The sequence below is a fragment of the Betta splendens genome, chromosome 15 (assembly GCF_900634795.4).
Source record: "Betta splendens chromosome 15, fBetSpl5.4, whole genome shotgun sequence".
Classification (NCBI taxonomy): Eukaryota; Metazoa; Chordata; class Actinopteri; order Anabantiformes; family Osphronemidae; genus Betta; species Betta splendens.
The window spans coordinates 11,651,502-11,712,449 of NC_040895.2; the positions used below are offsets into that span (position 1 = coordinate 11,651,502).

Consider the following 60,948-nt stretch of genomic DNA (forward strand, 5'->3'; position numbering starts at 1 on the left):
TTTTCTTATATTATACTGTATATAAGAAAACATTTTGAATATATGTTTACCTCTCCAAATTTTTTTTCTTTTCCTTTTCGTTTCTTCAGAGTCAACCCCAAGGTCCTAACATGATGAAGGCAGCCCCCACTATGTTGCAGTCCCTACCTCCCCCAACTACGTTCAATGTTCCATCCCAGGCGCCTCCTCCCTCCCTCCTGCAGGCCCAGCTGTCTGCTGCTTCTCTTGCCCCTCTTCTTCAAAACCCTCCTCAGCCTCTGCTGCCACAGCCTCCGCCCAAAGGTACAATATATTTGTCCGTGGGATGTTGTGTTAAACATTTACCACAACCGTTTTTGTAGCTATTTTTACAGAACATTGACCACAACATTATACTTGTGTAAAAACTGTGCTTTGTGCTTTATAGACGTATTTCCTGGGGGTCTCCTTCAACCTCCAGTGAGAATGATGCCACAGCCACAACCTGTGCGACGGATTGAACCTCCGCCTCGTTTCCCAAGTCGCAATGATCGAGGCCCGGAGCTCATCCTCAGGACTAAAGAGGAGCGAAGGTATGATAACGTTACATATTACATTTATGTCCCCCTGTTGGTTAGTTGCCTTTAGTTTTGGCAGTTGTTCATATGACCACTTTTGTCATTTGTAGCCGAGACAGAGATCGTGAGCGCAGGCGGTCAAGAGAACGCTCGCCCACACGCAAACGTTCTAGAGACCGCTCACCAAGACGTGACCGCTCTCCTAGAAGGCCTCGCAGGGTGGTGCCTCGTTACACGGTCCAGTTCTCCAAGTTCAGCTTAGATGGGTGAGTACCATCTTCAGCGTTTAGTGCTTCCAAAACTTAGAATGATAATGTGAAATATGAAATACTGAAAAATATATTGTTTGTCTGAGGGAGCTTTGTCTTGTGTTTTCCAGTTCAAGCTGTGACATGATGGAGCTGAGGAGACGCTATCAGAGCCTTTACATTCCCAGTGACTTCTTTAATGCAGTCTTTACCTGGGTGGATGCCTTCCCTATGACAAGGCCCTTCCAGTTTAACAATGTCTGTAACTTTCACATTTTGCACAAAGAAGTGGATCCATTAGTAAAGAACACTGCTGTTCTGGACCCTCCTGATGCCAACCACACCTACAGTGCTAAGGTACAACACAGTCAAATATATCAAACAAAATCTACTATTGGGATTTACCAGGTATTTAGTTAGCTCAATGCCAATTGAGGGTAGTTATGCCTCACACTATACATCACAGTATTTACATACCTGTGTTTGTTCCAGGTGATGCTGCTAGCTAACCCCAGTATAGAAGAGCTGTATCACAAATCCTGTGCTTTGGCAGAAGACCCTCAGGAACTTAGGGACTCCTTCCAACATCCTGCTAGACTTATTAAGGTACAGTATGGCCATTCCGTCTTTGTAATCTGCACGAGTTAACAAATGATGTAATATCCTATTCCATTTCTGAATACTCAAAGTGTGGAAATGTCCCAACTGATGTTAGCTCCTTTTTTCTGTTTGGTTTTAGATCCTCTAGTGAATAATTATTTGGAAATGCTGTTGATCATTTTCTCTCTCTCTATGTCCCTATTCCCATTTTCTTTATCCCCCATATCCTTTTATCCACATTCCTTTTTTCCATCTAAACTCTGTGACTGTTATTTTACCCATCTTTCTCTCTCCTTCAGTTTTTGGTAGGAATGAGAGGTAAAGATGAGGCCATGGCCATTGGTGGTCACTGGTCTCCCTCTCTGGATGGAGCCGACCCAGAGAATGATCCATCAGTCCTTATAAAGACAGCCATACGCTGTTGCAAGGCACTCACAGCCATAGACCTTAGTCTCTGCACGCAGTGGTAAGAGTCTTTTATTATTGTTTTCACCACCATGGCGTCTGTTTAAACCTATTACTGCTTATGCTAAAATCTTAAATTCAGTATGTGTTGTATGCTGTTAATTTACTACCTCTATACTAAATCACCTTCTGGACACATTTTGGTGGTAATTTTTTTTTTTAATATTGATGATTGCGTTGTTAATTTGCTCCTTTTAATATTTATGATTATAATTTATTGAATTGCGCGATGTTCTTTTGGCCTTGTGTGTTGCTGTCTTGGCGCTCTGTGTCAAACTATACGTATTCATTTCTATGTATTTATAATGATGGCACACCAAACGCATGGATTTGTGGCTGGAAGCAGTAGCCTGGACCAGAAGACACTGCCATTACTTTGTTTTCTGATTTAATTTTCTGTCCTCTCTGTTAAATATCTTACATATTTAACTGGCTTTCACTGTTCTGTCCTGTCTCGTCTCTTTTTGCACAACCCTAATGTAGTGCATCAAGTGTATCCTAGGTTAAGTGCTGAACACTCATCCATAATTGGCTGAAGCTATAATGGGGAGGAATATGAGGGTGTGATTTATTCTATGTAATTGTCTGTCAACTTTTTCAAAATGGCTGCCGTAACCTGTGACAACAGTTGGAGAGCTGCAGACTGGGTCCATTTATCTAAGCTGTGTGTTGTGTGGGAGAAAGATGGCTTTAATGATGTGTACCATCATTCAGTGACATCATGGGAGGGAGTAGCTGTATAAGGCTCGCCTTAGCAAGGCTTGTCTTTTATACTGTGCCCTGACAAGAATGTTTCTTTCCAATGCACCTTCTTCCTTTGCGACAGGTATCGTTTTGCAGAGATTCGCTATCATCGGCCGGAGGAGACTCACAAGGGGCGGACAGTCCCTGCTCATGTGGAGACAGTGGTTTTGTTTCTTCCGGATGTTTGGCATTGTCTTCCTACCCGCTCAGAGTGGGAGGTGCTGTCACGGCGACTCCGGGAGCAGCTGGCTGAGAAGCTGTCGGCCGAGCGAAAGGAGGCAGATGGAGAACAGGCACTGAACCGCTAATCCCTCTCTTCTCATTTCCGCTTCTCACAGGAAGGCACAGGAATTACAAAAAACAAACCCCAGACACACATCAGACACACGGCACATTTCACTATTCGCACACAGACACAGGCAGATAACTGGTCCATCAAACCTCACCTAGGCTCATTCTGCTTTACTCCTCCACCTGTCCCCTTCTCCTCTGCTTAAATACCTCCATTCCTTCATCAGCACTCCCACCTTCCCTCACATCCAGCAGACACATACAGTGGAAGCAGTGAGACTAGGTTGTGTTGTGTAGGCCCGATCGCAACTGACAAAACAGCATCCAGCTCTTAAAACATAGAATGTGGATACTAATCTGGGTTCAGTTATTCATGTTAACTTTGGCCTTTTGTAAAACCGTACTTTCATTTTAGCTTAAGGATTATTTTCAAATACTTTATCAAATTTGAACCAGTGAAGACTTTCTTTCTGAACTGGAAGTCTGGATTTCCCCTTCAAACTGGAGTCTGTAGAGTCAGTTGCGTGTAAACAATGTGTATGTTTTAGAAATGTGTTTGTTTTTTTCCTCACATCAATTTAATATCATCTGGCGTTGAAAAGAACTTCCCCTAAGTTCTGTTTCTTGTCTGTTCTTGTTGTTGGGTTCTACGTTTTCATATGGACATATCTAGAACTTGGTTTTTACAGGGCAGTTGGTTGGCCAGAATGACAGATGGCTCCTATCTGACGTAGGTGTATAAAACCCATAAATGTCCAGTACCCCAGTCATAGACCATTGTAGGGCCACCCTATCCTCACTCTGTTTGGAGCCCAGCTTCAGTTCATCTGATGTACCTACACACCCTTTGGATACACTTCTCATTGATTTTTACCTTTTTGTGTTCCACAGATTGATTGATTGGCAGCTGGGGGGCATATGTGTTGGTTTTCATAAGAGCTAGAGAGCTTCCCTGTGTATGCTTCAGTAGCAGTGGACTTAAACACAGTCGACAGCTCACTAGGACGAGACAATGAATGACAGATGTGACCCTGCTTCTTGCACAGATCAACTTTAAAGCTCATTGTGGCCATGATTGTTATCCTGACTGTTATCCTACCTCTTTCTTTGTCTCTGCCTGTCTCTATCTTAATGATCAAGGAGGAAGAGGACAAGGATGACGATGAGTCAAAGGATGTGAGTATTCCTACTCACTGGGCCAAACTTGATCCGAAATCAATGAAGGTAAGATTCAACAGATAAGTTCCCAAAGCTGATACTAACACAGTGGCAATGAGCTTTTCTTTTTGTTTTTTTGTACCTGTACGAATAGCTTTGTAGTTCTATTGTTCTATTTAGTTTCAGACTGTACAATGGTAAATGAGTGTTTCTCTTTTCCCTGTTTTGTACCGTTTTTTTGCAGGTAAATGATCTGCGCAAGGAGCTTGATTGTCGCTCTCTGAGCTCTAAGGGTTTAAAGTCGCAGCTGATTGCTCGGCTCACCAAGCAGCTGAAGGTGGAGGAGCAGGTGGAGGAGTCCAAGGAGCCAGAGAAACCGGAGGTTAAAGCTGTGGAAGAAGAGGAGCCATCTTGCCCAGAAGAAGACAGAGAGGTAAAGAGAACTATATTGCTAATGGATTCGATTATTTATGTGGAAATATGATGTAGTAATGATGTTTTCATGTGAATGTCCTAAGTATAAACAGACTTAAAGGCAGGAATAGATTTGTTTTATCATCATGCTGTAAAATATTTTTAAAATTAGGTTTATCTTAGATTTAAGTGTTCTTCACATACAGGAAGAGGAAAGAAAGAGGCAGGAGGAGCTTGAGCGCCAGCGAAGGGAAAGGCGCTACATCCTTCCTGATGAGCCAACCATCCTTGTGCACCCCAACTGGGCAGCAAAAAATGGCAAATTTGACTGCAGTGTTATGTCGCTGAGTGTGCTCTTGGACTACAGACTGGAAGACAACAAGGAGCACTCTTTTGAAGTGAGACACATTGACCCTCATCTCACATCTGATTATTTTATTTTTTACAGGTTGATTATTTACTTTGTCTTTTTTGTTTCATTTGTTTTAAGGTTTCCCTGTTTGCTGAGCTGTTTAATGAGATGCTACAGAGAGACTTTGGGTACCGCATTTATAAAGCCCTCGCTGCTCTTCCTGCAAAGGATGAAAAGAAGGAAAGGGAGAAGAAAGCCAAGAAAGAGGCAGAAAAGAAGGAGGTTGAAAAACGTGAAATAAAGAAAGAAAAGGATGAGGACACAGAGGAACCAATGGCAAAGAAGACCAAAGAGGAGGAGGAAGAGAAGAGGAAGGTACATCGATTGCACATGTCTGGTTTTACGTTATTTGCTTATGTGTATCATTTGCTCAACCCATCAAATCTTTTTTCTTTATCTAGTATGACGATAAGGTTATGAAAAAGGAGGATTCTCGTGATGAAGAAGAGAATGAAGATGATGGTAGCAATGCCAACGCTGAGGAATATGACCCCATGGAGGCTGAAGATGCAGATGATGACGACGACGATGGTAATTTATTCTCTCTCCTATTCATAGAACCCTTTCTGAATTTCCCACAGCCTAATTTTGTCAAAACTGCGTGATGGATAACATTTTTACAACATCATATATTCCCTAGACAAGGACGATGATGACTCAAATGACAGGGACAGGAAAGATCGAAAGGACGATCGCAAGTCATCCAAGGAGAGGTCCTCCAAGGATAAGGTTGGTTGGCAACTGCTTTGGGCAAATTATGACATTGATGAAGTATAAACATGGATTTGTTGTGAATATGACTTTGCTGTTACAACAGGACAAGAAGCAAATGGTCACATTCAACAAGGACTTGCTGATGGCGTTTGTCTACTTTGACCAGAGCCACTGTGGCTATTTACTGGAAAGAGACCTGGAGGAGATCTTGTACACACTGGGACTGCACCTTTCTCGTGCTCAGGTGAGTACACACTCACACTGAAACTGAATCACATCCCTCAGATGGTTTCCATCGTGCCTGTTCATCCGGCTGTTGATTGTTTTTTTGGATAGATAAAGAAGCTGTTGAACAAGCCGGTGGTCAGGGAGTCTTGTTACTACCGTAAACTGACTGACAGAGAGAAGGATGAGCCTGCTCCTTCCTTTAATGAAGCCCTAATAGAAAATCTTATTGGTGAGTCAACATATGTTTTTTTTCTGAAATTGTATAATTCCAGAACATTAATTCAATAAAGTTCTTGTTTTTCTACAAGGTAATCGAGGATTACTTCCTGCTCCAAAAACCCGTGCTCAGTCAGACTCCAGTGAGTATGGTAATCTGATCACCTATAATGGAGCCATGGTCGACATCGGAAGCATGATGCAGAAACTAGAGAAGAGTGAAAAGGCAAGAGAGGAGATGGAACAGAAACTCATGGAGCAAGATGCCAAAATGGGTACTTAAATTGTATTTAAACTGATTGGGGGGAGCAGTTTACTGGGCGTTGAAAGGATGAATGACAGCCTTAATTTGATCTGAATCTCTTCGCAGATGAAGATGCAAAAGTGAAAACACAGGTAGAGCAGGCCAATAAAGCTTTGTCCAAGGAGCTGGAGGAAATTAAAAGCACTCTAAGTCAAACCGAGCAAACTCTGAAAACTGCAGAGGAGCAGAAATCCATCTACTACAACCAGATTAGCAAGACGTCCTCCAACTTGATGTCCACTGTCAAAGGACTGCTGGCAGTGCTGAAAAAGGTTTCACTATTCATTAATTCACCAAATTTCTGCTCATGTAATTCATTTTACATGACCAAGTTCACTCATCAGTTTGGTTTGGTTTTTTGCTTTTGTCTCGCAGGATGAAGAAATAGACGAGCCTGGTTGTCGGTCATCTCAGACCAATGGTGCCGATGACTGAGTGACTCAAGCTAAACTGTAAAATCATTATTTCAACATTTGTAAATATTCTTTAAACAAACATAATTTGACCGTTTTCTATGAACCTGTTCTCCCAAGTACATGTGCAAATGAATCGGGTTCCCTTTTGTTAATTTGACCTTTGTTTCTGTGTACAATACATTGGTTTGTGCTGAGGTATTTTTCTTATGAAATATTAACGATGAATAAGCTTTGAGATGCTTATTTTCATAGCTTTGAGAAAGATAGGTTGAGTTGCTAACGTTTCTTTTTGCAGTTGCTTCAACTCGGTTATGGTCAATTAAATGCCACATTGTAGATCTCAATGCCATTATGGGTGAGTTGTACTTTTCAGAGACTCGGTTTTTCTAATGAGCAATAATGATGCTATTTATGTGGAAGAGAATTCAGTAAAAAATACTATATTTAAAAGAAGCTAACTTTGGATGGGAAAGGGTAGAAAGGTACCAAGCTCCAACAGAATAACTTTATACACTACCCCAATCCCCTGAATAAAAACCACAACTATGTTCAATAAATGCTTTTGGTTTCTAGTTCTGCTTGGCAGTGTTCATTGCTCTCTGCTGTGTGTATTTTATTTTTTAACATGGCCACGGATGGTACTTACAACATACTGCCAGTTCCAGTGTTTTATTGCAACCAATATCCGAACTTTACTTTCCTCCGAGGAATAATCTGCTTTTCTGCTGAAGGAATCGTGGCTGCAGGAATGTGAACATTTAAAACCCATCTTTTAACTGTGGGTGCTGGTCAGGGTTGTTTTAGCAAGAGCCCAAAAACAAATGTGCCACACAGTTGGAAATCAATGTTTTCTATTAACAGTATAAATGTGAAGTCCATTTAAACACTGTGTTTACGTTGTTTCTACCTAATAATATATCATTGATCATTTTCGTGACCATCACTTCAGACATGTAGAAAACTATATTGGTGCTGAGTGTAGGAAGATTTATTCTGCACTTGTTATCTGCAATGCTCTACTTCTGCCTGTAGGTGGCAGCAAAGACTAAACCTCAGTCCTGCACGGTGGAAGTATGATTGCAATACATATTTTATATACTTATTTACATATGACTTATATATGTTCAGAGACGTGAACCTGTTGCTTTCATTTTGTTTGTTTGAAACTGCATTGATTAGAGAGTATACATTTTGATCTGTCATAGTAATACAAATCCTAGGCTTCTGATGATTCAGTTTTATTTCTGTCCCACAACACACACCGGTGAGTTAAACGCCAACTGTGGCGCAGTCATCGTTAAAGTGATCATTCATTCCTGCTGATGGGTTTAGTGTTTGAAACGATCAGGTGAAAAAAAAATTAATGACCACCATTATTTATCAGCACTGCAGTTATTGGGTGTGACCAGACTCAGTTGAAGGAAGGATCATTAATTATGTAGCGTCTTGCCATTGATTTTGACTGAGGAACCAGGTGGTTTCCTGGGATTTGTACTTCATCCTTTGAAGCTCTTGTTTCTCGTGATGTCTTTATGTCTTCCAGCCATTGCACTGGCCTGAACTTCCTGTCACTGTAATGCTGGTTGTGTTTCCTCTGACAAAAAGCAAAGCATTCGCTTTCTCATACGGTGTGCTGCTTTAAAAAAATGCAAAGGATGTGAGTATGTTATCAGTGACTCATCATTTGATACTTACTTTGCCTTTCACGTATTTCTTGTAGTATCACTGTAAAAACAGTCATAAACAAGCCAGATCTGTTTTACTGCACTACATCATAAAGCCTTTGCTCTGATTTACATCAGGAGCCATTTATGAGCTTTTCTACGAGCTTTGAAGCTTATACGAGTGTGAGTGATCAATCTACATTTACCCAATGCTTTCCATTAATCCTACAACACTTCATTAGAGGCCAAGTTTACACCTACCTTCAAAAACCTAGTTCACATTATTTAGCAGGAAACATCTTTCCCTGCTCTCAGCACCTTGTCATGTCATTTCCAAGGGAACAATAACCAGCCATGACTTTACTTATGTGGCCTTTGTGCTTGTGTCGTGCTTGACAAACAAACCTGGTTCATCCCCTGAGGAAGCACATGCACGCTCCCCGGGCCTCGCGCTCCTGCAGCAGCCGCGTGAGCTTCTGCACTCCGATGTGCATGCTCATGCGTATGCATGTGAAATAAGACCCCGCCGCACGGAGCGGGTAACCCCACTCCCCGGCTGCGACAGAAGGCTTTTGTTGCCTGTGTTCTTAACCCCCCCCCCCCCCCCCCCCCCCCCCCCCCCACCACCCCACCTATCAAAGAGCTGCTGCACTCCCAGGCCTGCTGACAATCAGACCATTTCACTGCAGGGTTGGTAAAAAGGGAGCTGGGTTTAGTAACTGAGCATGTTGGCATTTTAACCTCCTCCACTGATCCTCACTTTTCATGTAAATCAGAGCACTTTGGGTGTTGGGGTGTGGTTGAGGAGCATGTGCACATGTAGTGTGACACTATGCTGGCTCCTTTGTTAGTTTAGCTAATCCTCGCTTTTCCATACGCATGTAGATTTGTTTGAATTCACCCTCGTCAGAGCTCAGCACACGGCAAATTGTTGTTTTCTGTGGCAGCCCCCGCTTCAGCTTCTCTGTGCATGTGCATGTTAAAGGTGCAGTCCAAGTTATCATGACAAAAGATGCTCCCCGGCCCCACACACACCCAGCAGGTCGTCTGTTCAAGCTTTTCAAGAATGTGTCGCTTCGAATTTTGGTGCTGAAAGAAAAATGTAATAAGCCAGAGCTGTGATGTTCATATCTCTTCTTATCTTTATTTCGTGGCTGATAGAGCCGATGACCCACCTCGCATCCTCTGGTGTCGTTATCTCGCTCTTCGCACATGCCTGCGTTTTGCCAGAAATCCGACCACCAAAGTCAAATAAACCCTCAAACCACGCTCTTATGCGCTGTTTGATATTCCTGGTAATTGATCCATGAGTGGCTCCATTGAGCAGCTCCGCTGGCCTCCACTGCAGCCTCCACAGGCCCCCGCTGCAGCAGAGCGGCAGAGAGGGGGCCCTGTTCGGGCCGGAGCTGGGAGCGGCCCGGCACAGCGGCGCAGCCGCGGGGTCTTTCACTGGGAATACTGGGTTTCAGTGTGAGAAAGTTCCACGGCTGCTTCCGACACTGCGTCTCTGGGGCGTCTCCTGGAGGGAAGTCGGGAGCGCCTCACCTCTGGGCCGAGCCGAGGAGCAGCACAGCACCATGCGGATCAGCACATGATCCACCGTTACAGTGTTGGAAAGAACTCAGGTACTGTAGCTCTGCAGCGCATCAACATGAGCATCACATTTCACCTCCTAACAATGGTTCTACAAAGCGGGGCATTCACCGGGGCTCAGCTTTTATACTTTGGGGGGAAAAGCAGATATTCTTTAATTGCCACTGCCTGCTGCCCTGAAGGAGCGTATGTCATTCAGTGAGATAATCACACAGCGGGAACCCCGGGCTGCGAGCGCAGGCTTGCAAGTTCAACAAAGCCAACATTTCCATTGTAGAGCAGCATAGTTGGCTTTGATACAGTGCATGCAAAACATCTACAGAAGCAGCAGTGTGTGTGTGTGTGTGTGTGTGTGTGTACTTACTACAGTAAGCTGAAACGCTGCAGGTGTGCAGGGAACGCACGCCAGTAATTCACAGCCATTTTAAAATCTGACTTCATGCCTCATTTGTAATTTTATTTTTCCTCATTTGTCTTTTAGTGTGTAAACAATAACTTTGGCCTGACAGCACGTTCGGATCTGATTAAAGATGAATCTATTCACTTAGCAAACACTGGTCTTCCAGCCTCCAGAGGATGAGGCCTGAGGATTCAGCATGTTTGCTCTCCTGCTTCTTTGTCCTCTTGCAGCCATTTCCTCTGCTTCCTACGTCCTTCAGCCTCCCTTTGTGCCGTCTCAAAGCTCTAAATCAGTCCAGGAAGCCGCCACGTGGCATTTCCTGCTTACTTTGCACTGCGTTGATGCGGGGGTCAGTTCTGGGAACAGTGGAAGCTGGGCGAGCACATGTTGCTTTATGTCCACCTCTGGCTCTGCGACAGAAGGTAATTTGTCCTCCGCTGCCTGTGCGCTGCACTAATGAAGCTCACATGCTGCACATGTCTTTGATGTCACATCACCGCGGAGGCTTTCAGGCTCTGCTTCGTCGGTTCAAAGCTCCGCTCATTTACATCCTGCTTTAATAGAGTTAGTCACTGCCTGCTCGTTAGATCGGTGACAGGTGACACATCACAGGCCGGAAACGGCCTTGATGTGTGGGTGAGGTCTGACGATCAGGTGACGGCATCTGATTCATGTCTGCTTTTCACCAGTGAGTCGCCGAACTCCTTTTGAGTCATTTCAAAATGTGATGCGACCAGTCCAGTCAGCCGCTCACCAGCGTTCCATCATCCTCTGCAACGGGGACCACACACACACACACAGTCTAGTCTTCACGAAGGCCAAGGGCACCTGTGAACATGGTGCACAAGGCGGAGGAGGAGCAGCCGGAGGCATCTCTCACACGGCTGTGATCTTCCTCACCTTGAGCGCGTGCGTTCACGAGTCGGTGGGCGTTAACGATGTCTCGCGGGGCGCTAAATCTTCCGTCTCTCCCCCTGTCTTTGTTAGAAGCTGGGCTCCTCCTTTCATGACGACTAATTGCTTTGCTGGGTTCCTCCTCCGTCCCACATTTATTCAAACGGCTCCGTCGCAGTCCTCGTTTAAGTGATCGTGTTTGATGGCAGAACCACTATCATTATGTTTGTCTGTGAAGGTTCCCCCTGAGATGCGCATTGATTTGTGCTGTGAAGCGCTCAAGTGCGCGTACATCACCCTTTGATGTGAGCTGGCAGAGTGATGAAATAATGAAATTGTAATGACAGAGTAGCAGAAGTGATGCTGGGGCATGTTCACTCTGCCATAAAGATGAAGACCCACATAGACTTAAAACAAGTGGAGTCATTGCTCTAAATCTCATCTGGATCAGATTAAGTCCATAAACATGAAAACATCATCATGTTTATTCTTTTTGATTGATCAAAAATACAATTAAATGTGATTAAATGGCCTAGACCTGACTGTCTACTGACCTTTGACCTCTGTCGGATCAGGTGGCACTGACTCTATGTTCCTCTCATTTACTCCTCAGCACATGTTAGGACTTAAAGTAGACTTTATCCTCTACACATGTGCAGGACGTCTGCCCAGGCTTCGGGGGGTGTTTGAGTCACAAAACGTCCCAAGAGCCGGGATCTCATGGCGCCGCCAGATGTTTCAGTTTGTCGCCACAGATGCAGATTGTGGTTAATTGAAATGATCATATTCAAAATATACAACGTGACCACGCTGAGGTTGTCGGGCCCTTGGAGACACCTGATACCACAGTGAAATCGCTCCCCTGCACCGGGAGGGGAGGGACTCGTCGGCCAATAGAAAACGAGGGCCGAGTGCAGGATTTCACGTAATTGCGCTAACATTGTGCGCTTTCTTGATAATCGTTCCCACCGGCAGACTAAACACTGGGAAGAAAGTTCCCCCGAGATCAGAACGGCTCCCATTGTCCGCGCGGCGATAAAACAAACTGTGCGCCAAACGTTTTTATCTGGAGGAAGCTAACGGCGTGGAACAATGAGAGTGTTTCTGCAAACGGCGCTAAAAATGGACCCGTCATACAATATGACCTGGCCTCCAAACAGCATTTTACTAAACAACTGGGTTTTTGTCCCTCCGTCGTTGAGCCCGGCGCAGCTGCCCTCGCGTGCACTCGTGTGATTCGCTGGCGTGACTGGACCGAGCCTGGTCTCAGGTCAGACCCTGTGCTGCTCAGCTGTGGGCCGGGCGTTTGTGGTCTGGCTGAAGTTACTCCAGCTTGTAAACAAACAAACGTTGGGTTTGTTCACAAACTCTTATTGGGCTAAACACACTGTGTGGAGCCTCGAGGTCTGACATAAAGCATTACTGAACCTAATTCTCACCACACGTTTGAACGAAGCACATAGCTTTTGTCGTTGCATCACATACATTTTAATTTAACGTACAGTTTCATTGCAACCTCTCCCCGTCGCCCTCCACCTCCATGGAGACGGGCGGCACATAACTCACCCTGTGCCGGCGGAGGCGATGTGATCTTTTCATGTCCAGAGGAAGCGCAATATCCTGTTCCTGCACGGGCTCTAATAGCACACGGAGGCAGAGTCGCCCCCAGCCTCACCGAGGCCCCAGTGCTGCTTGAAACTGAAGCTCAGGCTTTCTGGGGCTGATATACGAGGCGTGTGTGTGTGTGTGTGTGTGTGTGTGTGTGTGTGTGTGTGTGTGTGTGTGTGTGTGCGCGTGCTCCAGTAAAAGGGCTCTGTGCCTCATGCACTTTTTTTTAATCAAACCAACATTTCCTCTTGTTAACGTCAAAGCAGTTGAAAATGTATGTTTCAAGTGTAGCTCTGGTGTTTGTTACACAAAGGCCCTAAATATAAGCTGTTGGCGCCTCAGTCGACTCGTCTCTAATTTGATGGTGATTCATCTGAGTACAATTTTCTAGTCTCCTCATAATTTGTGCTTGCAATTAAATATGTGTTTGCAAGTTACTTTTTCTTTTTGGAAACCTCAGTTCAAATGATTTTAGAAATATAACACCGCGTATAGACACAGGTTATGTTATGGTCCTGGAGCAAGGCACCGGTTCGGTAACGGACCACTAACACACCTCTCTGGTTGTCTTTTACAGGGAATTTGAGAATCTCTTTTCCAGGAGGCGCCTGTCGTATTATTGTGATTTCCTAAGGTGAAGGAGGACGTAATGACGGTGTACCTGCACCACGCACGCGCCTCCCTCGAGTCAGTGGGAGGTCTACCTGCGCGTCCCAGCGGCGGCAGCAGAGCCCTCCTCTCTCCTCTCTCCTCTCTCCGCCGCCGTCACCGCTTCCCACTCGAAGCGCAGCGCAAACAGTCGCGCGTCGTCAGTCGGTCCGAGCGTCCGGACGCGCGCTGGAGGAATGCGCGTGAAAGCTCGCCAATCAGCGGAATTTCCTCGCGGGAGACATGCGTTTTAGGCGCGCTTAAGATTGTCGCACGTGACGTGGAAGCATGTCTCACCCGCAGCGCACCGTCCAGCTCTCCGGCGCGTCGCTCGCCGTCGCGCTGAGCCCGGACGCGGAGTGCGCCGGCGCGGAGCCGCGCGTCGCCAGCGGCCGGGAGATTTTCGCGGACTTCAAAGCGCAGAACCTGCGCAGCTTCTGGAATAAACGGCTCGTGGCGGCCGTGGCCGAGGTGCACTTTCAGGGCTGGATGGAAAACTTGGTGCTTTTCATTCAAGGGAACGCCAACCACCTGGAGGTGCTGAGGGAAGCGTGGATGCGCAGGGCGCTGAGGTCCCCCAAGGGATTTATCATCAAAGCTGTCGGTACGTCACCAACGATCCAGGACGTTTACAGAATAAACTCCTCTCTTTTTTACGTAATTAAACCTAATGTCATTAGACTTGTCTTCTACCTGATACCTGTAGTCTCTGTGGGAGAAGCAGTCATGTGTGGCTTTGTCTTTCAGACAATAGCCCCAATAGTCTTCTATTCCTTTGAAGCTGCAGACTGTGGGAGCATAAAACCGTTTTAATGGGAATGTGACGTGTGTTCACTGTCCATAGGAGTTGGAGGAAAGTCGAATCGCAGCGTTGCTCCCGGGGCTGAAACGTGAAATGAGCGCTTTCTAAGTGTTTCTACGAGCGCCAAAGCCTGAGCGGTGGCTCCTTAAGCCCCTGTCCCTCTCACAGACTCAGCCCTCCTTTGTTGTCTGTACAGTATTTACCAAAGCTTGTTAACAAAGTGGTGTGTAGCATGTAATTACCTCTAAGTGCTCCCCTTCCCTGCGTGTTTCAAAGCAGCACAGACACAGTCGGGAACCCTCCTGCATCAGGCTCTCACATCTCATATGCGTTGGACTGTAGCGGTTTAATAGTTGGGTTTGATTTGTGCACGTCTGCGAAACGCGTTTTGAGGAAATATGCGATTGTTCCATAAAATTTAAAGAGTGCGCGAAGCAAGGCTTTCCAGCGCATAGCTGAGCTGCAGCTGGCTCCGTTCGCTTGCTGAACCCGCGCCCCGGGCCTCCGCTTCGCCAGCGGGTCCGGGTTTCGTCTGGACTCGGGCCTCGCCGCCGTCTACCTGCTCGCTTCCTGTCACTTTGCTCCAGTGCATGAGTTGAGGCAGGAATGTGAAAGGGAGGAAGAGACCCCACCGGGGGGGTGGGGGGTGAGGTAACGACGGACGGGGGAGGTGGGGGCTGACAGGACGCTGTGTGACAGCGCATGAATAAACAGCATATGGGCCAAAGGTGACGCTGGGCTTATTAGCAAACACAGCGAGCTGCGAGGTGTCCTCACAGCTTTACCGGCCCCACACTCACAGCTGTGTGTGTCTCCTCAGCCATTTGCATGGGAATGAGCTGCTTCACCGCCTCCTCGCTGAGAACGGGCCGGGCGGTGAATCACCACAGCTCCCCCGCGTTTCACGGCCGGCGAGGGGCCGTGGAAGTCCGATCGCGGGCGCTTCGCCTGAGTGTGAAGGCCTCGACGCGGCTGATATAAATATGTCCGCTGGAGGAGAAACGCTGTGAGTTGTGAGCTCCAGTGAGTTTCAACCAGCCCCGTTTCCCTTTTTTGAGGTCACAGGAAGGTTGAGACATAACTTCCACCGACGGGAGGGTTTTTTTATTAAAGGGGCTAATTTGGAAGATGTCCAGCTAACGCCGACCAGATGTGCTTTAGTGTTAGTTAGCGCTCGATGCTAAAGCGGTCCTTCTGATTAACGCCCATTGTGTCTGGTTATTAGCGCTCGGTGCTGAGTGAGGGCAGAGCTGGTGTGTGTAAACAGACAGGGCGAGCGGCACGAACGGGCCCCGTTGTTATCTGTGTGGGAACGGGCCGCGCTGGTACCAGAGCTGACCTCTCCTCCTCAACAATGTCTTCAGACTCTTCCTCATTCCTCCTCCCTTTTTATTCTCCTCCTCAGCAGGTGTTTACGCACAGATAGCAGTCGGGCGAGGTCCTTTTGTCAATGATGGGGAGGATCCACCTCCTCGACTGATGAGGTGCAGATGCGGTTTCAAATAGTCCTGATGTGGTCTTAGATTGGCTTCACTAAACCAACACCAGATGCGATGATTTAGGCAGAGAGCAGAAAGAGCAGGAGGCCCCTGCGCTGCTCGTTCATGATTCAGGCCGTCGTCCCTGCAGCCGCGTCAGCGCCGACCCACGGTGAGACACGCAGTCAGAGGTGTAATGAGGTCTCCGTGAGCTGCCTTCTTCTCTGTTTAAACCTTTGGTTTGAAGGAGGCCTCTCACTTTCACCCCCCCCCCCCCCTCGCTTTCAAGGAATGGCCGTCGAATTCCACTCTACCCGCCGTTCCGCAAGGTGGCGAAGCATTCTTTGGATGCTTCATTTAGTTCAGGGATCATTTCCTGAGCCCGCCTCATTTCTGACCCCCCCCCCCCTCTTTTTGACTTGAAAGCACTAAACGTTACGTTTCGCATAAGCGGCGTTTTCTTCCACGGGGGTGGTTTGTCAGCGCTCGTAGCTCTTCCAGATGTTGACTCGGCGCATTTAAACGGGCCACCCTGTCATGACTAAGCAGTCCAGGTCAAAGGTCAGAACCTCTCTTGCTAACAAGCTACCTTGAGGTCAGTTGGTTGCAGAGGGGCCTTTTAACAAGCAGAGCAGCACACATCTGTACAGTATCCAGGTGTTTTCCAGTCACCAGTCACCTCAGCTTCTGGCTTTAACCCCACACCCCTGCTTTACTGATATAATGACTTACTGTAGCAGTGGATGTCATCATATTAAGAGCAGGAAACTGGATCTTTTCACTCGTTTGTGAGATAAGTCCAGGTTTATCCATTGGATGTCAAGCTTTTATTTATCACTTCGTATTTGAAAGTATATGATTTGTTTTCTCCTGCAGCAGACGCACTTAGCTGATGTAGCTGAGCTGCCCAGAGCTCCCCGACATCTGCATAAGCCCCCTGTTGTACAATAACACACTATAATAATATGTGGTTTTATTGGAAACGTGATTTATTGATGTCTGCAGATAATTTCTGTTTGAATAGAGGCCGATAACGGGAAAGTGTCGCGGAAACTCTTTTTTTTCCACGGCTCGACTGCAGTAAGTCACTGCTTCCATCCGAGCTGCTCTCCTGTTTAAACACCGAGCGGCTCCCTCGACTCTAATAGCGTGTCATGAAGCCCAGGACGGTGGAGGCTCCTACGGCTGAGATGCTGCTCGGTGGAGACTTAAATCAACAGAGGACAAATGATTAACAAACCTGAACCATAAACGTCTTTGACATCATGTAAAAAAAATCAGCCTCTGTGATTAATGTTCAGATTAGCTCAACTTTAAAATGACCTTCTATTGCACATTGCAAAGATAACAAGGCTCCAGTCTCATTATACAAACCCCCCCCTTATTATCTGTACCATCATTTATCTTTGCTTTCTATTTCCTGCATGTGCAACATTTATTATACAAGTCAGATATGTGCAAACCTGGACCTCTGTTCCCAAATGCGAAGCACACATGTGTGAGAGGCTGTCTCCTCGTCCGTGCATTCCTCTCAGCACGTCATTTGTCATCCACATCCCTTCCCATTGAGCAGGAAGCCTGACCCAGTGTGACTCGGGGATGTCAGCCTCCTTATCGACGCTAATATCGGGCTCACCCATAGCGGCGAGGCGGCCCGCTGCCAACAATAACACTGAGGAGTTTCTCCTCTATCCCTCACTTTATCCACCCTGTCAGCAGATGCTTGGGTTTCCCTCCTGGGATTTGTCTTTATTCGGTCTCTGGACAGATAAATGGGTCGACACAGATTCGAGGCTATACTGCATGAAATTTGGTAAGTAGTGCTCTTGGAGTTGGTTACGCGATACCAGAGAGGAGTGTGATCCCCCGTTGAAGGGCTTTGGAAGGGGCGGATCATGTGACAGGAGGTGGGCACAGGAGCGCTGCTCTAAGTACAGGGATAACAAACAGAAATCCGCTTCATCTTAAACAGCAGGAAATAGGTTTCATCTGCGGGCAATGACGGTCATCAGTCTTGATTGAGAGGTGGGGATCTTTTGGATACCCCCCCCCCCAGACTCTGATTGGACTTGCTTGTCCAATCAGAGTCAGTAGAACATCTGGCAAAGCTTTTTTTGTGTAAATGGAACAGATCCATGCTCATGCCGCTCAATCAGGCTTTTGCCTACAATTACAACCAATAGAAACGTGTCCTGCTAGGTCGTCCATGCACACATCCAGTCTATCACACTTTTTGGGTTTTTCTTGTCATCTTGCCTTCATTAGGAGGAAGATGCTGGCAGAGTCAGGGTTGTGGTTGCGTGGCATGCACTCGGGCCATTAAGTTACCAGGGTGCTCCCCAAGTTGATCCCCCGTTTTGCAGAAAAGCTTATACGGTGAATTCTTTCTCGACCGCAGTCCCTGCGTGAACCCTCATTACTCCAGTCTAGTGCAGGCGGCAGATGAGCTTCTAACACCAGAATCCGTCCATCACTCTGCTCTTTACTTCTTTACTGCTACTGTAGTGTCTGGCCCTCGTGTTCTGCTGTAGCAAATGAAGGCAGGTACATATCTGGTGTAATAACAAGTCAGGTTTATTAATAATCAACAATAGAAACAAAAAATACAGCAGGAATATCATCAGCACCAAACCACAGGACCAGAATCACCCTGTGTGGAATTACTATTGACAATTCCTATTTTGTCTGCAAGTACTTGAGTTTTAGAAAAGCACAACCCTAATCTTTAAAGTATGTGTTTAACCACAAGAGTTACTTAGATTCGTCTTAAACACATTTGGTCTGGGCTGGAATCAATCTTAGATGATGTAGTTACTCAAGGGGTTGTGACAAATTTGGCATGAGAGGAGGCAGAGGACCTGGGTTTGGTTTCACTGCAGTGATTCTGGGAGAAATGACTAAAACATGTAGTCGGTTGTAAAAGAACAAAGCAAAGGTACTGGTGTCCAGATTGGACCGGGCTGGACTTACTTACTGGGCGTCTGGCAGTTTGTGGGGTTCGTGAAAGCAGACAAAAGCCAGATACTGCATGTTGGGGTGTGGCGCAGACTGGGACCTGAGGAGTTGTTTGTGTCTGTTGTGATTTGGGAGCATGTTACACAGACAACATTGGGCTATAAATGTCTGTCTACTGGTTCCTCCACTAAACACCTGGTCAGGTGTGTCCACTTTTACACAAGAGTTAGACAGCTGTTGATTTTATGAGTTATAGCACGAGTCAAGTCGTTATTCAGATGCTTCTTACTGGGAATCGGCTTGTAAAATCATTGGTTATTGCTATAACAGCTTCAGGGATTTGCGGCCAAGTCCTGCAGGGGTGAGTAAGATGTTTTAAACTGTGTGAACTTCAGTCTGGGAAGTTCAGTCACAGCCTGTTTATACCTTCCTGCCAACATATGGTAAATGTCAAAGGCTTGAATTGGTAAAGCGAGATTCAAGGCCGTCGCTGGGTTTCCTGCCCTTCGCTTCGGCTGCTGTTTGTATCGCATGTGGCAGTGAAGGTTCCCATGGCGACGCGAGTCAACACAAAGCCAGTGCTTCTCTTCATCGCTTGAAGGTTGTGCTCACGTGTCCTCTTTAGTCACGGCCTTTCAACTTGCGCTCTGTTCTTCTGTCTGTTCCTCCTCCCAGTCGTGACTTTTGGACGTATTGAGGTTCTGCGGACGGAGCAGAACAGGGACATTTTCTCCCACACTGATTCCAAAGCGGGCACAGTCCAGCTGTTTTTCCCATTTTAATGATTCACTTGATATTTTAACGCCAGCGGTGTGACACTCGTCAGGGCCTGTTTAAATATTTACCTTCACATGTCTGTAGAAATCTCAGTTATATTGCTGGGAATAAATAATTAAGGCTGTGAAGTCTTTCCATTTTATGATTATTGATTGATGGATGCTTTCAAGCGTGGTGGTGGCAGATGTGTTGATAAAAAACACCCGCAGCCTAAGAGTATATATGGCAATCATTCGGTACATTGAACTCCAGACATTTGCTGGTGCAGAGAGCTTCTCTAAGCGCATTCAGAGAGGGGCGGCAGGAAAGGGCAGCGCCGGGACTGGGCGAGGCTAGGTGGTTTGGACGTTCGGGCTGTGATTGCCCTCTGAAGGGAGCTTTTCACTCGGTTTATTGGGCCGTTTAACCGTCACGCCCACATCTGTGTGTTGTGCAGGGGTGAAAGACACGAGCTCGTAAAGCCGTGGTTAAAACGTGCGATGCGAGCACACAGGAGTGGGGGTGGGGGGGGTCTCATGACGGCCTGCCTCCAACAAAGCGTCGCGGCCGTGGGACATGAATTACAGCAGGCATCTCTTCCTATTAAACTGCAGCTGACTGTATGAATGTCTGACATCGTCTCGCCACAGACAGTCACTAATGCACGCTTTAGTCTATGGGATTTTTGCTTTGCAGAATTATGTGTGTCCTTAATAAGGAAGAGAGAAGATTAGCCCGTTTGCTTCCCAGAGCCTTAAAGATTAGACGATGGCAGGATAAGGATGTGTGTGTGCGTGTGTGTGTGGGGGGGCATGCTTCACACAGATTTTTTTAACTGATCCAGTTAGTTTTCTTTTGCGCCGGTAACTTGCATGGATCAGAAGCAGAACATCTGAAATATGTGTTCTTCTGAGGCTGCTCTTCAATTTCAGTTTCCATCAGATAAAAAATGGCTAATTATAGGAGGTGCAGCCCCATGTTAACATGTTAACAAGCTGCCTTTAATGATTAACTTAACCAATCATAGGGTTAATAAACATCCTTTACATCTACTCATCAATCACTGCTGCATGACTTCAACTATTCATTTAAGAAATAACATGAAATCACACTAAAACTACTCATGTAGCTCTGGAGCCATATGGCAGCACAACGATGTGAATACATGTGGCATTGATCAGTTTCAATAGCCCAAAACATCTCAGTGGGGATAAAGGAGAGAAGGTCTCTGTCAATCATCTCTATAATCTGAGCACCCTCCAGGCGACTGTTTGTTCTGACTGGAAAGTTTCAGACTTGGGAAGAAGCCCGTCTTCAGCTGTACCCGGAGCAGAAGAATGGTGTGGGCGCTGTGGCTTTGTTTTAGTGCTTTGGTGGATAACCATTAAACTGCGATTTCTGACTTGTTATTTGAAGTTGCAAAGCTCTTTTTTAATTTGGACTGGCGCATAAGCCATGCGTTACGCCTGCAGTTCTTAGCGAGGGGCAAAATTGCATCCAGACTGGGATCCGATTGGGTATTTAGAAAGAGAATATTTCTGGAAAGCAAAACAATATGGAGCGCTTGAACTGTGTGCCTCTCTGTTGATGCTCATATTGTGCTTCGTAACAGTAAGACTGAGACACATCTTGATGATGATGATCCTTTTGTTTGTCTGAAAATGAAATATATCAAATGGAGCTTTCTTAAAAGACTTCTGTTTGACTCTGGCGACTTGTTTGCCTCCTTCTTCCTTGTGGGACCGGGTTTGGTTGCCATGGTGCCCAGTTGGGTATTCATTCTGTGTGACAAAGGGTGTAATGTCGCTGGCCCAGTCTTAGATTACAGGAACACAGAGGCCCGTTCCCCCTGAAGAGAAGAGGAACACAACAGTAAACCTCCCTGACGGTCACGCCTGCTAACGTTAGACTCAATAAACACTAATGCTCCGCCGGGCTCATCCTTCTCTTACACCAACCTTTCCCTTTACAGCGTAAAAACAAGTTGTGTCTCACTTGTCTGGCAGCCATTATTAATTCAAAGAGCGTTTAAATGGAGGACAGATGATGTCAGCAGGTGTCCGGCAGGAGGTCCGGCTTCGACCCAGGACATGGTCAAAGAGGGTTAACACCAAGTCGACCGCTGAGCAAAGTGTGGGAAAACGTTCAGGACATATTTTATTATTAGTTTATTCATGCCCGTTGATTGAGGCGTTTGTTGTTTGCCCTCCCTTCCTCTGACAAACCTTGCCAACCTTTAAACCCTCGGCAGGGGATTGCCATGTAGTTGCTATGCCAGACATTCCTATAGGAAGCGAACAACAATGAGAAGCGATGTCAGCAGCACTAATTCACTGCCCATGGAGACGGCCATTAGGATGTCCGCTCTGAGGTTTAGTCAGATTAACAATTCCCGACGACGCTGGGGGAGGGCAGTCGCAATTTATATTAATCCTTCTGTGTGTCATCGGATCAGTTTGATGAAAAAAGACCCCTAATGGTTCTCACTGTGCTCCTGATGGTTGTATTACTGTTTTTACTTTAACCATTGTCCAATTATGAATTATGAGCTCAATTAACATGCAAAAACTGAAACCAAATATAAGAGTGAGCTCTGAAATAACAGTAACATATCGTATGCATTGAAATCTATTGCGGTTGAGATGTTATTTGTATGTGTGTGACTATGTGTGTGTTACCTGTGAGCTCTGTCATGTGTTACTATAGCAGATGTTTGATTAGATGTTTATTTTCCCGGCCCTGGACATGAGTAGTTCAAGTGTGAGGCCTGTAAATGTTTAGGTTACATCAAGTGTGTGCCTGGCACTGTTTTCACTGACGGCCTGAGGGTCGGTGGGAGAATCGCTCGTAGTCACACACATCACACACCGGATTCATGTGTGTGCGCGAGTGGAAGCAGCCGATCGCACGTAGCAGGTAGAGTGTATCAATGTATGTCATCAAAAAAGGTATGTGGTCAAAAACATGCCATAGTAGATATTGTGATGTAAAACATGTACCATGTAAAAGGTGTGATAGTAAAGTATGAAATCTGTTGGTTGCAGCACAGAAAACTGACCAAGCTGGGATTCAAACCCAGGCTCTAAATGCAAAGCAATTGTCTAACCACTGAGGCACAGGAACAATTAGGCACTAATATGTACCAGCTCTGTACCATGACTTATCTACTGCTACGATAAAATGTAGTGAAAAAGTGCCACAGTGTAGTACGTGGTAAAGGGGGTCAGTAGTTTGTCTTAGTATCTATCTATGTGGCTTGTTTTTTTTCATCAGTTTACTACGTTGTAGCTGATTAACCAAAGCTAATTTTCCAGTCCTGTGGTTAAGGTTGTGTTCGTGCCCTTGTGCCTGTTGTTCATATAAAGGGGGCCTGTGTTAAACCATATGCTAATCATTCATCGGCGCTGGGGCCTGGTGTGTTTTACTGCTTTCGCTGAGCTCACCTCTCATTAGTAAACATCCCTCGGCGTACTTTGTGTAGAAGCATGTTTCTGAGAGGATTTGTCAGAATTCAGACGTCGACCTGTGTGCGGACACAGAAGCAGCAGCTTTGCAAAGTCCGCATGAGATGAGAAAACAATTCTGGGGTCCCTGGGTTTTGGGAAGGAGAAGGCATCACTACTCATCACAGCTTCTTCACTACAGGCTTTGCACAAATAACTGTTTTCTTGCAAGCATTTAACCTCGGCTTTAGTTGCATTTCTCCATGTGGATTGCTTCTAGTTAGTGAAATGACACATTTCAAAAACGTCTGGTTTTCTTTAAAGAGGATTTCAGTTTAATGATTCGAGAGCATTGTGGCTTCTGTCTAATAGGCTCCCGCAGCTTGTTTTTGTGTCAGCATGCGGAGTCGGGCGGATTAGTGGGTTAGACAAACACAAAACAAGTTTCACACAATTTTGCATAGACAAATGTTTCCACGACTTTCCTTCTGGCCTCTCTCACTGTGGGTTACTTATTTGTCTAAGGAGACCTCCTAGACGAGTAGGGCCGTATCATATGGAGGCCCGGACATCTGATCTGCCCAGCAGGCAGACCTGTGGTCACTTCTGTGGGAGTAATGGAATTCTGTGGTCTGTCCCAGTAGTGATGGAGCTTCTAAAGCAGTGAGGCATGCTTCATATAACTCGTATAAATAGTCCACCTTCGTCATGATTTAGAAGGTGGTTGGCAGAGGTATGTCAGCTTCAGGGCTAACAGTTATTTTGCCTGGCAGGGGAAGTCTAGGCCGCAGCCCTCCAACCTAGGTGTGTTTGTGTGCACGGCCGTCAACCCACCTGTTTAACCCAGTGGCCTGGTGTGTTTGTGTGTTTCAGGCGACCTGTCCCCGGTGCAGATGTTCCCCGTCCCCCAGTCTCAGTTCATTCCTTTAGCTGAAGTGTTGTGCTCAGTCATCTCAGACATGAACTCCTGCCAAGTCACTGTCAACCAGGAAGCACTTGTCAACTACATGAGCAAGACTCACCCAGGTAATCAATATAATAGGACCATTTGACATTGGATGGAGCGTTAAGTCGTACAATAGCTGCCCTGCCTCTGTTTACACATACCACACTCCATTTAAATCCAGGCATCATTGTCACTATTTTGTTCCTAATGCCTTTATGTCTTTCTCCACATCTCAGGGATAACGATCCCCACTCAGGACATCCTCTACAATGCACTGGGCACCCTTATCAAGGAGCGCAAGATTTACCATACAGGCGAGGGCTACTTCATTGTAACCCCTCAGACCTATTTCATCACCAATAACATGGTCAGAGAGAAGAACTGGTGGACATCTGGGTCGGCAGACGACCCTCCCTCACCTCCTCCCATTACTTATCTGTTGAGCAATGACGCCTGCATTGAGAGCTCTCAGACACTTCCGGTGGCACATTGCAAGTCTTGCAGCTGCTTCAGCCCCCTTCCGACACCTCCCAACGTCGCCTCCACCACCGTATCAGCCACTATCCCCTCTTCCACTGTCCCAGACCAGCATTCGGTCTCTGTTACCGTAAGTGAATGCACAGGCAAGGGCTTAAAATGGCCTCGACCCGTAGATCACAAACACTCAGTGCAACATCAGTCCACCTCTACAGCAGCCGACTGCCAGGCAAGTGAGATGAGCAAAACTACAGCCACTACTAGTGCCACCGGTTGCAAAGATAAAGACAGTAAACCCAGTAGGAAGTTTGGGCTCAGCCTGTTTCGGAGGAATGGAGGCAAAAAGGACAAGCCAAAGAAGGAGTATGCATCCTTTTCCGGTCAGTTTCCTCCAGAGGAGTGGCCCGTAAGAGACGAGGAAGACCTGAACAACTTGCCCCGTGACCTGGAGCATGCCATCATCAGACGCATTAACCCTGAGCTGACTGTGGACAACTTGACACGTCACACGGTTCTAATGAAGAAGCTGGAAGAAAGGAGGGAGAGGGAGATAGACAGAGTGCTGGACAGGGGGTTGGATAAAAAGGATAAAGGCGTAGACAAAGGAATGTCTACTGAGATTGTGGCTTTGTCTAAGCCCAGGCATCATCATCACTCCTCTAAAGCTGGCGTGGGCAAAAGACCTGCCCCAAAGACGTCTCGCAGCAAGAGGAGGACCCACTCATCCAGAGAGAAGCAGAAGGAAAGGGAGAGGGTGAAGACTAAGGCTCCTATATGTGAGTCTGAATATCCAAAGGGGAAGGATTTAATACCGACTCGGCTCAAAGTGGAAATCCCTGTTGATGAACCAGACCCAGTGGAGGAAGGTGGGACTGTTGAGGGCCGATGTCTTTATAAAAAACGAATTGAAAACCCTTTCCAGGGCTGTCCAGTCAAAGAAGCTGATACCGCGATCCCTGATGCCAACAACAGAGAGCATAAAAGACGAGAAGTGAAAGAAGTTAAGACGTCAGGGGCGGGAAGAAAGGAACGAAGCAGTCACCGCTCCAAATCGTGGGACCCCCATCGAGCCAAAGCCATTACTGCAGATGCTGTGAAATCCCTTACATCCGACACCAGGTATGACTGTGTCCACGAGAGCGACTTTATTACTGATCATCGGCTCCAACCAGAGTCAAAGCTCAACAGAGAGCTGCCGGCGGACTACGGCTCAGTCTACCCACAAAGCAGCACGCTGCGAATGGACGACAAGGTCCGACATCAGAGGGACAGGAGCAGTGAGGAGTTCTGGGAAACAGAAGGCAAAAACGGACCTTTACGGGACGAGTGCAACAGCGTGCCATTTCACAGCAACACTTCAGATGATGGGCCCTCTAATGTCCAACAGAACTCCAGTACTAAAGTCCTTGTTCCTACTTATCTATATAAACAAGTCCCAAACCACTCACATGAGGCAGCTCTGGCCTGGCCCAAACCATCTCTGCAGCGGAAACACTCCCTCAGACTCTCCAGAATTCATCGGGATACTGCTCAGAGGCCTGATGAGAGTTTCTGTCACACACAGTCCTCCGAAACTGCAGCAACCCACGAGCAGCAAGAGGTAAAACCCATTGCTAAAAATAATATGGAGCAAAAGGCCTTAAGTCGCAGAGAAAGACAGGAGCTGATAACTAACAGCACCCCCCCAGCTACAGGCACGGACGGCTTCATAGAAGACGACTATAGGCTCTACCAGGGAGAACATGAGCAGGAGGAGGATGCCTGCAGTTCCCTGTGTCTGAACGAGGACGAGGCTGTCGATGCGGCACATGCGTACCAAACAGGTGCAGCAGACCATCACCAGCAGGTTTTCAATAGCCGCCAATCTGATATGCAGTACCAGAGTCACCACAGCCGCTATTATAATCTCACCTTGCACCACCACCGAGTTGCCTTGACGCAAGATCCGAGCGGCAGTTCGAACGATCTAGGTCCTCCAGCAATGCAGAGGGAGGTGTCTGCCAGCCCCGCCAGGCCCGGAGAGACCAACCCGAGGCCCCACAATCACAGGACAAGATCACCAGGAGCTCACAGTGAACCCAGCCCCAGGCAAGGCACGGTGATCCAGGGGGAAAAACAGGACAACCTTTATCAGGACTGTCCCAAACCATCGGAAATTGCAGACAGCAGCATTTTTGACTACTGCCAGACGAGTGAGATCGAATCTGACACAGAGACTGTCCGCAAGTCAGCTGATGAGGGCGATGGGGAGTCCGCTCACTGGGCTGCTGAGGTGGAGGAAATGCAGCAGGATGGGTTTGATGAGACGGCTGGGCCTCAGATCCACAGGGCCTTTCTGGGCAGGCTCAGTGGAGCCAGAGGGGCAGAGATCAGAGAAGCGGTAGAAATGGGAGAGAACCAAAGTATCACGGGAGACAGCGGCATAGATTCTCCACGGTGAGTGTCTCTCTTTAAAGCTGATATGATGCTTTATTACTTTGGTCTGTCTCAGTGTTGTTCTCTTTAAGACCAACCCATTAACAGTGGGTTTATGAAACTTGGGAAGTAAACAGTCTGAGTTTCATCTCTCTCCGGGCCAGTGTTGTATTCGTTTTCACACCTTAGGCGAAGGTTATCTCTCATGGATAGGAGCCCACCACCACTCTGTCCTGCTCTGGAGGAGCTTGAGAGATAGGCAAAATAAACACTGCACTGATGTTAGTTAACCCCTGGGTTACGTGCCAGTGACTGGCCTTTCCCCTAGTTTGGGTTTTTTTTCCTTTTAAGAAATTTGCAATAAAGCTGAACAAACATTGTGTGACCAATTATAGCATCATGTATTTGGACAGAAGGGAGTCATTTTCATAATTATGTAATTGCTCTGCAGCACTTAAATGTTTCATGTTTGAACCAAAGAGGAAGAAAAGACTTCTTTTCTGACATCCAACTCTGCTGCAGCCCAGATGGACTGTGTGAACATGTGAACACAATAAAGAAAACATCCTCAAACTCATCTGCCTTTGTCCCCACAGGACTCGTGTCAGCCTGACCTCCAGCAACACCGTGATCCTGGAGGGTCTGAAGAGACGAGGCTTTCTACAAAACTTGGAGAAGCTGCATTCAAAAAGCAGCGCCATTCGACCACAGAGCTCGCTGCTGCAGCTAACGCCCGTCATGAACGTTTAGCGGAGTCCACGCTTGTGCTGGCAGATCTCTTCATTGTAGCTCTAATGGAAAAGTCTTCGATAAGTAAAACTACAATATGCAACAGTTGGTCAGAAAATGTCCATTGAGGGTTTTGTTTCTATTTACAGCCCTATTACAACTGGTCTGTGTACAAATGTACAAATAAATAAAATTTTCTTGTTGTAAAATAATCTATTACACACTTCTATCTATTCATGGACTACTTTATGCATGTGGCCCCGAAATCAAGATGAATTTACTGCCCGTTTGTGACGTATGTGCTTTTTCATGACATCTTATTGGATCAAATGTAAACAGCAATAAAATGTCCTAATGTTTACTTTTTGTCACCCATTATGTAGCAGTTAAGGCAAATGGGGTTGGTTTTTTTTCAAACAGGAATTCTTAGAAATAATAATTTAACAGGTGTGATTTTCTATATTTTTGTGACATTAAAACATGAAAAACAAAGTGTGTCCACTCACTGTAACATCTCAAGACACTTCTACAGACACATTTCCCTCAACATATTAGAATACTGTTATTTGGGGAAAATGTGTAATAAAATGTAAAGGTGTAGTTAAGAGACACTGTAAACATAAATATACCATCAATATTTATCATCCCAATGTAAGTAAAAACTGTGCTGCTTGTCCTTTTACTGACGTAAACCAGAGTCCTTTTCACTGATAAGCTGTTATCTGTGAAGGCTGCGTTGACAATGAATCCCAGCAGTGTGTACCTTAAATACCTGCCCTGCTGTGAAGAAGTGTGGGAAGATGGGTAACTTCCTGACATGCTGATGTTGTTGTTAGTTCCTAAAAGCTTTGCTCAAGGACTGCATTACACATTTATTTTTCAGTGGCGCAAACAGGTTCAGGTTCTATGACAAACTGTTTTAGCTCCCAAACATTTCAACGATTAGATCAGAATTCGAGGGAACACTGAGTCGCTGCTCAACATCACACCTCATTAAGAAGGAAGCAGTAATTGAAAATGTCCAAAGGTAAACAGTGACACCATGTGGGTACACTGTAGAGGTACACACACCAAGTTGTTCAATATAATCTTGTCAGAATTTCCCACTTCACCAGTGTTATGCTTATTTTGCAGGTTTTTGTCCTAAAAAAAACAAAAATAAAATTCTTTGGCTGTGAGGCTGAATACATGTCCCATTTCATAAGCTCACTCCATTGACTAAACACTGGAAGAGAGTCAACCTTTATTCATCCATATATGTGCCACTCAGAATTTGGGAAGAGGTGTTACAGGACTTGCCCTTAAGAGAAGCCTATATGGATCATTTACAATTTCTCTCTACAATGAGGCCATTGACAAATGTAGGGGGAAGAAAAAAAAGACAATATGGAAGTAACAGTAGAAACACATGGTAATATACATGAAAGCAAAAAAGCAATATGTATCAGTGACATCAAATTAAAATGCAGGGTAAGTTAGCATAAAGAAGAAAGGTCTCCTGAAAACCCTAACTTTTTTCCAAATAACAGCTCGGCATACATCTCTACATAGCATGCAATAAGGCACCTATCTAACACAAGGAAGAAACCTATGCTACAGTTTGAAGCACAATTGTTATCCAAACAAAAGAAAATATTGCTCACCATAATATTCACTCCCATTAAAAACTGTATCTCTCATTCCCTTTCATATAACCCAAACCATATCTAAAAAAATACATCAGTTTGTAAAAGATATTTTACACAACAGTAAATAGAGCGCAATCTATTGGAATTTGGAAAAACCTTGTAAAAGTGAGATTTCCTTGTAGTAGTTTAGTATACACAATCTTTTTTTTTTTTTTTTTAAGATCAATTTCTGATAAGTTTGCAGATTAACATGGGTTACCTATAGTCTATACATTAGCCTCCAAAGCCATAAACAAAGTGACACTTAATGTCCATTTGGTGCTGTTGGTACAGAGGGATCCGCACAGTAAATAATTAGGACACAGGTCTGGTTGTAATATGCTACCCAGTAGGTTTTATTTTCTACTATGCATTATCTTGTGGCTAGATCGCATGTCAAAATAGAATCGCGTGTCAGCCAGTATTGCTCTCTGTACAGTCTATGTAGCAATGCTAACCCAATGCAAACATACAAGAAAACATCCTCATAAATATACAAGATGGCTCACTTCTGACAGAGCCCAAATTCAAGGACAAGCTGCATGAGAACACCTGCAACATGTTTATCTCCAACACTTAAAACAAATTAAATCCATAAAAGAAAAAAAAAGTGGAGACTAAGTGGAACTATCAAAATGTAATCTTTTGGAACAGCACACTAGTCAGCTATACATATATATATATAAAAGAAAATCGGTAAGTATTTACATTAGATTTGATGTCTGCTTCACATGGACTATGTGGGTGAAAAAGAAATCAGAACAAAAGTTCTTATTCAGCAACTGTGTTGATAGCCTTGAATAAAGTTGCAGCTGAAAAGCGCATGTGCCCACCTGAAGATACATGAATAGATTTTTTTTTTTTTATCAAAAAGACTAGCCATATGGTGAAGCATTTCTCCCTCTGGATAACAATTTTACCATGTTGATCTTCAAACCACATTTCTTCTTTAAAAATGTTCAAAACAGGTCCTGGAGCACGTGAAGCACAATCACAAACAAGAATAGAGGCTCCTTCACAATCTATTATTATACCATCATCTGAGAACAAAGCCTCAGGTTCAGCTCTGAATTATAGGCGACATAGTCCTTCAGGCCAAACTATTTTCCTTTTGAAGACTTGTGTACTTATTGTCCATTTCTTCCCTCAACTGCTCCATTTCACCACAGCAATGTCTGACCGACCACCATGTGTATAGAATTTGGCCTGATGTTTATCGTTGTGTGAGACATTACCAATGACAGATCGCTGGAAAACTGGAACTGGGAGATGTGGGGGCATGGGGTGTGTGCGTTTACACAAGACAGCATGTGAGGGTAGTAAAGGGTGCTCACTGATCTGCATGGATCCTATGATGTCTGGAGAGCGAAGATGAATGGTTAAAGCCTTTGCCACACTGAGAGCACCTGTAGGGTTTTTCAACAGACAGGATGCGCTGTTTTGGGAAAGCATTGTTAGGGAATCCCTTCCCTGTGGGGATGGTACTGTACTGCTGCTGTTGTTGCTGCTGCTGTGGTGGTTGTGGCTGCTGCTGTTGCTGTTTCTCCTCCAAGTGAACTCTCTGATGCCTAGCAAGGGAAGAGGAGTGATTGAATCTTTTGCCACAGTGAGCGCAGGTGTAGCTCTTTCCCTCTGAGTGGACTCTTTGGTGCCGGGACAGGGAAGAGGAATGATTGAAGCCCTTATCACAGTGGTGACACATGTAGGGCTTGTCTCCCTGCTGGTGGACCCTCTGCTTTGGAGGACTGCCGTAAGACATGGGTTTTCCAGGCTGCGGTGGAGAAAACACTGGATTCTGCAGATGGGTCTTGTGGTGGCGAGAGAGCGAAGAGGAGTGATTGAATCCTTTGTTGCAGTGTCTGCAGGTGTAGGGCTTTCCACCAGCGTGGACTTGTTGGTGTTTCTTCAGGTGACGCTTGCGGACAAAACTTTTTCTGCACATGTTGCATTTGTACGGCTTCTCACTTGAATGGATCCTCTGGTGCTCTCTCAAAGTGGCAGCAGCTGCAAAGCATTTTCCACACTGTGCACACCGGTGGGGTTTATCTCCAATAACAACTGCAGTGTGGGTCTTCTGATGCTGCTTCAGGTTGGATGTTGTCGCAAAACCTTTGCCGCACTGACCACATGTATATGGCTTCTCACGTGCATGGACCTCCTGGTGTTTTTTCAGATGCCGTCTGCGAACAAAGCTCTTTCGACACTGAGTGCACTTGTAAGGCTTGTCTTCTGAATGCATCTTCATATGTTCTCTCAGGGTGATGGCAGCTGCAAAGCTCTTACCACACTCAGAGCATCTGTGGGGCTTGTCTGGCAAATGAATCATCTGGTGAGACTTGATGCTGAAGGCATCAATAACATCTTTACCCATAATCTCCACGCCAGGGGGAACATAGGGCCTTTCTTTCATGTGAATCTTCATATGTTGCTTGAGGCTGGCCTCCACAGCAAAGCTTTCACCACAGTGGACGCAGATGTAAGGGTTGAGGTCCTTGTGAATCTCAAAATGTTGGTGAAGATCAGCTATGCTGCCAAAGATCTCACCACATTCGTTGCACTGCAGACCATGGGCTTCATGTATGATTACACCATTCTCTGACTCCACTGTCAACTCTCCGCCGTGGTCAGACTCGACCTTGACCACATGCTCACTTTCTGTTTTAAGCAGGACTTCTCCCAGAAGTGTCTCGTTTCCCGTTGTCTTGATTTCTGCTCCTGTAAAACAATGCATCTCACCATGTTCCACCTTAATGTAATCATGGTCTGTCTCCGCTACAATTGCATCCACACAAGCTACAGCTCCGAGCTCTGTCCCCAGTCCCTGGATTTTTAAGTCTGAGCCATGGATCTCCAACTCTAATCCACGCTTTTCTTCTGTCATTATCTCAGTTTCTGCTCCATAGTGAAGGTCGACATGGCTGTGGGCTATGACACACTCCGACCCAAGTGTGTCAAGGCCGGGTGTGTCACATTCAGTCTCTGACTCGGCCATGAGAACACACTCCAGCCCCACGACCTCCGTTTTCTTGCCGGACGGTAACTCAAAGGAAGAATCGGGGTATATATTTTAGCTTTGTTTAGTGACGCGCGGGTGTTTTTTGTTATTCAGCAGACCTGTAACAGAAAAAAAAGAAATAATGACCAAAATGGCCTTATTAACTTAGTGCTTGACACCTAAATAAAATGAACCAAATTTGATTTTTGTATCTGTATGTACATTTTGAAAAACAATTTAAAGACAAATTTAAGAAGAGTGTGACAATTTGGAAAAGGCCACTATTTTAGTTATCTAAAATAATCAGGACAGCATGGAGCACATTACTTGATTCGAAGTTGATACGTGTCATCTGATGAGATACTGGCTACAACAAGGAATAAAGTAGTCACAGCTCAAACTGGTAGAACTCACTGGAACTGTATTTTTATCCACAACTACACATCTCAATAACACGTTTGCAGTTAGCGATTAATACAACTTTCACTTCACTAGCTAACAATTGATAAAAATCAAAGTGGATCGCAACGCAATCAAGCACTCGATTCTAACTTAATCCGCAAGATAAAACCGGGCCTACACAGATCGCTTATCTGCGCGATACGTTGATTATTTGAATAACTAACAAAGCAGAGCGAATACAGACATTTAAACAGTAGTTATTTTATTAATAAAACACTGAACAGGGAGTTGCTAGCCTTCTATTACTGCTACAAATAGCCTTCATAGCCGCTAGTTAGCTGGCTATGGACGGCGAAGACTGGTTAACGACAAAACAGCATCGTGTTAGCTGCTAATGTGTACAATTTAGCCAGCTAACTAGCTTAATAGCATCACGCAAGCAGCTGTAATTAGGCTATAAAAATCCACAATATACTTACATTACACGAGCGATCGAGATGAACAATACGCAATTTATGATCTCGGCCGACGCGGAAATTCGCTCTGCGCGAGTATTAACAGGCCATCTTGTTGTGCCACACCAGCACTTCCAGCTAGCCAAAATGACATGCTCGCCTAAAATGGCCGCCGCTAGCTAACGTTAGCCACGCTAGCTTCCGCCCTACAAAATATGTTCATTTACAGTGGCCCTGCAGACGACCTAAGTACAAATCAACTTTACACGCTACGTTACGAAGTCGACCACAGTCCAACAATTAGCATACACTGTGTCGGAAAACGGCGTTAAATTCTATAGGGAGACACGTTAGCAAGCTACGAGCAACCCAGTAATTCCAAACAGGAGTTGGCTAGCTGAAACAAAGATGGCTAACCGTAAGGGCGACGAATGCTGTGCAAAAAGCCCGGGAAAGGTTGCGCCTTACTTACATAAGAAACCATAAAAGACCCAAGCCTTGCAGCGAACGCAGTCAAAATCGCATTACCCAAACACAGGAGTACAAGACATGAAATTCAGTTGCAACTTGAAAAGGCACGGCGACTCATGGCTACAAACCTAAAGCCCTCATTTACTGCGGCAGCAACCGACAAACCGCACACACTTCAATGGAGGCCTTGCTGGCGTTAGCCGCTAGTCAGCCGAGACACCACTAGCGTGGCTACGTAGCCACGATGCCAGGCTAACGAGCCCGCTAATGCAGACCGCTAGCACGGCTAAAACTGTCCTCCACTTAGTACCAGCATTAGCAGAGACTGTAAGATACTGAACGGAAGCCTCACTAAACCGATCACGTTCAGTCTGCCTTCGCTTACATAGACAAAAGGAATGGTCAGTCCAAGATATACATGGTCCGATTTTACTGCGAACATGCCTTAAATATAACCTGGATTAGGCTCAGAGCTGAAACACTTAAGCCAGAATGTGGCTGTCTGCTTTACTACTAGAACACACTGTTAAAATACTGTACGAGCCAGGGCCTGTATTTTTCCATTGCAAACGTCGCTTTTACAAGGCTAGATGACCAACACACACGCTGATCAACACATTCAACATACATTAAGAGTACGCTCGGTTAAACAGAGATCCCCACTGTGTCTCCACGAATACTCACAAGTTAAACTGTAACGATGGAAAAAGAAGCAAGAGAAAGGATGGCGTTGAGTTTAATTGTATAGATCACTGCATGCACACACCCACCTTTTAGTCCTTTAATATTTGGATTGCAGAAGGAAGAAAATGAGAATCGTTTGTATATTTCAGTCTCAAGAACAGGGATTGAGAAGTGGTTTGCAAGCTGTTGTGAGCCTCGTCAAACTGCTGTGTCTTCCTCTGCCTGTGTGTGTAGCTGGCGCCACAGCTCATCTGGCGCCAACGTTGGACAACCGACGCACTTTAGCGAAAGAAATCATTGTCGACTCCATTCACCAGGCAAACCGCTACCGCCCCCTGCAGTCTAGGAGTTGTTCATGCATGACAGACATGGAATAAAACCACTTTATACAAGTTATTTATTTTACACATTCATTCATAATATTGGAGGTCAAATAATCATACTTTTTAAATATATATTTTATTCATAAAGTTTGTTTCACTAAACATTTGTGGCCTTTGTACATCCCATAATGGTGTCTTGCATTCCAAGATTGCACAGAAGAATGCATCAAAGTACCAACGTACTAAAAGAAAAATCTAGATAATGTTGTTTTGTTTTCAATGCCTCGGGGGAAATTGTTATTGGACAGCTGCCAGTATGTATGAAAGTGCTGCAATCGACTATTAGTGTCTATTTAAGTATGTTTTAAAGTGATTTATGCTATATGATTTGTATTTATAATCTTCAACATGAACTAGCAAGCAGAATTGCTACAGTCACTGAATGAAACACTCTTTATAAATTATGAAATAACTTAAAATAGAAATTCTCAGGTAAAATAGTGCATTGGGTTTTTGTGAAGGATATAGAATCTAGTTATTAGGAAATAAATGTCTGACTCTGCACACATCAGCAGTGCTGAGGTTAGTGGTATTGCAGGGACACACTATGTGACAGACATAAATGTTCTTTGCTATGATAAATTAGTTCCACAAGGTGATGCTGTTTTTCCCCACTCGCCATCTGAACTGCTTGTAACTGATGTGATCAAATGTGATCATACGCATCACACAAATGTAAACTAGCAAGAGAAACTGACTGAGGGCTGTTTCGTAAGAGTGAGAGTGGCATCTGAAAAAAAATGCCCAAGCTAAGGATGTTTGAAGGTAACAGATCTATGTGAAGGAGCTGTGAAATACTAGTACTAAAGTGAAACTTACAAGTTGTTTCTATAGTGTTCATAAATTTTCATATAATTACCTGTTTGTAATTATATAATTTAGAATCTTAATAATAAAACAGTCTTTCTTCACTGATTCCTCTCATCTGTTTCAGTATATTTAGTTTCAGGCAGCATACCTGTAGTAACGCCCACTACCTGGTTATAAAGAGCCAGCCAGGAATACTGGTTTTACAGCCGGACCAGCCCACATAACTATCGGTCTGTCGCATGCAACGTCAGTCACACAGTTTCTCTCAAGCTGTTCACTTCAGGACACCATCTTGTCAGTGGATATCTGATCATGTTTTACTTTTCCGTACTGTAGGTGTTGATCTCAAAACCCTGTTTTATTGGGTAAATTCTGCAGAATTTAGCTTAATTACCTTTTTTTTCAGCCGAATCTTTTCTAAATCCTGGTAAAATGTCTCAACGTGGCAATCTGGATTTAGACAGGTACGGCTTAGAGAAATCTCGTCGCTCTAATAGTCGTAACCAATCCAAGACCCAGGCTAAGGATGGAGAAGTCCTGTGCGACTTCTGTACAACAAGGAAGCAGAAGGCCGAGAAGTCCTGCTTGGTTTGTCTGGCTTCCTACTGCGAGACACACGCCCAGACTCACTACGACTACCCGGCTCTGATGAAGCACAAGCTGGTCAAAGCCACCGGACAGATGAGGGAGAAGATCTGTGCGCAGCACGACAAGCTGCTGGAGGCTTTCTGTCGCGCCGATCAGACATCAGTGTGTGTTCTGTGCATGATGGACGAGCACAAACACCACGATATCGTCCCAGCTGGAACGGAAAGGACCGAGAAACAAGTGAGTCAGCCTGTGTTCTTATGTAAGGACCAAACCACAGTGAATGAACTTAGAGTTTATTGTGCAAATTGTTATCATCCACTGATCCCCATCTCTCTCTGCAGAAACAGCTAAGTACCACACTGTACAAATCACAGCAGAGGATTGACCAGAGAATTAAGAAGTGGCAAGATCTTCGACAAGCTGTGGAATCAGTTAAGGTAAATGAAAACGTATTCTCATCACGACTCAAGTGTGATGCTTAAAACAAGCTACTGAGTTTCTCTGTCTTTCGTATCAGCACTCTGCTCAATCGGTCCTCGAGGAGAACGAACGGATCTTCACCGAGCTTCTGCTTTCCATAGAGAGGAAATACAACGACGTTAAGGAGATGATCCGCTCCCATGAAAAGACCACGGTGTCGCGGGCCGAGATCCTGCTCGGCCGCCTGGAGGAGGAGATTACGCTGCTGAAGAAGAGACACAACGACCTGGAGAAACTGTCGCACACTGACGATCACATACACTTTCTACAAGTGAGTCAAGTCCGAGTGGCAGAACATGATGGAAGCCGTGTGTGCTTTGACTGAACAGTGGTTTTGACATCTTTATCTTCCACATTTTCACCTGAACCAGAGCTGGCAGTCGCTGTCAGGCCCCTCAGGATACGAAGACCTGAACAACATCAGCGTTGCTCCCAATTTCTCCTTTGAGGCTACAAAGAGGGCCATCGCTGCACTGAAAATACAAGTTGAAGAAGTGAGCAAAACAGAAACGAGCAGAATCTCAGCAGCAGGTGAATGAGTTTGATTTTTGGACTTCTTATACAGAAGTAGTGTTTCTCTGTGGTCCTGGTTTGTTTTATCAGCGTTTCCTTCCATGTGTTTTTAATTCTCCTGTTACAGTAAAAGAAGTCTACATCACACAAGAAAATGAGACAGAGATGAGAAGAGAATCAAGTGTGAGGGAAGAGCCAAGGATGAGGGAAGAGCCAAGGATGAGGGAAGAGCCAAAGACAAGGGACGACTTCCTGAAATGTACGTTATTAGGTTTTATACCAAAAAAATGTGCTAGTCATCGTTTCATTCATAAATTCCAACAAAGCCTTGAGTGAACCAATGCGTTGAAATGACTGAAACCAAGCTGATGCTTGTGGAACAGGTTTGACGGAATGTGAGAGTGGAAAATTACAGCTGAGTATAACTTAAACAAACAAAGGCGTTCCCGTCTTTGCAACACGCTTCAATGGCTTAGATTTATATTGTTAAACAAACAAAGTAAATTTTGCTGGTGCAAATGAGGAGCTTCGACTCCTAAGGACTTAACGCTCAGTCGATGGAGAGACTGATGACTGACGTGTCTCTGCTCAGATGCCTGCCAGTTGATTCTGGACGTCAACAGTGTCCATCCCAACCTTCACCTCTCTGAGGGGAACCGAACAGCTACGATGAAGAATGATCCTAAGAACTACCCTGACCATCCAGACAGATTTGACCACTGGCAGCAGGTGAGTACAGAAAGGACCATAAATTCTCATTTGGTCTTTATTGTAAGGGAACATTTTCACTCACCTCAACAGCTGTTACACATGCCTTTAATCTCTTCTGTTGCTCTCAGGTGTTGTGCAGGGACAGCATATCTGGGACCCGTTGTTACTGGGAGGTAGACTGGAAGGGGACCGAGGTCGACGTGGCTGTCACCTACAGGGGAATCCCACGCAAAGGAAGTGGCAGCGACTGCAGCCTGGGCTGGAACGAGAAGTCCTGGAGCCTCTACTGCTCAGACTCCAAGTACTCATTTGTGCACAATAATCAGAGCAAAGACATCCAGGCTTCTGTCTCGCCTCGCATCGGGGTCTACGTGGACCACGCGGCAGGGATTCTGGCCTTTTACAAGGTCTCTCAGGGCATGCAGCTCCTGCACAGAGTCCGGACTACCTTCACCCAGCCGCTCTACCCTGCATTCAGCGTGTGGGGCTTTGGTACTACTATAAGACTGTAGGAGGAGCCACTGCATAACATGTGGTGTTTACGGATATTTTTAGTTTACCTTTTACAAATAATTCCTCTTTTAAATGTGAAAGCATGAGAGTCCAATCCACTTGATCTTTTTTTTTATCACAGATAATTCTGGGGGATTTTTTCATTAATTTAATTTAAAAGAAACAAATCCAGTTGTGAGTAGGAAAAATATGCAAAAATAGATCATCACGCTGTTTCTTCATGTCTTGTCTTTTTATCAGCCATGTTAAATCATCAAGTATCTCATACAACAGATCGTTTGAATGTTATGATAAAAATGTAATGTTTTAATACACAAATGCTTTGCTGTGATGTGTCTGAGAAATAAAATCATGAGAATGAAAGTAAAATTGAGTTGTTTGTTTTTGTTATTTTACAGAAAATGGCAAAGGTTAAGTGTTACCATCCATCGAGACAGTCGTAGACACTTGAAAGTCACTTAAGATACTCGAAAGATGAAATGTTTTTACATCATCCTCATAGAAATATTTATTATTTTCCTAAATATTACACAATCTAAACCGTTACCAACAACATGAAGTTTCAGTTCCATGTTATAAACTGTAGCCTCTGGGACACAGTAACGTTGCGTCCGCCCCGCCCAGTCGGTGCGCTTCTGAAAGCAACGCACCCTGTCTCCACAGGTTCGGGGGGGGGGGGCGGAGTCAAACATCTGGAGACTGCGAGTGTCTCGTGGCGGCGGCGATGCAAGAAGAAAGTGTGCACGAGCGGGGGCTCAGCAAGAAAGAAAACGTCTAACGGGACCAAAGTTGCAGGGAAAATGAGAAATAACTGCTCCGCGTCGTCTTGTGTGGAATAGCCTCGGCTGCGTGAAGCGTGCGGGACAGGTCCGCGTACTCGGTTTGCTCGGAGGAAAACACGCTAACCCGAAGGCTGCGGGTGAGTGATCCAGCCTTTGCTTCTCATGTCCACGTCTGACGCTCCGAGCTGAACGCTGTGCACCAGCTACGCGTCGTGGGAAGACGCTGAGCCGGAGCCTCGGTCGCTCACCGCGTTGTCCCGCTGCATCAACCGTCGCGTGGTCCCAGACAAACTCTGCGACTCCGAAACTTTGTCTGAAAAAAAAAAACTGCAGCAAAAGCAGCAACTACCTCATAAATGCACGTATTAATAACGTTAGCATTTTAATTCGATTTAGTCTATTACATAACCCTTCAGAGTAGCCAGAGTGATTAGTCATTAGACAAGTTAATATACAACTATGTTGATTTTCGAATAATCACTTTTCTGCCCTGTCAACAGCTTTTTGTCTCTACAGAGCACAAGTATATAAATAGCAGCACTGATTAGTAATAGTAGTCAACTGATGTCAGTCAGTTTGGAGAAATACATGTAATAACGTGGTTATAACCCCTAACGCTTCCTGATCAGTATGTGAATCATGCTGATGTAACTCCCCTGTCCGTCTCCTGTCATTTTCCATCCTGAAGGACACACCGGCGTCCCGTCCGCCGAGCTCCGTCTCCACCAATGAGTCCATGCAGAAGTCAGGCCCACTGAGTTAAATGTTAGTACTACTGCAGGTATCGCTCGGCTGGCCGAAGAGGAAAAAGAAGAGCGGGTCTGCTCCCGGTGCTGGAAGATGTCTCTCTGGATGATACTGCCGGTTAGCCTCCCAGCTCTGACCATCACTGGGATCTGGGTCGTGTAAGTGTTACGCTTATGTACAAGTCATGCATTGTCTCTACACTCTATAAAAGCATGTGTATAAACTTAATAATAATATACTTTGCTTGTAGTTCTAATACAAGCATCAAGATGTGTTGACGTCCATAATTAATTCATCATCTGTTTTTACACACCATTTGTGCCTTTGTCATCATATTCCAATCAATCATTGTCAGATTGTTCATTTGTTTTGAACACATTGGCATTTAGCAAATATTCCAGTATAACTAACTCAACGTTATAATCCAAAATTGTCTGCAATGGGGTTTTCCAGCTTTTGTTTATATTGAAGCGAAGACCTTTACAGTATATATCGCTGCTCGCTTGCCTCCAGGGGAGCCATGCTGCATATTTTGCCCTGAATTCCAGGCAGCCATGGTAATTGCATGTGAGTTAACTCTCTCCAGGAAGGCTCTGGTTTTATCTCGTGTCCTAATGATTTGCACCGCGGCACCCGAACAGATGTACCGGCTGCGTCTTAGTTGACAGCTTCCTTCGCCGCTTTGTTGTTACTTCAAGAGGAGGAATTCAGGCCCCCCGGGGGGCGAAGGAGACAGATGGCCCAATTACACATTGTCATATCTAGGCTGTGTCCTATATGTGTAATGAGATGCAAAGGGAGTAAGCAGCCTAATCGAATGCCGAGGCTGACATCTTAGTTTGAGGTCTTAAACAGAGCAGTCCACATTGTGTCATCAGGGGCGGAAGGGAAGTTGCTACAAATCATCAACATGTTGAAAATGAGTGAGTTTCTCACATTTCGTTTCTCTGAGTAGGAAGCTGATGCGGGTGCAGAGGGGACATGCTGATGACTGTCATTCCCGTTAAACCTGCTTCCTTCTCCTTACCTTGACAATGGTGCCTTGTTTCTAAGAGCAGTCAAGGGTCTTTTTCCAGGCTTGTGGAATGTCCAAGGATGTGACATGTTGTGCAACTCCCTCTTTCACTGTGGGTGATTGAATGGGAGAAAGGTAAATACTGAAAGGGAGTAATGTAGAGCGAGAAGCAGAAGACGCTCAGGCCTGTGCCCACCCAGGAGGCTCTGCTCAGACTGAGCTCTGCTAACATTTTATCAGTTAAAAGCACACGTTGTCTCATCAGGTTTGAACCGGATTTTACGCTTGGTTTTAAAATAACTGAGCAAAGAAGCCGGAGAAACAACTGCAGGCGCCCGTTCTGCCCAGTTCATTCACATCTCATGCGTCACACCCTTTCCCGTGGTTCCTGTAATGTTATATTTGGGAACTTTCACTGCCATGAAGTGCTCTGCAAAATTTTCATTGTTCATTCCCAAATAAAAACAGCCGCTTGCACCTATATATTGCTCACAGGCATACAATTAGAGTGTTTGACCACCGCTGAGCTTTGATAGAGGTCTAATTATATAAGCAGACCTATAATTACGTTGCCTCCTCTGAGAACAGAATGCACTGCTTATATTCAACATACAGTTAATAACAACACTTCTTTAGAAATGTACCAGATCCGCCCTGCAGATATTTTAAAAGCTGTACACGCAATTCTTAGCTTTACTTGTTTTCCTGGACTATTTTCTTTCTTGTGCGCCATCTTTTGTTTTTGTCAAGTTGCTGCCGTTCCGTGGGGTTTCGATGTGGAGCCCTGGCACCTGACGGACACGTTCCACTCAAGTGTTGCTTCCTTTTTTTTTCCCCCCTCCACGTGTTACGCAAGAGCGCCGCTACTGCAGCGTTCTGCCATCGGGCTTATGTGACTCTCACCGCTGTGATTCACGCAGCCTGAGTCGAGCCAATAACCAGCTGACCAAGTGCTGCCACCCGCTGCAGCAGTTGGACATTTACTGTTCCCACACATGGAGGCAGCTGCAAATCCAGCTGTGGTATATCTTGTCTCTGTGCTTACATAGTAAGTAGCTGAAGGCCTGCCACTGGTTTAGGTTTCTGTCACTGTCAAGCATGAAATCCTGTTGACCTTTAACAGTGTTAGTATTTGTGTATTAGTCATGTCTCTGTGCTTGTTAGTGTCTTCTGGGTAGAGTGTGTGTGTGTGTGTGTGTGTGTGTGTGTGTGTGTGTGTGTGTGTGCGTGCGTGTGTGTGTGTGTGTGTGTGCGTGCGTGCGTGCGTGTGTGTGTGTGTGTGTGTGTGTTTTAGCAAGAATGGCCCTGGAAGCATCGTTAATTGGCATTTAACCTCCAATTGAACTATGGCTGCGTTTACAAAGCAGGACAGGTCGTCTCTGTGTTTGACTCTTGCTGTCTCCTTCTGTCTGGCTTTTTATTGTTTATCATAGATTGTGTTTGACTTTTAATTTCAGTGTCTGACGTCCATTGAATACAAGGACTACTGTCCGTTTTAGCTCCAGACTGCATCCTTGGCTTCTGACAATTATAATAACAACGTATGGACAGAATCAGCAGCCCTTATTCATTCAACAAAAATCTAGAATGCAGATGTTTCTTTCAACTTCCTTGTGTTTGGGCCCATAGAGATCGCTCACTAGTGACATGCTCGCTCATCCTTTCGCTCTCCTTGTCCACTCGTTTAGGGTTTGATGAAGTAAAAAAAATCTTATTGGTCTCTCCAAAAACTAATGTTTTTTATGTCTCATATTTTTTTAATCAGCTTACACATACACTCCAGACACATATATTTTTATTGGCTCATAGGAAAGTTGTGCAGAATACAGTCTAGGTGTTTTAATTGTCTGGTCATTGACTTCACTGCAGATGTGGCTGGTCAGTGACCTGAACCAACGATCACCTCTTTCTGTTTAAATTGATAGGAGGGGTCAGTTCACCCTGTCCTGCAGGTTAAACAAACAGATGCAACTCAAATGTCCTGTAGGTCAGAGTGTAGCGGTTGCGTTAAACCCTGGAGTCCCCTTTTGTTGTTCTAACCATATCTTCTTGCTTGTAGGTACGCCATGGCCCTGTACAACCAGCACGTTTGTCCTGTGGATAACTGGTACAGTGCTTTGCTTCATCTATTCTTACACACCGGAGTGATTTATCACCTCCGTCATTGCATCATATATATACATGCAATTAGATCTTTTGCTATCTTTAAACAGAAATCATAAGAGGCACTGTTAAATCCACTCGCTCTCAGCACGAACACAAAGCTAAAATGCGACGTGACAGTTGTTATTGTTCTCCGTTTTTTTGCTGACTGATCCCCTCTCAGTGTTTGAGTCAAGTTGAGGTTAGAATCTACCAGCAGAGCTCCTATTTGATGACACAGCAGTTCTCTTCAACTTCAATTCAGCACATGTCCCTGAAAGAACGCCGCAGAGTCGTCGAATAGCATAATAATAAAATCATTCCAACATCCTGAGAATATTTGAAGTAGTGCTGATGTGGTTAAACATAAATGTGCATGTATCCCTTAACGCCAGACTACTTTGTTTTTGTGTGTGTCCATGTTTGGTGAACTAGGTTGTACAATCAGTCGTGTGAAGAGGAGCTGTACCTGCAGAGTGGCCCGACATTATGCTGCACACTAGACAATGTACCTCTCATCAGGTCAGTGAGACTCCCTGCTTCACCCCAGCCTCAACTCTCCTCTGTCGCTTTGTGTCTAGTTGTCTGCCGCTTCAAAACAGGAACAAGGTCCCATTGTTTAACGCGACCCCTGGACGGCACATTGTTGATGAAAAGCCAGTGGGCTTCGAGGAGAGAGTTCTCCTGAGGGTGTGTGTGTGTGTGTGTGTTTGTGTGTGTGTGTGTGTGTGTGTGTGTGTGTGTGTGTGTGTGTGTGTGTGTGTGTGTGTGTGTGTGTATCTGAAAATAACTCTGGGCTGAAATATCCTGCCTGCCACCGTGGCAGTTTAGAGGCAAACCACAGGTCTGTCTTGTCAACTTCCATTTAGAAGGAAATTCCCACTCATTTGTTTTTCATTTTGGCTCAAAGTCAATTTGGAGAATGTAAACACATATGGACATATTTACAAATGCAAAGGAAAACTACTTGTAGCCGTAACAACACAACTAAATAAGAAACCTAGAAATGTGTAAGTGTTGCAAAGTTACAAATTCAGGGCTACAGATATGATCAAATCTCCAGTTGATGTGGTGAAGGACGGAGAGATGTGTGCGCGTGCGTGTGTGACTCCAGTCAGCTGAGAGGGCTTTGTAGGCAGCAGCAGTCTGTCTGTCTCCTGCAAAACTCCTACAAGCCGTTCCCGTTCCCAGAGAAGCTGCAGTATGCGCAGTGGGTGAAAAGTCAGCGGCTTGATGAAGCGATGTCAATGAGTGGGTGTATCAGTACCAACAACCATGTACTAATGAGTAAATGTGCATATTTGGGAGAGAAGAGTGGGAGAGGAATTTCTGCTACTGTGTCTGTGTTCACATGATGTGTTCTCTGATTCATTTGATGTGTTCTCCTTTCAGTAAATGTGGAACTCTGCCCCCTGAGAGCTGCTTCTTCAGCCTTATCTGCAGCACAGGCTCCTTTATGGGTAAGGACCTAAATGCTTGGATTTCCAGCTCAGAAAATTATTCTTGTCTTTAAATATGGGTGGATTTTTACAGCTGTCTATCAGTGGTAGGGCAGTATAAAATATACCTAAGGCATTTTTAAGTCCCTTTCCATCGTGTCTTTGAGAACCATGCAGCCAAACAGAGTTTTGGTTCTCAGGCTTTAAAGCCTAACGCGTCCACACAGTGTTGCAGGTTTCCTGTCTCCACTAACTTTCCAGTAACCCATGTTAAACTACGGAGCTGGTCTGGCTCAATGCTCCTTGCACAACATCCCCATCATAACTATGATTGGAGAAAACCTCATGACAACACTCTCAGCATCTCAAGTAACTCTCAACTTTGACTGTAGCAATTAATGATGCAGGCATTACTTTGAATGGAAATGATGTACACGTGTATTACAGACTACACGAGCAGGAGAATTTTTTTTTGTGTTAGTTGTTTTGATCAACTCTTTGCTTTCTCTCATTTCTGCTGCACTCTGAAAATGCTGATTGCATAGAAAAACAACTTTCACACACCCCAGAAGCCAGGCAAAGCTTTTTTTTTGCATAAAAGAGGATGTAAATGTTAGATTCTTCCATTCAGTTGGGTTTCAGTTTAAAGCGTTCACACATACAGAGAGAAAACAGGAAGCAAATGAATGGGATCTGCTTCCATGCGCTGGCCTGAGCCGACACGTGCCGTTTCTGTGTAAACCGGTGGCTGCCAATGTCCTGATTTAGTTAATGTTTGGCAGCTGCGGCTCGGACGTGTTCTGTGTGTGAGCGCACACGTGTGTGCATAAAGCACGGGAGCCGGGTCGTTGCCTTGTTTGTCTTTGCGTAAGTGTTCTCCATGCCTGCAGCGGCCATTTAAGGGCCGCCTGCCTGGCCCGACCGCTGCCTGATGAGGCAGGCAGAGTCTCTGCAGTCGGATTATGATCCCTCCGTAACGACGTCTAACTTTGTAACCTCTACGCTGCGCAGCCAGAGTCTAAATTAACGGTCTGCTATTTGCATGTGAGTCTGTGCTCAGTATACTCTGTTGGAGCAGACTGGTACAGCTCTGCTTAGTTTAGGGATGTCGTGTGGTAATGAACCTTCGTCATCTCCAGTTTTCTGCCTCACTGCTTACGTCATGATGACAGGTCATGTCTGTGGCAATGATGCTGCTTCCCAGTGAACAGTGTTTACCTGCAGAGTTCTTTGATTATGGCCTTTACAATATGTCAGCAAAGTGACTATATAATCATGTGAAATAACCAGATTATTGATAGCAAGACATTCATAATTTCAGCGCTACACAGACCTTAAAGGGCAATGACAGCGTATATTTTAATCACATGCGCTTTTAACAATGTTCATATATAAATAGCAAAACCAACAGCAAACATCTAATCGTGGTGTCTTGACACAGATGAGTTTATTCCTCCACGTATTCAGAGCTTATCAGCACATTGAAGTCCAATGGACAGTAACATTAATTATGATAAACTGCCAGGATACGTCTCTGCCACACATCTAACTCCTCTCCCACACATCTAACTGTTGTTCAGAAATCTGATTTGTTGGTCCTCTCACAAACATAAATAAAGTCCTGTATCCTGTCAGGCGTCTTAATCCATGGGGTGGATGAGCCACATGCAGACATTTAGGCTCATGTTTCATAAATATGTGTTTGTTTATTCTTCTAAGTCATTCCTGTAGTCTGTACACAGCATTACAGGTGCAGTTGGTAGCGCTTTGACCTGGGGCGCAGAAGGTTGCAGGTTCAAACCCACCAGGGCTCCAGGTGTGTCCCTTGTCCTTGAGTGAGACACTTCGCACCAAGGCCCCGGGTGCTTTGCATGGACGCCCACTGCTCCTCCAGGGCATGGGTTAAAGGCCAATTCGTAATCATTGTACATTAAATTGTAATAATGGCCAATAATGGTCATTTATATTTCATCTTATAAAGATGTAACCTACGAAAGTAGGTTAAGTTCCTATGGCATGTAGTTGTACAACCAGCCATCGTGGCTAATCGCCTCTTTGCTTCTTAGCCTATTGATTTATGTCGTGCTCTGTGGATCGTGCCTCCTCCCCTTGGCTCGGGTTCACTCTGGGATAACGTGGAGTCTGTGAACGGCCTGTTACCTCACATTTCGTCTCCTAGCTTTAATCCCTGTTCCCAAACGTTCTGCCAGTGTACACATACAATGTGTCCAAGACAATGCATGCATTCTCTCTCCGCGCGCCCCCTGTGAGCGAGTGCAGCGGGGCGTTCGGGTTGAGACGTATCTCCTTGTGGGACCAGCGCGGTTTGTTGTGCTGTGAGGTGGGGTGTAGCGTGCGTTTGAACCTGCTTCCTCTCCCGCGCTTCCTGAGCGAAGCAGTGAGACTCTAAGGTTGTGCGCAAGGTGACCCAGGCTACGGGTGTGTGTGGACACTGTCGTGCTGTGTTTACGTGCAGCTCACCAACAGACAGCGAGCCTTGACCTTCGATGGGGAGGTCAGCCATACTGCTTACTCATCTGACTCATAGCTCTGTAGAAACCAGCCAGCACCAACGTTCACAGGAAGGATCAAACTAGAAATATGACAGAAGCTTGAATCATTTTCCAGCGAATGTGTTCGAACGTCTTCATTTGTCGCGATGAAGAGGTCGCGCTGGTCAAACGCTGAATCGAATGAAATAGTCTGCGAATTTGTCGTCCCTTCAGGAACACAGTGCATTCCCTGTTTTAAAAAAGAAGAGGGGAAACAGCAAGGACGGCCTCCGAGACCGGAGACACTGTTTGTTTTTCCACGACTTTCCACAAAGTCATGTTCTAAAAGGAATCTAATGCTGGAAAGAACAGCAGCTCACAAAAGCAAAGGCGCACAACTTAAGCTTAAGATTTCATAAGATTATATATTAACTGAATATATATCTGTTACTTTTAATATAGATATAGGTTTAATATAATGTTTGGTGTTGAATAATTAGAAAATAATTGGTTATATAATAAACAATACACCTTTGAAATGTAGGTAACAGTGATTTGTTTGTATGTGTGTGATCATTAATTGGAACAACAAAATAAATAAAGTTCAGTAGATAAAAGTGCAGTATACAAATGACTTTCAGTTAAACAAAGTTATTAATTGTTTTTTACAGACAATGACTCAACCTGTAACGTTTAGCTCTGTGATGTAGTTGTAGACATTAGGACACATCAGAATCGACCTGCGTAATAAACTGCAATTCACTCATTCATCTCGTTGTAGCCAGAAAACCTGCTGCAATTTGGGGTTGTTGTCGTCAACATTCATCATACTTACATCATTTACATCATTCTTGTTGACGCGGTTTTGACACTGTGACTTCCAGTTCCACGTACTGTAACACCACAGCAGACGCGCCGTAGCCTGGATGAAGCCCGGCTGAAACAAAGCTTTGCTGTGTTCGACCCCGCAGTAACTTTTTGTTCCTTTCTGCGGCCGCATGTTAAATTACTCTGCTTTTGGCAGTGCGGACCTGGTGAAACAACCTCCTGCTAACAGACAGTTAGTTACAGACCTAAGACCTCTGGGACTGTATGAGCTCAAGGTCGAGACACGAGGGGCTCCTTGTCGCCTCTAATCGCCCGTCAGCATCCTCCCCTCCCCTCCTGTCTCCCCAGATAACAATGGGGAGCGATCCGGCGTCGGCTCCCCAGAACCCCAACAATGCCCCAGTCTCAGCCCATTAGCACACCAGCAGGCATCTGTCCCACACACTGTACTTCAGCTCCTTCCACCTCTGGAGCCTCACGCGGCACTCGCGCCGACCCCCCTCCCGTACATCGTTCTCACTTTCCCGCCACTTCCTGCCCCTCGTGTTCTCACTCGTCAGCCAGAGAAATGTGACTTCCTGTAATTCTCAGACTCCTTCCAAAGAGTTGTATTTCTTGGCTAAATGAGGTGTGTGAGTGTTTTGATTACATAAACGCCAGGCACTGCGAAATAACCAGCGTAGCTTACGTTTCCATTATAATACTACCTCATTTTCTTCTGCTAAAAGATTTATTGCTCTCCCTTTACAGTGATTTATTGAGTCATTTTCCTGCTGACTCTGTGTTTCTGTAGTGATGGTGATTGTGCTGCTTCGTTATGCCCACGTCATTGAGAAGCATCAGAACTGCGTTCTCAACACAGCGAGTCTCTCCACAGGCTGGATCTGTGCCGCTGGACTCATCATGGTGGGCAACTTCCAGGTAAGGAGGAAAACAAACACAGTGGTGCACACACACATCAACAGCGAAAACAGCAAATAGTGTACAAGCTCACAAGTCAGAACCATCAGTAGGTGGATGTGTTTGTTTATGCATTTTTACTTTTGTTTTTAACACATTTTGGTGTTTGTCCAGTTGTGACACATCACATTATAATTTATTATTATTTAGACCAGATAAGTCTTACTTCTTTTTACACTGTTCAAGGATGTTCTGGGTTTGTACATGTTTGAAAGAATAAATAAATATAAATTTAAATCCATATTTGAAGAATAGAGACCGTCATTGGTTGTGTTCTTCATCCACCAAAGGCAATATAAAACTGATACACAACAAAACCACAGATGTAGCAATGCAATGAAACACAATAGGTCAGAATTAGCAACAGACTGTTTTCATAAATGATTAAAGTAAAGTTCTGTAGCTCTTGGTTTTGCTTTTTACGGTTTTAGAGCATATATAAGTCTATTTTGGAGTCTGGATAAGCAAATACATCTAGGATAGTACGATGAGCATGGTTACTGTAATTTGATGAGTCAGTGAAGTTCTTTTTCTTTGCTTTTATCGTCTCCTAATGTCGGCTTCGCTTCACATACGCACACAAACAAGCGGATTGACATTTGTTTTTGTCCTGCTGTCACGCTGCACCGCTCTGTGGGACGGTTTAGTCTTAAAGCTTCACGTGAAGAAACCCAACCTGAATTCCTGCCCTGTAGATATTTGTTCTTTGGGAAGGAATTTCGGCAAGTTTAAATATTTAGAGCCCTGGCTGCACGCCTGGACCACGAGGGTGAGCCCTTTCAGAGACGGAGCAGGAGAGAGGGAGACAGGACTTTCACAAAAATGAGGCGTGTGGGATCTGCACACAGATAAAGCCACATGGAAACATTATGATGCTACTCTAGATACATATTTCCAAGTAAAAGTGATATGTGATCTTATTTCATCTTCTTTTGAAGTGGCTTATTATTTTTGGGGGCATGTTCGTGATGTTGAATACAGAGGCAGCTACTGATGTTCCTCCATATGGTGCGGTGTCCCTCAGGTGTATGCTATGAGCTAACTGCGTGACTATGAAGGAGCCCTTTACAGGAGCGTGTTGAACAGATGTGCAGTGTCTGAGGGTCCACACAGTCCATCCTCACCTTCTTCCCGCGTCTTTGCACCAAAGTTCTGGTAGGAATTATCCGGGAAGAGCCAGGGGGAAGTGAGTCATCAAGCCTGGCCGTGCATGTAGAGGAGCTGGGCAGACAGAGGCCCCATCCACCCTCATAACCAATCACAGCCTGCTCGCAGACTTGCATCTCCTACAGCCGGGGACATTCCAGTGGGATGGAAATAAAGATATCATCAATGGTGGATAAACTCTGGAAACCACATGGCAGAATAGAAAGTCCTGCTGCAAAACCAAGCACAGACTCTAGTGAGCAGACTGAAAATCACACGAGCCAGTAGTAAACTGTAATCTGAGGGGGAAACAAACCCGAGGAAGCGACTTGGTGATGGCGACGGCTTCAGTTTGGAGTGGAGCGTTACATAAGACTGTGGCGGCACAGCTGTGGCTACGGGGGCTTTTCCTGTCGGCGGTCGGACAGTTTGGGCAAAGAAACACATAAATTGATGATGGGGAAACACATTGGAGCCACATAGAGGACATTGAAAAAGCTCATTAGCATAAACCCAATGTCAGGATGCACCTTGAACAAGAAAACTGGATAAAGAACGAAAACTGAAGCCGGATGTCAGTTGGGCTTGTTCTCACCGTGCCCACACTTCATTTACCGGTGTAATACACAGCCATGAGGAGAAACGCGTCACACTGTTACACCAGGCTTCCTCATGTGACCAGCTCCCCTTCTGAGCTGCACCATGTGAACACAATTGCTATGCATTTATGCGGGGGACGCTGCTGGCCAGTGTCGGCCTGCAGCAGCTCATTTATCAGGCTGATATGACTTGGTGATGAATTTGAATTGCCAGTCATGAAGAGCTACAGTCTAGATTGAAAACATGCACCGGTTTCAGGAATCAGGATGGTTTTCGACTAAAGAGAGGTTTTCGGTTACTACTCGTGCAGGGTCCATTCCATTACTGTCGCTGTTATTTCCCCCCCACCCTCCATCATATCGTCGGGAAGCCTCCCCACTGTGACAGCACATGCTCCTGGCATCGCGTATCAAGTGTGAAAACCTACATGACGTGGAAGAGCTTAGGTTTACTCTGTTTCTTAATGCACCATTAACCAGCAGGTAATGACTGCAATTAGCTATGAATCTGGGACATCGGGCAGTCACACAGAAATAAACATGTTTATGTTTTGTATTTATTATTATATTTCTATTGAAAATAAAACAAACAGTATAATTAATATTTATTCATGTACAGCAGAGACAGAGTTGATTGTTTTTAACCTTCACGGATGCAACATCAGCTAAAACAGGGCTCAGCCAAGAAAAGCAGGCATATGGTTGATGTTTGTGTGTGTGTGTGTTTTTCCATTACTGAGTGCAGTGAGCACTCAGACCCCCGCTGTGTCAGTTCACCATTTGTACTAGATACAGAGACGATGCAGGTGAATAAACACAGCTCGCTGCGAAGGGCACCAGACTAAAATATAATTACCGCTGCAAACAAACACCTGAGTCTAAATGTGCAAGCGCTGGCTGTCGGGCTCTGGAGGTGAAGAACCCTACGGCTGTGGGTTATTTAACGTAATGAAGAGTCTGGAGTTTTCTCACCTCAGGGATTAGTGGGCAAGGCAAGAATGTACAGCATGTACTGGCCGGGTCAATGGACAAGTGGCTTAAAAGCCAGAGGAAATAATGTCTGGGTTGTAGCACTAATGATCTACTAGAATTATGCGCTTCAAAGGATATTTTTATTCCAAACACGAGTTTTTAACCATCTGGCCAACAAAGGCAAATTTAGTCATGTGGCTACAGTAAATTATTGTATTCCTCAGAGATGTGTTTGTAGCTTTAGCTAATGTCTATTGAACCTCTTAAATATTCTGATCTGAGCTCTCCGTCTCTGGATTTGCGTGTGTGTGTGTGTGTGTGCGTGCGTGCGTGCGTGCGTGCGTGTGTGTGTGTGCGTGTGTGTGTGTGTATCCTGCATCGGGAGTCACATGCTCCTGAGCAGCTCTGTTGTGTATTGTTTCTTTGTTCTTGTGACCAGCAGAGAAAAGGAGGCGTTCGCTTGCTCGCTGTGTTTTGTACATATCACCCTCTTTTTGTCACTCATTCGTCTCATGAATAATCCAACCCAGACGCTCTGGACTCCATTCTTTAACCTCTCCCCCCTCCTCTGTTCCCGTATGACAGGTGGATTATGCCAAAGTCCTCCACTATGTCGGAGCGGGCATCGCCTTTCCCACCAGCATGCTGTTCGTGTGCCTGCAGTCGGCACTGACCTACCGGCTGGCCAAGACCCAAGGGGAGTACAGCGTGGCTCACCTGCGGCTCTGCATGACCCTGCTGGCCTTCGTTGCCCTGGTGCTCAGTATCCTCTCCAGCCGCTAACAGATGCTGTCCAGCGTGTCACAACTTGCATGACTCTTTTTGTGTTCGTGGTTTGTGGTTCGCCCTTGACCGTGCTCCCCAGGCGGTGTGTTTTTCTGCCAGGAGAGCTTCGTCCTGCAACACGCGGCGGCCATCTTCGAGTGGGTGTTCTGCGTCATCGTCATGCTGTTTTACGGGACGTTCGCCTTCGAGTTCGCCAGCATCTCGGGAGACACCATGGTGGTGCTGGCCAGAGGACATGCTGGGAGAGAACGCAAGATGGAGGCTCTGGGAGCGCACCCGCAGCCACACGCACACTCGCCTGAGAACATGGCCATCCTGTAGCCTGGCCACGCATGCTGAGGCCACGCGCGCTCGGCCTGCTTGTTCCCTTTGAATTCCAGCTGTTGATTGAGTTTATTCAGGCTCATCCGACGCTTTGAAATGAACCAGACCAGTGCAGCAGCCATTGGCGGCGGCGCAGACTCTAAGATTTCAACTCCAGGGATGTAGACCTGCGGCCACTGCTCCCACCAGAGCTCCGCGTCTCTGAAGAACTTGTTTGCATTTTGCACATTGCGCAAGTTTGAAACCAAATTTTCCCCCTAATTCACGCTTGTCCTGAAAGACTAGATCTGAATAAGTGGCCTTGATGCTTTGTGATTGTAGCGCACTAAGGGCTGCTGAACAGCCAAGCTGACGCTATGACAGCGAGTCAAACTGGGAGGGAAAGGGGCCGTGTCTGTGTTACAGTGGGGGCACGACTGATTCTTGCCAACCACACAATTATGGATGAATGCAATACATAGACTGTTAAACAGAAGAGTAAAGGCATTCTGTAGCTAATTCAGAGGTAGAACAGCATTTTGCAATCTTTGAGCTTCACTAATTAACAGCCTCCACTACGTAGTTCTCGTTGCTTTTAGCTGTTTTCGTAGCTATTCAGCCAACGACACAGATCACTACATTTCAACCAAAGTCCAGTTTTTTATCTGCATATAGAAACGTACAGTCGGTCTAGTGCCTCATTAACTCAAGTCTTTGGATCAGTACACTATATCAAGCTTGAGCCTCACATGCCTCCTCTTTGTAGACCCCTGAGTCCATTGACAGACATGACACCATGTCCAGAGGAAGCAGATGAGCTCTGGCTTCATTGGGTTGTGACACATGTTTTCAGGTCCTATGGATGCAGGTCTGTGTCTCATTATTCCCCATCAATGGGGAGCAGCAGCTTCCTAAGTGCCCAGGATTTGGCAGCATGTCCAGCTAGTGAGGATTAAAACTGAAGGACGTATGTGTTACTGTGCAGCAGTACGTGCCAAAATATCAGTCATCTCTGTGGCTTCGGTGCTAAAAAAACAAAAGGCACAAAACTGAATCCTGTATTTTGTTTTATTGAGTTTAATTCTAATTGTAAGTGCCATAAATACCAAATCCAACTGTTTTACATTGGAACATGCTCCCTGCTCATTTCACGTGGTAGAAAAACTCCCTAACACCACATCCTCCCGCACTGTGCAGAGGTTGTGTCAGTCTTAGTTACCATCTGTTACTGAGGACTAACGTAAAGTAATTGACTCAGACTGAATGTATGAATACTGTCATCAAGACGTAACTTGAAGAGCACGTGGACGCTGCTCTGTGGAAGGAGCTGGGACGTCTTAACACCAGCCGCTCCACCGGTCGCTTGCCTCTCCCTACTGGTCAGATGGCTTATTGCATGGGTTGGTGTTGGATGCTGTAACGCTGAGGACCAACCCGACAGGAGGTCGTGCTTTCTACTTGAAAAAGATAAAACGTTTGTATCTACAGACAGGAGCATTCAGCTGGTTTCAGGTTTAGGCCAAATGTGCATTTATTTCATGTCAGTTGCTAAGAAGGTGAAGCTCCTGTATGATAACTAATGCAGACGTGAGCTTCATACACTACCATCTTTTGAATGACAGGTAATAATTTGATGCATTTTTAATGTTAAGCCAAATGATGGTCTGCTCATGCTGCTCGTCGTGTCATTCCACGTTTTCTAAAGCGACTCATTTGACTTGGTGGTTTGTGTGTTACGGGAATCTATGCATAACACTTGTCTGCTCCGTCTGCCTTTTGTCGTTTAGTGTCTGATCTTCGCACTCAGGAAACTGTTACGACACCAGCTACACCCTTTAACGCTAAGCAAAATGAAATCTTTTTGCTTCTGCCTTCTGTTATCTTTGTATTAACAGTTATGTTTATGTAGGTTTTTATGTATATTTGTTTTTCGTAGTATGCTGTAGGTGCAACTGATTTTTCCCCAGTTGCAGGATGGATTAGCTATGATAGATTATATAATAGATTATATTTGTTAATCAAGATTGTAAAGCTTAAAAATAAACACTATGTGAGAACACATGGTTAAATATCTGCAAGACAAAGTAGCTTACTCATTCAATCAGTAGATCATTGTTAGGAGCATTCTGACAAACTAACTGGCTGTAAACCTCACATGAATCTCTTAATCTCTATCTAATTGTCAGTTTAGTTGCAAAATGCTCCCTATGTGCCTTATGTGTTGTTTTGATAATGAAAACCAAAGAGGACCGGGTTTTTAATTCTATTTTGATGTCAAAGTCTTATATGATTGTATATGTATGCCATAATGTTCAAAAAATAAAAAGACAACTTGAAAAAAGCAGTAGTTTGAGTACACGTCATGAGAAATGGTTAAAGGTGAACAGTTTTAAATTTCTTTATTGTTGAATTATTTACATTGTCTAGTTGATCTGACAACAGACTTGACAGAAGCTGACATTAAATAGAGGGAAAATCTTCTCTTACAAAAACAGTGTTGCCTGTAGCTAAACACCCCATGAGTCGTCAAGCTCTACAGACATGGAGGCTTCTAACACACTGGATTTAAATTAAATCCATTAAATTAAATTAAATTTAAACACTCCCCTTTGAACTAAGCTTAAGTGTAACTAGACAACAGTACAGGACGTTGTTAAGTAGAGCAAACAAATGGCAAAATACGTTAATGGTACAGAAAGAAATTGAAGAAAACCTGTGTACAAATAAAGATACGTAGGTATTTGTGCTATAAAGCATGAAATCATGTGATGATGATATCATGTTAAAAAAAGAAAATGAAAAGAAAAAAGGAAATGAAAATAGTTGGTAAAAGTATCAAAGCACAATTGATTGTGAAGTGTAAAATCAACTGGAGGGCTGGTATATTGTGTATAAGTGGAAAAGGCCATAATGCTTTATAAAAAAATAAAAGATTAAATGATTTAATTCATTATAATAAAAAAAGACAAATTGAATTCCTAAAATATTGTACATGTTATATTATTATACTCGGGTCGACAAAATTGCATCTTGCTGTAACTGTCAGCATTTGTGTGTTTGTGGGTGGAATCTGCTCTTACCAAAGAAAAAAACTTCAAAATAAAATACAAGCCAGCGCTAAAACTGGGCTTCTAGATGCCGCACAACGCTGCGTGATCATTATAAAGACGTTTGCATTTGATTGTCATAAGAGAAAAGAGCTCGTCCCACATGTATTAACATGTGCAACAGCCTCCTGCAGCTCAGTAAGACTATTTAGTCACGACAGAAAAATTAAATCTGCTAAAGCAAAGCCTTTGGTACATTGACATTCATATAATAATTCCTGATTAAATACATGCTGCTGACAATAGCACCTTGAATAAATTATCAGATATAAATAAAATATTCTTCTGCTTGTAGTGGTGTATTTACATTCAGAATATTTTATTTGTGTTCTACTGACTGTATAAAGCACACATGATTAGTGAATGAGCTGTCCTCTGCAATCTCCCTATTTAAATTAGGAGAATGTCCCTTTGTTTTTACAACCACTGCTGCATCAAATGACCTTCTCACCTCCTTCATAGCGGATGGATCGTAACTTTAGTTCTTCCTAGTCGAATAGACTAGAATAGAACCTCCAGGGTCAACCAGGAGACGCAGGTGCAGTTTTTAGAAGACTAGCTTTTTGGGCACCTCCCAGCTGAACTCGGGTCGGCCAAAGTGGCCATAGGCAGCCGTCTGCTGGTAGATCGGCCTCTTCAGGTTCAGCTCCCTAAAGGACGAGACAGGACGAAGATTACCACCACTGGACTCTGAAAGATGCTATAATCACTAAGAAGCTGCACGCAGTCTGGACACTTCGCTGCACGGGAGGAAGACGGCGGCCGCGTTCACCTCACGATCACTCCCGGTCGCAGGTCGAAGTTCTTGTTGACGATCTGCAGCAGCTCTGACTCCGTTTTCTCTGAAGAACCGTAGGTGAACAATGAGATGGACAGAGGCTGGGGCACTCCGATAGCATAAGACACCTACAACAGCAGAATACCCATTAACCGGTGCATAATCTCTGCATCACCCGTGGCCGGAGAAGCGGGCCGCTCACCTGAACCAGAACCCTCCTACACAGCTTGGCTTTGACCAGAGACTTGGCCACCCAGCGAGCGGCGTACGCCGCAGAGCGGTCCACCTTCGAGAAGTCTTTACCGGAGAACGCTCCGCCGCCGTGAGCCCCCCAGCCTCCGTACGTGTCCACGATGATCTTCCTGCCGGTCACGCCAGCGTCGCCCTGGTGGGTGGAAAAGCAAAAGGAGTAAAAAGAGGCCAGAGTCTTGATAAAATGCACAGTCGCCACGGTGTGATCCTCACCTGAGGTCCACCAATGACAAAGCGGCCGCTGGGCTGGAGGTGGTAAATGGTCCTGTCGTCCAAATATTTAGCAGGAACCACAGCTTTGATCACCTGGCAGAATCAAGGCAACATTCAATCCACAGGCTTAACTAGGTCCGTGAGCAGGACACTGGTCCAAGCCCGCTTAGGCTCTACCTTCTCCTTCAGGACCATCTTCTGCTCCTCCAGAGAGATGCAGTCGTCGTGCTGCACAGAAATCACGATAGTGTGCACTCTCTTAGGGATCACAGCTCCTTCCTTCTGGTCATAATGTACTGTGACCTGAGGCACACAAGTCAGATATTAGTGCACAGTCTTCATAGCATAACTAATTTTGGTCAACACCCTCCATAGACTAATATTTTCATGACCTGCTCACCTGCGTTTTGGAGTCGGGGCGCAGCCAGGGGATGATGCCGCCGCGCCGGAGTTCAGCCATCTTGGCGTTGAGTTTGTGGGCCAGGACGATGGTGAGGGGCATGCACTCGTCCGTCTCGTCGGTGGCGTAGCCGAACATCAGCCCCTGCACGGCAGAGAGGGAAGGTGAGGCACGGGCCAGCGGCGGCAGCGGGACACTAACGCGCGCTTTCCCGGGGAGCGACCTGGTCTCCGGCGCCGATGTCCTCCTCCTGCCTGTCCATGTGGACGCCCTGAGCGATGTCCGGACTCTGCTGCTCCAGAGCCACCAGCACGTTGCACGTCTTATAGTCGAAGCCTACACCGGGATGAGAGCGTGTGAGGAAACGACGTGCTGCCGCGGTTTGGCCGGTAAAGCACAGCATCCGCACCTTTCTCAGAGTTGTCGTAGCCGATGTGCTTTATGGTGTCCCTCACCACCTTCTGGTAGTCCACGTTGGCCCGAGACGTGATCTCTCCACAGAGCAGCACCATGCCGGTCTTACACACCGTCTCTGCAGTGAAATTATACAATCGGTGGAAACATGACTTCAGTTGTGGCGTTGAGAGACCAATGCTAATACAATAAATAATCTCAACTGTGCTTTAGATTTATGTGTTCTCTTGATTTTTAGCAGAGCCGTCCTGGGAAACCCTACCCCTGTCGTCTCCATCTTTTAACAAACAGACCGAGTTCCAGTTTTCTTACCACAGGCCACTTTGGCATCTGGATCCTGTTGCAGGTGAGCGTCCAGGACAGCATCACTGATCTGGTCACAGATTTTGTCTGTGGAAATGATTGGTGCAAAAAAAATTCTGATTACAAAAAATTAGCACAACACATGTAGTATTGGAAAACACAGCATGTTGTGATGTTTGTGACTGTTTCCGTGCAAGGCAACAGGAAGCGTGTTGGATTAGTTGGAACAGTTGGACTTGAGAGCGGTCCTCAGTGGGACAATAGCCCTCGGACCACCGCATTCATGGCTCTGTCACCCAGCTGAAGCAATGCAACACATGCGTTACATCAGAAACAACATTAACATGTGACCGCGTTGACTCGGAGGAGCCGCATCGTGACCCACACGGCACGATGTCAGGTTGCGTTTTGGCGACTGCAGGTGTGCGTCTGCACGTCTTGTCGACGCGTGCGATTCGGAGTCCACTATCTGTGGGAACAGCCCAGACCCCGAGGGGCGGTATCAAATAAACAGGTTAGCGCTGCAGCCGCCACCAAGGCCACGCACCTCCAGGAAAGCACAAACACAAAGTATTCACCCTGTCAACGTCTCGCCGCAGCGCGGTTAATCAAACCCAGTATCAGAGGTTACTTTAAAAACAGAGGTTTTACCAAACTTTATATCTGTTCAGTAATAATGTCTTATTCTTTAAGTCCTGACACAACTGAGCTGAATTTCTCTTTGCAGTATTCTTATGTAATCCTGGGGGCTCACAGGTGTTATGTCATTATCTGTGGAGCCGTACAAGTGGTTGAGTCTCATTATTGATTTAGCACAGGGGACTTTGTAAGGTTACATATTTGTGAAAGGATTACAACACACTGACAGAGCTAAAGGGTAGAGTACATTTTAACTTTTACTATTAGGTTTTCCATTATACAGATGCCTCTGTGCCTGCTTCACTGAGCAATAACTCCCCTTGTTCAGCATTTATATACAGAATATGAAATATATAAATGTCCTATACCACTATGATGTAGATTATGTAGCTCATTAGCTTTAATATGCCATCAATTGTGCTGTTTGAAGAAAGACATACTTCATTATGACTGTACATCTGTATTAATTTTTTTTTTATATATCACGTCTTAAATATAAAGTAGATCTGAAGTCACAAACTGATCTTGTGATCTGTTTTTCTCACTTTTTGAAAAGTCTCTCCTGTGTTATCAGGATGTGACGCCTCACTTTCACATTCTGCGCACTAAGGGTGCTTTTGGACATCTCTGGCCCCGGGGCGAGAACGGGGTCCTCCCGCTCCCCTCGCGTCCGTTGGCCACTTTGTCCTTAGCGTGCAACCTTACACCAGCCGGCCACGCTCACATTCACGCCCTGCTGCCCGTAAGTGAGGGTTGGAGTGAGGGGAAGTAAACACATGTTGCTGTGAATGGAATACCAGCCGCGCTTGGAGAGTAAAAACACTGGATTTATTGTGGACGTATGGACGCGCTGTCCCACTTCTAGAGCGTTTATTCACACACACAATTCTGCAAAACAACACTGAACGGCCTCTGAGCACACACACACACGGACTGTGAAGACATGTGCCACACTTTGAAACTGTAAACACAAAAAATTTAATATCACCTTCAGTTCACACACTGACTCAGACTCACCCGGATGTCCCTCTCCTACAGACTCTGACGTGAACATGAACGAGCCTTCTTCCAGCAGATCGCTCATTTTATTACACGGGGCCAAGCGCTCAGCGAGAATCAGTGCACTCGGGGAGAAAGTGTTCGTCAGTTCCCACCAACAGGCCGTCCAGAGGGCTGCTTTATATTCCTGCTGGCGCCTCTGTAAGAGAGAAATGAGGAAAGGAAGATCCCTGCAGCCCTGAAGCCTGAAGTCTGTGGCGCAAAACTCCACGTCTGGGTCCACATGGCCCAATATATATGGCCAGGAGAACACACACACACACACACACACACACACACACACACACACACACACACACACACACACACACACACACACACACACACACACACACGCTCCCTGTCACTCTCACTCACACACACGTGATGTGGATCCATGGGACAGTCCATTCCACAGGGGAGTGGACGGTGGGAAGCTTCTTCACCGTGTGGAATACGCACATTAACCCCTCGCGCACATCGAGGGGCCCGAGCGTGTGTTCACCGTCGTCACCTCCGCCCCCACTGGGGCCGCTGAGCTTTATCGCGTTACGTGCCCCGGGCGGAAGCGGGGGCATCTCAGACAGGGAGGTTCCCCTCCACGCATGCGGGTGGGACAGCTCCGTCTGCTGGGACTCGGTCAGGTTGGGGCAACCTATGGACAGAGGCACAGAGGAGGAAGGTAGCTGTCGTCACAAATGATGCAATTGCTCGGGACCTGTGCAAAGTTAGGGTTCGTTTGTTCAGTGGTGTCGAGGAGGAACATGCACCGGGAGAAACCAAATTAAACAGACCTGAAAATTCATTTGAAAAAGTTCAGCTTTTTTTCAGCACCCTTTCAGACAGACATGCAGCTTTGTATGCAACATTATTAATAATAATAAATTTCTCCCCCAGTTTTGAGTGTTTCAGACAGGAAGTGTAATTTGTATTTTAAGTAATGAGTTACTTTCCATCTCTAATAGACAGTCACCTGTTGCTGATGCTTTTTCCAGCCCTGTCCCGGCCTGAGGCTCTTGTCTCTGTGCTCACAGAAAATATCGAGGCATTGTCTAAAAGAATATCAAATCATGCAGATGTGTCTCTCAGATAACTCAAGGCTTTTCAGGTGACTCACTCTGCCCTGGTTTTTTGCACAAAGAGGTCTGAGGCTCACAAACAAATGCTTAGAGGAAACCGTCCTGTCAGCTTTACACAGACACCTTTACATATGCTGCAAGTCAACATATATCTGTTACTGTACAAACCCTCCCTCCTACATTCACTTGGTTTGAAGTTAACCAGGACGTGCATGTTGATCAAACTGCTACTTGTCTCTGTAAAACAAACATCTGGATTTCACACTTCAGTTCTGCAACAACAAG

General features: G+C 45.4%; 6 protein-coding genes and 1 non-coding gene across 11 annotated transcripts in view; 5 read left to right on the forward strand and 2 right to left on the reverse strand.

Moving 5' to 3' along the window:
- The window catches only part of ccar1 (cell division cycle and apoptosis regulator 1), a 10,727-nt gene extending 3,409 nt beyond the window's left edge, over window positions 1-7,318 (forward strand). Inside the window, exons 9-26 of the mRNA XM_029127042.2 lie at window positions 90-282; window positions 407-551; window positions 647-802; window positions 916-1,141; window positions 1,277-1,390; window positions 1,684-1,850; window positions 2,676-2,886; window positions 4,025-4,108; window positions 4,287-4,475; window positions 4,663-4,854; window positions 4,947-5,183; window positions 5,270-5,399; window positions 5,509-5,597; window positions 5,686-5,826; window positions 5,919-6,039; window positions 6,119-6,301; window positions 6,397-6,602; window positions 6,706-7,318. Coding sequence (XP_028982875.1) covers window positions 90-282; window positions 407-551; window positions 647-802; window positions 916-1,141; window positions 1,277-1,390; window positions 1,684-1,850; window positions 2,676-2,886; window positions 4,025-4,108; window positions 4,287-4,475; window positions 4,663-4,854; window positions 4,947-5,183; window positions 5,270-5,399; window positions 5,509-5,597; window positions 5,686-5,826; window positions 5,919-6,039; window positions 6,119-6,301; window positions 6,397-6,602; window positions 6,706-6,765 — 2,844 coding nt within the window. The 3' untranslated portion in view covers window positions 6,766-7,318. The remainder of the gene's footprint in view (window positions 1-89; window positions 283-406; window positions 552-646; window positions 803-915; window positions 1,142-1,276; window positions 1,391-1,683; window positions 1,851-2,675; window positions 2,887-4,024; window positions 4,109-4,286; window positions 4,476-4,662; window positions 4,855-4,946; window positions 5,184-5,269; window positions 5,400-5,508; window positions 5,598-5,685; window positions 5,827-5,918; window positions 6,040-6,118; window positions 6,302-6,396; window positions 6,603-6,705) is intronic.
- Window positions 1,431-1,497, forward strand: LOC114842362 (small nucleolar RNA SNORD98). Its single transcript, XR_003783387.1, has one exon. It is a non-coding gene; the product is annotated as a small nucleolar RNA SNORD98 (small nucleolar RNA).
- Window positions 7,319-13,627: 6,309 nt separating the features above from the next.
- Window positions 13,628-30,094, forward strand: stox1 (storkhead box 1). The gene is made up of 4 exons (XM_029175716.3): window positions 13,628-14,157; window positions 23,861-24,013; window positions 24,170-26,846; window positions 27,422-30,094. The coding sequence occupies exons 1-4, from the start codon at window positions 13,842-13,844 to the stop codon at window positions 27,573-27,575; spliced, it is 3,300 nt and encodes a 1,099-aa protein (XP_029031549.1). The 5' UTR covers window positions 13,628-13,841; the 3' UTR covers window positions 27,576-30,094.
- On the reverse strand, window positions 28,781-34,497 carry si:ch211-198a12.6 (uncharacterized protein LOC563253 homolog). 4 transcript variants are annotated; one of them, XM_029175717.2, is made up of 2 exons: window positions 34,315-34,497; window positions 28,781-32,335 (listed from the first exon to the last, which is right to left on the reverse strand). In XM_029175717.2, exon 2 carries the CDS (start codon window positions 32,211-32,213, stop codon window positions 30,552-30,554), a length of 1,662 nt encoding a protein of 553 aa, XP_029031550.1. In that variant the 5' UTR covers window positions 32,214-32,335; window positions 34,315-34,497; the 3' UTR covers window positions 28,781-30,551. The 4 variants fall into 4 exon arrangements, with proteins under 4 accessions (XP_029031550.1, XP_029031553.1, XP_029031552.1 ...); XM_029175720.3 differs by lacking the exon at window positions 34,315-34,497 and adding an exon at window positions 33,673-34,256; XM_029175719.3 differs by lacking the exon at window positions 34,315-34,497 and adding an exon at window positions 33,546-33,684.
- A 1,161-nt stretch (window positions 34,498-35,658) lies between these two features.
- ftr14l (finTRIM family, member 14-like) lies at window positions 35,659-38,598 on the forward strand. Its single transcript, XM_029175840.2, has 7 exons — window positions 35,659-36,249; window positions 36,354-36,449; window positions 36,530-36,763; window positions 36,864-37,023; window positions 37,133-37,264; window positions 37,598-37,734; window positions 37,845-38,598. The coding sequence occupies exons 1-7, from the start codon at window positions 35,854-35,856 to the stop codon at window positions 38,226-38,228; spliced, it is 1,539 nt and encodes a 512-aa protein (XP_029031673.1). The 5' UTR covers window positions 35,659-35,853; the 3' UTR covers window positions 38,229-38,598.
- A 316-nt stretch (window positions 38,599-38,914) lies between these two features.
- Window positions 38,915-54,784, forward strand: zgc:154058 (Transmembrane protein 150A-like). The gene is made up of 8 exons (XM_029175843.3): window positions 38,915-39,148; window positions 39,700-39,916; window positions 42,833-42,880; window positions 43,351-43,437; window positions 44,308-44,375; window positions 48,468-48,595; window positions 51,937-52,114; window positions 52,217-54,784. Exons 2-8 carry the CDS (start codon window positions 39,852-39,854, stop codon window positions 52,456-52,458), a joined length of 816 nt encoding a protein of 271 aa, XP_029031676.1. The 5' UTR covers window positions 38,915-39,148; window positions 39,700-39,851; the 3' UTR covers window positions 52,459-54,784.
- Window positions 54,785-55,365: 581 nt separating this feature from the next.
- On the reverse strand, window positions 55,366-59,852 carry mat1a (methionine adenosyltransferase I, alpha). 2 transcript variants are annotated; one of them, XM_029175841.3, is made up of 10 exons: window positions 59,564-59,850; window positions 57,917-57,994; window positions 57,600-57,722; window positions 57,414-57,526; window positions 57,191-57,334; window positions 56,968-57,093; window positions 56,791-56,883; window positions 56,528-56,710; window positions 56,320-56,453; window positions 55,366-56,197 (listed from the first exon to the last, which is right to left on the reverse strand). In XM_029175841.3, the coding sequence occupies exons 1-10, from the start codon at window positions 59,628-59,630 to the stop codon at window positions 56,095-56,097; spliced, it is 1,164 nt and encodes a 387-aa protein (XP_029031674.1). In that variant the 5' UTR covers window positions 59,631-59,850; the 3' UTR covers window positions 55,366-56,094. The 2 variants fall into 2 exon arrangements, with proteins under 2 accessions (XP_029031674.1, XP_040923517.1); XM_041067583.2 differs by lacking the exon at window positions 55,366-56,197 and having other exon boundaries at window positions 56,316-56,453; window positions 59,564-59,852.
- Between the last annotated feature and the right edge of the window lie 1,096 nt (window positions 59,853-60,948).

What these genes read in the sequence shown, in the direction of transcription:
- stox1 (XM_029175716.3), top strand. Translation starts at nt 13,842, where the DNA reads ATGTCTCACCCGCAGCGCACCGTCCAGCTCTCCGGCGCGTCGCTCGCC. An exon ending in ATTTATCATCAAAGCTGTCG is followed by an intron (nt 14,158 to 23,860) that starts GTACGTCACCAA and finishes TGTGTGTTTCAG; the next exon opens with GCGACCTGTCCCCGGTGCAG. An exon ending in CATGAGCAAGACTCACCCAG is followed by an intron (nt 24,014 to 24,169) that starts GTAATCAATATA and finishes TCCACATCTCAG; the next exon opens with GGATAACGATCCCCACTCAG.
- si:ch211-198a12.6 (XM_029175717.2), bottom strand. Translation starts at nt 32,213, where the DNA reads ATGGCCGAGTCAGAGACTGAATGTGACACACCCGGCCTTGACACACTT.
- ftr14l (XM_029175840.2), top strand. Translation starts at nt 35,854, where the DNA reads ATGTCTCAACGTGGCAATCTGGATTTAGACAGGTACGGCTTAGAGAAA. An exon ending in CGGAAAGGACCGAGAAACAA is followed by an intron (nt 36,250 to 36,353) that starts GTGAGTCAGCCT and finishes CTCTCTCTGCAG; the next exon opens with AAACAGCTAAGTACCACACT. An exon ending in GATTTGACCACTGGCAGCAG is followed by an intron (nt 37,735 to 37,844) that starts GTGAGTACAGAA and finishes TGTTGCTCTCAG; the next exon opens with GTGTTGTGCAGGGACAGCAT.
- zgc:154058 (XM_029175843.3), top strand. Translation starts at nt 39,852, where the DNA reads ATGTCTCTCTGGATGATACTGCCGGTTAGCCTCCCAGCTCTGACCATC. An exon ending in ATCACTGGGATCTGGGTCGT is followed by an intron (nt 39,917 to 42,832) that starts GTAAGTGTTACG and finishes TCTTGCTTGTAG; the next exon opens with GTACGCCATGGCCCTGTACA. An exon ending in GTTTGTCCTGTGGATAACTG is followed by an intron (nt 42,881 to 43,350) that starts GTACAGTGCTTT and finishes TTGGTGAACTAG; the next exon opens with GTTGTACAATCAGTCGTGTG.
- mat1a (XM_029175841.3), bottom strand. Translation starts at nt 59,630, where the DNA reads ATGAGCGATCTGCTGGAAGAAGGCTCGTTCATGTTCACGTCAGAGTCT. An exon ending in TGTAGGAGAGGGACATCCGG is followed by an intron (nt 57,995 to 59,563) that starts GTGAGTCTGAGT and finishes TCATTTCCACAG; the next exon opens with ACAAAATCTGTGACCAGATC. An exon ending in CGACCGGGAGTGATCGTGAG is followed by an intron (nt 56,198 to 56,319) that starts GTGAACGCGGCC and finishes CTCGTCCTTTAG; the next exon opens with GGAGCTGAACCTGAAGAGGC.